Consider the following 72,089-nt stretch of genomic DNA (forward strand, 5'->3'; position numbering starts at 1 on the left):
AGGTTGGCTAATAAGAGACCTTGTTAGAATACGGATAGGGACATAGAAAGGAGGAGAAATTCAGGCTAGTTCATATTATTGCTTATTTGCAGTTTGGAGCTTTGAACAATTGCTTAAAATTGTTATTGTATATTTTTTAAGATGAGAGGGGAGAGGAAAGGATGAGAGATGTGTTTTTCTCTCTGTGTATGTATGAGTATATGTGTGTGTACATGATAAATACATGGCTAAAAGTAGTATTTGTTGTTTTATGTTGGGAGATGTTCTTGTCTTACCTCTCAGTTAATTAGTAACATTCAATGTAGCTACATGTATTGGTTCTGGATGGAAAGGAAATTACCAGATAATGGCCTTCTTTTCCCTCACCTGGGCATCTGTATTCTAAATATACTCTATCTCATCCAACTCATGCCCTTCTCCCTTTCTTTTTGCTTACTCTTTCAAACCATGGTCTTCATAATATTGGCTTCATAGTGTAATTTAGTCTTTCCATAGAGATAGTTGAATTTGTCTAAAAAAAGTTTGAGGATGCCATTTGTCTAGCTTCCCTGGGGCGCCACATTGCTAGTCATAGCTCTGATCATATTTTTCTTTAATAGACAGAGATGTAAACAGAGAATTGCTGGACTCTGATTATGTCTCATAAGGAAAAAGATTGAATTTAAATGCCTAGAGAATAATCAGGTACTGATTAATTATTTTCAAAATTACCAATAGTTTGACTATCAGCTGCCCTGGTTCCATTGTGAGTCCCTAAACTGGTATGCACAGACACTCTAAGTTGCATTCCTTGAGCTCAAATCTTTTTTTTTAGCCTCTGATCCATCAACATGCACTTTAAAGAAAGATGAATACCTTGGTTGTGGCCTTAGAATGACTTCATGGATCTCTTGAGATAGGGGAAAGAAAAGAGATTTTAATTTTGAAAGTATAGAATATAGAAGCACAGATATTTTTTCATGAAGAGGGGATGACAGACAATTTTTGTAGTTATTATCTTTGACTGAAAGACATAGAGACAGATTTATACCCTCTCTCAAATTTCATTGGCAGATTTTTGTGCATCCTTTCAACACTTTTAGTCCAGGGTTGATCAGTGTGTTTGTTTATCCAAAAAAGTATAGGAAAGAAATGAATGAGGAAAGGAAAAGAGAAAAAGAATTCTTGTCCATCAGTTGTTTTCAGGTGGCTATATTTTCATCTTCAAGTACAGAAAGAATCATAAAAGATTTATTGAAGCACATTTCTCTGGCAGTGGAAAGTGTTGCTGATAGGATCAGCTTTTCATTTTCTCCCTCTTCCTTTTTCCAATTCCACTTTTCAGCTTCTCTTTCTTTTTCCTTTTCCTTTTCCTGACCTGGAATTTGAACAATGGCATGGGATTACTGGTCCATTCCCTTTCTAGAAAATAACTTTTAACAATAAACTCCATCTCCTCCTACTCAAAGTTGCATTGTCTTCCTATCCTTAGAGATCAGATGCCTATTTCTTCTTTTTATCACTTTGTGCCATATACATTTGGTTATAATCCTATCCTGATAATATCTGTTAGCAGGGGTGGGGTCTGGCCAGTGCAATAATAGATAACCTTCCCAACAGTGATGGCGGTGTTGTCATTCCACACCTAAATAACCAGGAATAGATCATCTACATTTCTGTCTCCTTTTCTGAGTAAGATCCTGGTAGTATAGATATATGGGAGATTAGCTTTGTAAAATAACATCCTTGCTCATGTCACTTAACTCGGTCTATATAGCAGTAACATCATTCCTTGTCTCTGTTCCTCAGTCCACATTGGCCTTCAAATATGGCTCCTATCACTTCTACTACTGATGAGATAAGAGTAAAATTATTAGATAGCATATTAAATTGTGTAAGGATTTTCATATTCCTCATACAAATGAGATAACAGCTGCAAGATAAACATGTTCCCTTCTTGGCAGAATTCCCAACTGCTTTTCAGTGGAGACAAGGCCAGTTTGCTTTATATGGCAGCATTTTAGGAAACAGAAAAGCCCTCTCTATCTCCCATAGGGGATAACCTTCCTTACCCCAATTTCCTTAAGATTTATAAAAGTCTCTAACTCCACAGTTCAAGACAAAAATTCAAGTACCTCAGGAAGGGGGGATTAAGTGAAAAAGTAATTCTCATTAGTCAAGTCCAGGTTATAGCATTTATTAATCACTTCTTATGTGTCAGGCATTGTGCCAAACCCTGGAAATATATTTATAAGAAAAAAGAAAGGAATGAAGAAAAGGAATAAAGGAAAATGAAAGGAGGACAAAAGGAAGGAAAAAGAAAGTCTTTGCCCTCAAGGATCTTACATTCTATTTTTTTTTTATTTTAAATTTATTTATTTATTTCACTTTCAACATTCATTTTCACAGAATTTTTGGGCTCCAAATTTTCTCCCCCCTTGTCCCCTCCCCCACCCCAAAACACCGAGCATTCCAATTGCCCCCATCACCACTCCTCTCTCTCCTCCATCATTCCTCTCTGCCCTTGTCTCCATCCTCTCCTCTGTCCTGTTGAGCCAAATAACTTTCTATACCCCTTTACCTGTATTTCTTATTTCCTAGCGGCAAGAACAGTACTTGACAGTTATTCCTAAAACTTTGAGTTCCAACTTCGTTTCCTCCCTCCCTCCCCACCCCCTCCCTTTGGAAGGCAAGCAATTCAATATAGGCCAAATCTGTATAGTTTTGCAAATGACTTCCATAATAGTCGTGTTGTATAAGACTAACTATATTTCCCTCCATCCTATCCTGCTTCCAATTATTTCTATTCTCTCTTTTGATCCTGTCCCTCCCTGTGAGTGTCGACCTCAAATTGTACCCTCCTCCCCATGCCCTCCCTTCCATCATCCCCCCCACCCTGTTTATCCCCTTGTCCCCCACCTTCCTGTATTGTAAGATAGGTTTTCATACCAAAATGAGTGTGCATTTTATTCCTTCCTTTAGTGGAATGTGATGAGAGTAAACTTGATGTTTTTCTCTCACCTCCCCTCTTTTTCCCCAAACTAAAAAAGTCTTTTGCTTGCCTCTTTTATGAGAGATAATTTGCCCCATTCCATTTCTCCCTTTCTCCTTCCAATATATTTCTCTCTCACTGCTTGATTTCATTTTTTTTAAAGATATGATCCCATCTTATTCAATTCACTCTGCGCACTCTGTCTCTATGAGTGTGTGCGTGTGCATGTGTATGTGTGTAATCCCACCATGTACCCAGATACTGAATAGTTTCAAGAGTTACTAATATTGTCTTTCCATGTAGGGATGTAAACAGTTCAACTTTTATAAGTCCCTTATGACTTCTCTTTGCTGTTTACCTTTTCATGCTTCTCTTCATTCTTGTGTTTGAAAGTCAAATTTTCTTTTTAGCTCTGGTCTTTTCGTCACGAATGCTTGAAAGTCCTCTATTTCATTGAAAGACCAATTTTTCCCCTGAAGTATTATACTCAGTTTTGCTGGGTAGGTGATTCTTGGTTTTAGTCCTAGTTCCTTTGACTTCTGGAATATCCTCTTCCATGCCCTTCTATCCCTTAATGTAGAGGCTGCTAGATCTTGTGTTATCCTGATTGTATTTCCACAGTACTTGAATTGTTTCTTTCTAGCTGCTTGCAACATTTTCTCCTTGACTGGGGAATTCTGGAATTTGGCCACAATATTCCTAAGAGTTTCTCTTTTTGGATCTTTTTCAGGTGGTGATCGGTGGATTCTTTCAATATTTATTTTGCCCTCTGATTCTAGAATATCAGAGCAGTTTTCCTTGATAATTTCATGAAAGATGATGTCTAGGCTCTTTTTTTGATCATGGCTTTCAGGTAGTCCCATAATTTTTAAATTGTCTCTCCTGGATCTATTTTCCAGGTCAGTTGTTTTTCCAATGAGATATTTCACATTATCTTCCATTTTTTCATTCTTTTGGTTTTGTTTTGTGATTTCTTGGTTTCTCATAAAGTCATTAGCCTCCATCTGTTCCATTCTAATTTTGAAAGAACTATTTTCTTCAGTGAGCTTTTGAATCTCCTTTTCCATTTGGCTAATTCTGCTTTTGAAAGCATTCTTCTCCTCATTGGCTTCTTGAACCTCCTTTGCCAATTGAGTTAGCCTATTTTTCAAGGTGTTATTTTCTTCAACATTTTTTTGGGTCTCCTTTAGCAGGGTGCTTATCTGTTGTTCATACTTTGCTTGCAAATCTTTTATTACTCTTCCCAGTTTTTCCTCCACCTCTCTAACATAATTTTGAAAATTTTTTGAGCTCTTTATGACCTTTTCCCAGAACTGATCCCATTGAGTGGGCTGGGATGTAGAAGCACTGACTTCCGTGTCTTCCCCTGATGGTGAGCATGGCTCTTCCTCATCAGAAAGGAGGGGAGGAGAAACCTGCTCACCAAGAAAGTAACCCTCTATAGTCTTGGTTTTTTTCCCTTTTCTGGGCATTTTCCCAGCCAGTGACTTGAGCTCTGAATATTCTCCTCACACCCACCTCGCCTCTGGATCCTCCCAGCCAGCCCTTGGGGTCTGAGACTCAAATGCTGCTTCCCAGCCTCAGGGCTTTGGGCGGGGGCAGGGCTGCTATTCAGTGTGAGATCAAGTTCAGCTGCCCAGGTGGGAGCAGGGCCACCTCACAGGCTCAATTTCCTCAGGGGGTTTATGCAGAGACCTTCAACAATGGATCTGGGCTCCTGCCTGCTTGGGGAGCCCTGGTCTGCTCCCGCCTCTGCTGTTGCCTCCCGAGGGGGCCTGAGTATGGGGGCACCCCACTCCCCTCTCGACCCACCAAAGAGACCTTCTCACCGACCCCCATCACCTGTGGGTGGAGGAACCCGCGCGGCTGCTGGAGATCCCGTCCCTGAAGTCCACTCAGATCTGCTCCTCTCGGTACCATGGCCTCGGCAGGGCTGGGCTGGGCTCCGTGTCCGCAGCACGACAGACTTTTTGCGAGAGGTTTGCAGGTCCCTCTGGAACAGAAATCTTATCCGCTCTACTGTTATGTGGCTTCTCCTGCTCCCAAATTTATTGGCAGCTCTTTACTACGGATATTTCATGGGCTGTGGGTTCGGAGCTAGCGTATTTGTGTGTTTCTACTCCGCCATCTTCTTACATTCTATGTTTTAAAATTTTATTTATTTATTTTAAGTTTTCAACATTCATTTCCACAAAATTTTTTGAGTTCCAAATTTTCTCCCCATAACTCCCCTCCCCCACCCCAAAGTACCAAACATTCTAATTACTTACCCCTACCACCAATCTGCCCTCCCTTCTAACATCCCTCCCTTCCTTATTCCCACCTTCTCTTTTGTCCTGTAGGGCAAGATAAATTTCTATATCCTATTTCCTGTATTTTTTATTTCGCAGTTGTGTGCAAGAACAATACTCAACAGTTGGTCTTAAAATTTTGAGTTCCAACTTCTGTTCCTTCTTCCCTCCCTACCCATCCCCATTGGGAAGGCAAGCAATACAATATAGGCTATATATGTGTAGTTTTGCAAATAACTTCCATAATAGTCATGTTGTGTAAGACTAACAATATTTCCTTCCATCCTATCCTGCCCCTCATTTCTTCTGTTCTCTCTTTTGACTTTGTCCCTGCCCAAGAGTGTTGACATCTAATTGCTCCCTCCTCCCATTGTCTTCCCTTCCATCATCCCCTTACCGTGCTTATCCCCTTCTCCTCCACTTTCCTGTATTGTAATGTAGGTTTTCGTACCAAAATGAGTGTGCATTTTATTCCTTCCTTGAGTCAAATGTGATGAGAGTAAGCTTCACTTTTTCCCTCTCATCTCTTCCCTTTCCCCCTCTATTGAAAAGTCTTTTTCTTGCCTCTTTTATGAGAGATAATTTGCCCCATTCCATTTCTCCCTTACTCCTCCTAATATATTCCTCTTTCACCCTTTAATTTCACTTTTTTAGGTATGATCCCTTTTTATTCAATTCACCCTGTGCTCTCTTCTCTCTCTCTCTCTCTCTCTCTCTCTCTCTCTCTCTCTCCGTGTGTGTGTGTGTGTGTGTGTGTGTGTGTGTGTACAATCCCACCAACTATCTAGATACTGAAAAAAGTTTCAAGAGTTACAAATATTGTCTTTCCATGTAGGGATGTAAACAGTTCAACTTTAGTAAGTTCCTTATGATTTCTCTTTGCTGATTAGCTTTTCATATTTCTCTTGATTCTTGTGTTTGAAAGTCAAGTTTCCATTTCAGCTCTGGTCTTTTCATCAAGAATGCTCGAAAGTCCTCTATTTCATTGAAGACCATTTTTCCCTCAAAGTATTATATGCAATTTTGCTGGGTAGGTGATTCTTGGTTTTAATTCTAGTTCCTTTGACTTCTGGAGCATCATATTCCACGCCCTTTGATCCCTTAATGTAGAAGCTGCTAGATCTTGTGTTATCCTGATTGTATTTCCACAATACTCAAATTGTTTCTTTCTAGCTGCTTGCAATATTTTCTCCTTGACCTGGGAACTCTGGAATTTGGCTACAATGTTCCTAAGAGTTTCTCTTTTTGGATCTCTTTCAGGAGGTGATTGGTGGATTCTTTCAACATTTATTTTGCCCTCTGGTTCTAGAATACCAGGGCAGTTTTCCTTGATAATTTCATGGAAGATGATATCTAAGCTCTTTTTTTGATCATGGCTTTCAGGTAGTCCCATAATTTTAAAATTGTCTCTCCTGAACCTATTTTCTAGGTTAATTGTTTTTCCAATGAGATATTTCACATTATCTTCCATTTTTTCATTCTTTTGGTTTTGTTTTGTGATTTCTTGGTTTCTCATAAAGTCATTAGCCTCCATCTGTTCCACTCTAATTTTTAAAGAGCTATTTTCTTCAGTGAGCTTTTGAAGCTCCTTTTTCATTTGGATAATTCTGCTTTTTAAGGCATTCTTCTCCTCATTGGCTTTTTGGATCTCTTTTGCCAATTGTTAGCCTATTTTTAAAGGTGCTGTTTTCTTCAGCATTTTTTTGGGCCTCCTTTAACAAGTTGTTGACTTGCTTTTCATGATTTTCTTGTATCTCTCTCATTTCTCTTCCCAGCTTTTCCTGCACCTCTCTTACTTGATTTTCAAAATTCTTTTTGAGCTCTTCCTTGGCGTAAGACCATTGAATATTTATTTTGGATGTTTGGGATACAGAAACCTTGATTTCTATGTCTTTCCCTGATGGTAAGCATTGTTCTTCCTCATCTGAAAGGATGGGAGAAGGTATCTGTTCACCAAGAAAGTAACCTTCTATAGTCTTATTTTTTCCCCTTTTTTTGGCATTTTTCCAACCAGTTACTTGACTTTTGGGTCCTTTGTCAAGAATAGGGTATACTCTGTGGATCTGTAAGATCTCAGTTCCTCTAAGGTGGCACAGTCAAGCATGTACTCTGGTCTGGGAGCAACCAGAAACTTTTGTGCCAGAATCTGTGTGTAGTAGTTTCCTCTCCACACCCACCTGGGGTCTAGTTCTACCAAGCCAGCACTGGGCTCTGAAGTTCGGATAAGCTGAGGGGGCAGAGCCACCATTCAGTGTGAGATAAACATCAGCTGCTCAATTCCTCCAGGAGCATTAGGTGGGTGCATGGCCACCACACAGGGTTGAGGTAGGATCAGCTGCCTCCAGGGGCTTTACAATCCAACAATGGATGCTGGTGGCTACTGCCCTGATATGGCCTCTGTCTTTGCCAGCTGAGACCAGAGCTATGGAAAGACACTGCTCCCTTCTCAGCCAGCTGAAAAAACCCTCTCACTGACCTTTGGTGCCTGTGGGTTGAGGGATCACCAAACTGCTGCTACTGCCACTGGGCATTCCACCTCCGAGTCCTGCTTGGGTCCTCCTCCAGGCACTCTGTTGTTTGACAAAGGCTGGGCTGGGCTCTGCTCTGTGTCCGGTGCAACAGACCTTTCCCATTAGCCTTTCAACATATAAGAGTGGGCTGGAAATCTCCTCCAGTCTGTTGTTCTGTGGCTTCTGCTGCTCTAGAATTTGTTGAGAGTCTTTGTTTAAAGGTATTTTATGGGCTGTGGGGGAAGAGCTAGTGTATGTGCGTCTTTCTACTCCACCTTCTTGGCTCTACCAAGGATCTTATGTTCTAAGAGGGGAAAACAACACATTGAAAGAAGTTGAAGAGAAGAGAGCAGAAGGGTAGAGAAAGTTCCTGGTAAAGAAAGCCAGAGTCAAGACTGGAACCTGGAGATGAATGAAGGCCTGACTCCTGGCCTGGGCACTTTCCTTAAAATGGAGGTTCTGGAAAGAGCTGGTCAATCAGAGGAAGGGGCTGCATGGACAGCAAGTACTTCCACTGTGAGAAATCTGGGGTTAAAGTGAACATTCAGGGTGAAGAGGCTGGTGTGACTTGATAGAGAAAGTTTCAGGAGTGGAGTCTGGAGAGCAATGAAGATGTAAATGAATAATATAATACCTTTTTCTTGATAAGGACGAAGAGAGAAAGCAGAAAGATAGTGGGTACTGGAATGACAATGAGGAGGAGGTGGGTTCTAAGGAGCAAAAGGACACCAAAAAGAAAAGTGGAAGAGCATTTAAGACTCACCTTGCTGGGCTTCCCATTCTGCCAAGGATTGACCCTGAACTGCGGGAGCGAAAGTTTTCCAGATTTCCAAAGAATGGAATCTACCTCATAGTACCATTTTCCTGCTTCATGGGTCAAGGAAGAAAGACACCAGAACCTTGGATCTACTGGCATGAGGTAGAATTTCTCCTTTCCTTAGTAATATGGAAATGATTATTGTTGAGAATTCCATTGTTACTCAAGTTTAGCCCCTGTAACAATGGTTTCAGAGAGGATTAGCTATTTCCTCTTTTTATTGTAGAGGTCTACAGCCTTCGGTAATTCTCCAGGCCATTGAGTGGCACTGAATTTTGTTGTGTCCAGGGAGAAAGAAGAAAAAAAGAGCATAAAGTAGGAAAACAAGGAAAGAAAGAGATGAAATGTTAAATTCCATGGAGAGGTGGATGGTGTAGTGAGTAGGGCATAGGACTTCAAGTTAGGAGACCTTGTTTTTAATTCCAGCTTTACCATTAACTAGTTAAATTAACTTGGACCCAATGACTTTGTCTCTCTGGGTCTCAGTTGCACTGTTTGTAGGAAAAGGCAGTTGTCTTAGATAATCTCTGAAATTCTTCTTTATTCATACAAATAAACAAAGGCAGGTATTGCCTGCCCTTAATGGGAGTTCACCAGTCTATCTTCAGACAGACTGTGAAAGGCAGGGGCCATGACTGTTGTCCATCCTTTTCTTTTCTTTTTTTTTTGAAGAGGACCAGAGATATCACAATGAGATCTTGACTTGTGAGTGAATTGGATTTAAGTGAGGCAGAACTGCTCAAAGTCATCAGTCTTATTCTCTCCTCCAGAGTCTTTGGAATCTAGTGACAAGACATAAGGCAAGAAGACTGGTGATACCTTGGCCTTTTTAAGCTCAGGTCTTTCCTAGGAATCAGTTTGTCTGAGGCAAGTCCCATTCAGTTATTAAGGACTAGATAGGAATCGAGACAAAAGATGGCCTCATTTGCTATCACAAAGGAATCAATCTCAGGGGTCATGACAGTGATCAGAGAAAACTCCAACACATTAGAATCTCATGGGGCCTTATAAAGGAGAAGCGATTGCATCAGGAGATGTGAACTTAGAGAACAGAAAAGATAGCGACCTATGGAGAAGAGAAAATGGAGCATGATAAAAGATTTAGAGCAGAAAGGGATCATGAATGGCATGTAGTCCAGCCTGCTCTTTTACAGATTATGAGCAAAGGACCAGACAGGTTTTGATTTTTTTTGCTGATAATACAGAATCCTGATAGAGCCAGGATTCAGCATATTGGCTTCTGATTCCAAATCCAGTACTCCTTCAGCTGAACTATACAGCCATTTGCGACACAAAATGGGATAGAACATTAGTGGACTTAGTGTGCGGATGGTCCTGGGGGGATCCTAAACTGCTGAGATAGTGATAGGAACCTGTAGGCTGAAGTAGAAATTCTATTGTCATGATATCCCCCAACCCAGAAGTTCTACAGAATTATAATGCTCCTCAAAATAACCTGATAGGCTTCGGCAGAATTCAGCCTGCTCAGAGAGGTTAGCACATTTAAATACTGACCCCCTGAGAGCACCTTGAGAAGAGAGAGAGGACAAATAAGTTTTTTATTCCCTTTAAAGTTTCCCATGTGACATTTCTCACTGGCTGTTGAAGTGTGCTTAAATCTGTGTATGGGAAAGGTAGAGAACAACTACTACCCAAATCCATTCTTGTTTTTACATTTATTTTATGACTCAATTAAGTGCTTTTGCTATTGAATTGGTATCCCTGGGATGATTTTATAATAGAGTATCACACTAGATAGGGGCTCAGGCTTTTGTCGGCATAGCTAATTATCTATAAATGGCCACACTGATCCTGGGAAAAATAGTAAGGAGCTCCAGAAAGAGTCACAAAATTTTCAGGGGCTCTGTATTACACAGGACAACTAGAGAAATAAGAATCTTGAGATTAATGAATGAGTGAACAAAAAGAAATTAATATAACATTCATGTCAATTATTAGTGCACAGAAAGGAGTTAATATAATATTCAATTCAACTGTCAGGATGAAGGGAAAACATCAGGTAGCTCTTGGTTTTGGGGTGTATAAACAGTCTCAAATGACAAAAAAATATCTAAGTCTTGTTCTAAGTCTAAAAATTGTCAATAGATACGAATTTCTACTCTGTCCACTTCATCTGAGCAGAGCAAGAATTTGTTGGGGTTTTGTCTAACCTTGACTTAAATAAAACAGGAAGACATCCATATTTTGTAAATAGTATTTTGCCCAGCCATTCATCTCTAATTAGCATGTGTCATACTCCTCATTTCCTTAAATCAGAAGTCTTTGCAAGAGTCTTATATACATATGAAATCTGGTTTTTGCAAACTGTTGATTACGGCATTTTCCTAAAACACCTTGATTGCCACCTGTACCTATTTGCTGAACTCCTTAAAAATTCTCTGATTGCTGCCAGAGTTATTCCTATTTTCTCTGTCTACTATCATTTAATTCCTCTAAGGAGTTATGTTTGTATATAGAAGGAATGTAACATATATAAGGACTCCCAGTTGATAATTTTCTCTATTTCAAATAAAATGAATCACTTTTCACTTTCTCACTCAGATTTCTCTCCCCCATTAAAATACAAAACAAGCTTCCAGCTCTCCATTTCAATTCCTTTGTCTTTCCTTAGATTTTTAAATTCCCTGATGACAGCTCTGATTTCTCCTCTTATTTCTCTGGCTTAACATAAACAAAACAACCTGCTCTAGCATCTGCCTATATTCCTCCATCTAGAACCAACATTTCCTGAAAAGCTGTTCCCCATTTTGTCTGGATGCTTAACTCCTTCCTACATCAGCTGTCTTTAAATAGGAAGAACATGTTTCATTTAGGGTTTTCATATTACACTTTAACAGGAGTATAAACCATTCTTCTGACAAGAGATTGTGAGGTAGGAGCTAGAAGTGTTAATAATCCCATTTTATAGATTAGTGGTAGCAAGGTGGCACAGTGATTAGAACTTGAACCTACAGTCACATAGACCTGAGTTCAAGTCTGACCTGAGATACTTGCTACTTGTGTGACTCTGAGCAAGTCACTTAACCTCCTTTACCTCAGTTTCCTCATCTGTAAGATAGGGATGATAATTACTCTTATCTCCCATGGTTGTTGTGAGGGTCAAATATGTAAAGTGCTTAGCACAGGGTCTGGTTCATAGAGCATGCACTATGTAAAATGTTAGCTATTATCATGATGACAATGACGATGAAACTGAGTTTCAAAGAAATTCGGTGAATCTTCTGAATTCATAGAGTTAGTTAGTGCCAGAACCAATACCCATTTCTTTTGATTATAAGGCTAATTTGGGGGGAGGAGTGTGTGAATTTTTTTTTAACATTTATCAAATTGAATATCAGTGTAATTAGTTCTTTTGTAATGCTGTATATTTTATTTTATGTGTTTGAAAACACTATTCCGAGAAGTGTTCCACAGGATTCATCAGGCTGCAAAGGGTCTAGGACACACAAAAAAGTTAAGACTTCCTGGGCTATGCCATGCTATCCCTCCTTTTAAAAAATGAACAAATAAATAATACTGTCTACTTCCTGCTTCAGATGATGTTAGGTTGTTGTGGACAAGGCTACCATGAAAAGGAAAATTAGCTTTGGCCCAGAGCCCACAGAAAAAGGGACATTTTGAAGCATGGATTACTATAGGTCATAGTGTGCAAGGGCCAATTGTGGGCATTACTTTTAGGCAATGTGGTGGAATCTTATCTTTCTAGATCTCTTTCATTCAGATCTCAGAGTATTTTGGACAGCAGTTAGTAGTTGTTACAGGTGAGGCTCTAACACCAGTGCCCTCTTAATTCATCTTCAATTTTTGGGCAAAATGAGGTACCAGCATATCATTGAACATTAACAAAAGGAGGTTCACTATGCTGTAACACAGCAAGATTACACAAGAAAGATACAGTTCCACTTAACTTCTGTAAATGTACCCCCTCCTCCACTTTGTCTACATCAGAAAATAGATGTGGTCAGCAGGGCCAGGTGAGCAGGCCCTCACCAGAGAGGGCTTCAGCAGTCCCTTAAGTGCAAGGGACTTTGTTTCTACTGGACTGGGACTTTTTCTGCCCTTAGATGGTAAGGAAGCTATATCAGGGAAGCCAGGGTCAATCAAATCCCTGGGACAGTTTTGTCTTAGACCTATCCCATGTTGGCTCTGGGCTAGGGATGGAGATGAGATGGGAGCTTCATCAGGGAAGGTGGGGCCAGTTAGGTCCTGGCATCAGTTTAGTCTTCTTTCAGGCAAAGCCTCCCCATGTTATGGATGAAAGAAGGAAGGAAACTGTGTCAGGGAAACACTGGTCCTATCATGGACATTGGAATTCCCAACTCATGCAGTCCAGACCTGTTCCCCTTGACTTCAGGGCCCAACCTTGGCTTCACTCAAATGGCATATTTCTACTTTTCAGTCCCTTTCTACAACTTTAGCTTCCATTCTGACTTAGCATCAGCTATCAACTCCCATGTCTAATTGTGTTGGCCTTATTCAACTCTCCTGTTGCTAATGGTAACTGGTTCTTTAACCATGGGGGAGGGTTGGTAGGAGGAGCCCCTGTATAGCTGTGTTTAAAACATCCTTTCTAATATGTTCTTATAATGTGTGTATATGGGGGAAGTTCTCACTTATTTAAGAATTAAAATCAATTCTTTGAAAGGGGTCAGGTTGTAAAAACTATTGGAACTCTACTAAGGTAGTTAATAGATAATCTTAAGCAATTCAGTGGAAATGAGATTCTAAAAATATTCTGGATTTCCAAAGGGAAGGGAATTAAAGAGAGAAATAAAGTTCACATGAAATGTTTTCCTGATTGGAAAATAGTAGTCAGGGAATCCAGATTTGCACACATCCTCACACATTGGTCAGCCAGAATCTTTCTTTGCCTTTAATTTAATCCAAGCTATGTAGAGCAGAGAGAAATTTCTTTTGACTGAAAGAAGATGCAGATGAGAAGGGAGACTTGGAGAATTAAATGAAGAGTTCTTGGAAGGCAAATGAGGGCATTTTCTTTGAGAAACTATAAGCAAGTATTTAAGAACTTTTAATGTAATACAGAAAGTTCTAAAGCAGCAGAGCTAGAAAGCCAGAGGTGTATATTAACTGTAGAAATCATTTTGATTATAAGAAAAATTCATAGTTACTTGATTTTTTTGGTTGGTCCTGTTAGGAAAAACAGTATCAGATTAAGCAGATATAGATGACAGTTATCACTTAGTAAAGGAAATACTTGTACTTAAGTGTTGTGTTTCTTTAATTATTTCTCTAAATAATGTTATGCTTCTTTATGCATCTTAATTATTAAATAGGTAATATTAATGATTATTATTTTAATTTTAATGATTTGGGGCATAGAAAAATATAATTACATTGAAGTAGGCTTTATAATACTAAAGACAATTTTTCATACCCCCGGAAAGCCAAATTGGTTAGTCTATGTCGTTATTATCTAATGCTTGGTGGCAGCTGCTGGAATTCCAGGCCTACTGTCTAGGAGTAAATAATCAGCCTATAAATGTCTGGCCTTGAAAATCCAAACCTATAAAGTGATAGCAAATGGCACAGACTGGTAGCAGTAGTGGCAGCTAGCACTAGGGCCAATAGCTAGCTGTTGGGAGCTGCAAATGGCTCTGTGCAGTGCCAGTAATAAGTGGGTCTGAGAATAGACCTGGAGGGTAGAAATTAGGGTGGTAAGCAGGGCACAGGGCAGGTGGTAAATGAAGAGTCCGGTTCACTGGGCTATTTGGATTTTTGCCTTTTGGTTTCTTATGGCCCTGACTGTTCTAAATTATTAATGTCCTACTGAATAGATAATACAGAAATTGAAATATGAAAGTCAATTAAATAAGAAAATGTTTATAAGGAACAAAGGGGGTAAATATAGGGTAAACTTAAAGATCCCAGGTGTGTGTGTGCGTGTGTGTGTGTGTGTGTGTGTGTGTGTGTGTGTGTGTTAGAGGCGGTTTGGAGGCTGATTCATTTGAAAAATTTAGAATTTTGCCTTTTTAGTTTTTAATATTATATAGGTTGTTTGAAGAAGTATTCATGCTAAACAGAATATTGAGATTTTTGATCAAATTATAATAATGCTTTGTTGTTCTATGGAAGTAAACCTGGGCTCTTACAAATCAGACTGCAAGCTCTAATAGGTCTTCAAATACTAAATATATGTTTTTCTTGTGAGGACCATAGTAGCTAAGTTTGGGGAAGTTCGTTTTCAGAAGGTTGGCTACCATGCAGTAATTTTTTGGGGGGAAGGAGGTAGGAGGTAGCAGATCATAAAAACTAATAAGGCATGACAGATTTGCATTCTAGACTGCTAGAGGAAGTACTCACAATGACGTTGCAGCTTCTAAGTACTTAGGTGTTTGTATTTCTTTAAATCTTGTATGTTTTTCTTCATTTATCTTTCATGGATAGTAGTTTACTAGAATCATTGAATCTTAGAACTCAAAGAGACATTAGGGACCAATTTGTGCTATTATTTTAAATATTTTTATTTTATAGGAAAAACCAATCTGATTGGATCAAGTCTATATCTGACATATCTCTTCCATTCTTCATCACTGTTATTACCAGTACCCTGATACAGCCCATCATTATCTATCACCTGAATTATTTCAATAATCTCTTAAGCAAGTACCCTGCTCCTAATCTCTTTCTCATTCCATACAATGTTGTCAAATTAATATTCATAGATCTATTTTTATTACTGTCGTGTTCTAAAGCCTTCAGTAGCTCTCCATTGTCTTAGAGGACAATGACTGAACTCCTCAATCATAGTATTCAAGGGCCTCTATAATCTGACTTCTACTTATTTTTCCACTTCCACCTCATAATTTTGCTTTTCACACATTCTAGGCTTCAGCCAAATTAGACAATTCATCATTCCATTGAGTGTGTCTCCACTTTCCTACCTTCATGACATTCTCTACTGGAATGTCATTCTTTTCAATCTTTGACCACAGAAGTTCTACTCTCTTACTCATTCTTATTTATTTCTTCTTCTTCCTTCCTTGATTGGGATGCTGTGTTAGGGACAGGTTCTGGAAAGAATATTGGGGTTTTGTTTGGGGCTAATTTGTGTTATCTGGAATCTTGCTGTTGCATTCTTTGGGTGTTAAGTGTTGTGTTCTTCAAGGATCTCATAGGTGTTTTAGGCCAGGGACCTGCAAATTTTAGCAGGCCCTAAATAGTTTGATCTAGGGTACGTCTGAACTCTGAAGGCTCTTGATCCTGGTTCAGATATGGGCAACACAACTGCAACCTTGTGTCAGGTTGCAGTTCTAGGAGACAGCTGCTTACCCTAGTCACTGTCAGCTAGCTGAAAGGCTTTGCAGGATCAGAGGGTCAGAACCATGGTCTTCATTCTTTTCCCTGGCTACTCAGCTGCAGGATCCTACAGCGTTGGTCTGTGGACTGAATCTGCAATCTTACTCTGGGGTCAGAGTGACAGAGCTGTAGACTCATCCATATATCTTCTGTTACACAGTAGCAGGTCTTGGCTTCAAGTCCTCTCTGGGGTCAGAATAACACAGGCTTGCCCATAATCCACAATCTTTGCCCTGAAACATAATTATAGTCCATTGGTCCCAGTTATAAGTCTGAACTATAAAGTTCTGGGATCCCCATGTGGACTCAGAGGTACTCAGAAGCTGGTCTGCCACTGTTCTTGATTCCTGACTCTGTATACAGCTGGAGGCTGTTCATCTTTGATGGATCCAGGATCCCGCTGGGACATCAAAGCCATAGAGCTGTAAGTTTACCTCCATCCTCCCACAGAAAGAAGCACCAACCTCTGTGCTGGTAAGCTATGCATAAACCTTCCTGGCAGGACCTCTTTCCTAGGGCTTCTGACCTGGGCTGAGAAAAAAAAAATGACTCTCTATGGTTTCTCTTTGGATTTCATGATAACCACTTGGTCTGATACTCTTCCTTAACATTAATTTAAGTAGTCATTGGAGAAAGCTGGGCTGTAGTACACTAAGGGGTGTGCTGGTAAATGTTTAACAACTGGCTTTGTGGGGGTAGAAAAAAAGTATACACAACAACACACATTTAAGTTTAATCTGCTTGTTATTATTTTCTTCATCATCTTCTTAAATCCAGACAGTCAACAAAACAGTAAATCAAGCCTTGACTTTTAGCATTTGCCAATTTCAAGGTGTAAATATTCACACTGAAATTTTGACAATAGTTGTTGCCAACCAGTTGGTGTTGACTCTAGCAAAGCTGTGTTGTAATATTTCCACTTACTCTGCCATCTCTGATGGTTTCACAGACCTACTTATTATTCAAAGACCAACTCAAATGCCGTATCCACCATGAAGCCTTCCTTGGTTGCCATACTGTATTCTCTATCCTATGAACTGTCCACACTACTCAGTTTGTGTCTCTATCATATGCTTTGGATTATAATTATTTATGTCTATATCTTATCTCCCCTGCTAGACTAAACTTCTTGGAAGTAGTCTTACATGTATTTGTGTCCCACACTGTCTTGTAAGTGGTTCTTAACAAATGTTTGCTAAAGAAATGGTTGATTGAATAAATGAACCAGTGTCTTAATGTCATTTCTACCAGTTGTCAAGGCAGTACTGTTCAACTGTTCACTTGAGGAAGATTAACAGAATTTCAAACTTATCAATCGATCAATCAATCAATACCTATTAACGTCTACTGTGCCAGACATGGTGCTAAATGCTGGAAATACAAGGACAAAAATGAAACTGGCTTTGACCTCAATATGTATATGTACATATGTGTACATATACATATGTACAATATGTATATATAAATATTGCATATGCATTTATGTGTGTGTACATATACACACATATGTAAAACAATGCCTAATAAATGCTTACAAAACCTCAATAGAATATTATATGAAGTTTATAAATAGATGAGAGAAATCATTACCAACTGGAGAAATCAGAAAAGGCTTTATGGAGGAAGTGAGTTGGGTTTTGAAGGGTGGGTAGGAATTCAAGAGTTTGTAGAAAGCTATTTACACCAAACAGAATACCATGAGCAAAGGCATAGAGATAGATATGTGTTAGGATACACCACACACACACACATGTGTGTGCGTGCTTGTGTGTGTGTGTGTGTGTATGAGATCTGCCTGGAATTTAGAATACACTGGAAAGTATGAGACAAGGTTTGAAAGGTAGAATATTGCCAGATAATGGAGAGCCTGGCCTAGCAAAGGAGTTTGAACTTCATTCAGAAGGCTATGGGGAACCATTTCAGGATTCTGAGTAGTGGAGGACATGACAGTCTATAGAGAAGCCAGATTAGTTTGGCAGTATTGTGATCAGGCCAAGCAGCACCAATTGAAACAAAGAAGAAATGTGTCTTCAAATTAATTTTAAAATTCATGATGTGAAAATAATACAAAAAGTAATTAGGACAAATTTAGTGGTGTGGGAGGGAGAATTAGTTATGAGTCACTTAGGACAGAGGTGACACAAACACACTGCCTGCCAGAAACACTCTCCAGGGCCTCTGAACCAGATTTCAATGTAATTGGGAATCATTGAACAAAAAAAACAAAATACAAAAGAAAACAGAAAATGTTTGTATGTGGTTTTTAAGTCAATATGTGGCCAGCAGGGATCCTTATGGAGCATCTAGGTGGTGTGGTGGATAGAGCACTGGGCCTGAAGTCCGGAAGACTCATCTTCCTGAGTTCAAATCTGACCTCAGACACTAGCTATGTGATCCTGGGCAAGCCACTTAATTCTCTTTGCCCCAGTTTCCTCATCTGCCAAATGAGCTGAAGAAGGAAATGGCAAAGCACCCACTATCTTTGCCAAGAAAATGCCCAATGGGATCATGAAGAGTTGGACATGACTGAAATGACTGTACAAAGACATCCTTATGTATGGTTTAGTGTACCTTATTTCTATCTGAGCTTGACACTGACCTAGGAGATAGAATCCTAGAGTTGGAAGTGACATTGGAGATTATTTAGTCCAGTCTATGGGATCTGGGTTCCTGTGTCCTCTCTGCTCCCCCACAAAGGCCTCAGTTAGGCTCCCTGCTATAGTGAACAGAATGGAAAGAAGAACTGATTGTTACTGTCTCTCCCTGGGAGGGAAGGGTCAGTCCATCTGGAAAAAGGAAGGGGAAAGGGAAAGCCCTGAGGAGGAGATGGAAGGTTTGTGATTCCTTAATGGGAAAGAAGAAGGGATGCAGAGAAGGAAAAGGTTCTAGCCCATGTTTCTTGAGAACACTAATCTCTTCTTCCTTAGCCCTTGGTCAGGGTCTGAGTTTATGCTCCTCTCTGCTCCTTCTATCTTACTGAAGGAGAGTGTAGGGTTCATATTGGGGAAAAAGCCTTAAAATACAGTAATAAGTGAAAAGCCATAATAACTTAAACTCTGTGAAAGGTGGAAGCCAAGACATGGTGACCTGTTTACAACTATAATTTAGCTGCAAAATTATATTTGTGCTACAGAGTCAAAACTTAAGATGCTGTGACCTATGAAAATCATAACAAGAATATTGTGACCAGGACATGATCAATACACAAACTTAGGTTTGGGCCTAATGTTGGCTTAACTCACAAGCTCATTACTAAGCAGAAAACCAATAATATCTACCAATCAGTAGTGATGCACTCGGTACCTCCTCCTGCCTTTGTTTACTATAATTACCACAAGGATTTGGGGGTTCTTCAGTGGGGATCCACAGAACTGTCCGTCTGCTGCCCCAGTTTGTAAGTATTCATAATAATTGATTAAACTGTTACCTACAATCATTCCAGAGCTCTCCTTGGTATAAACCCCATGGTTATGGGAGAGGTACAGTGTCCAATCAGGGGAATTTTGGACCTTACAATTGGCATGGTGGGACAGGATACCAAAGGAATGTCAAGGGAGTAGGGGACAAGCTGCCTGCTAGTGGTGGAAAATCCCTGGATGACCTCTATGTGTGGGGTGGTGGTGGTCTGTGTTGGACCACAGCATAAGTAGGAGAATCCTCTGAAAAACACCGAATGGTCTAGAATCCCTTTGGATGGAATTATGTCCCATTAAGTTGGGAAAAAGAAGAAGAAAATAGTGGTAGTAGGTTAGCTTTCCCTTCTCACAGCACTGAAAAAAACTGTTACCAAGTTCCTAGACTCAGAGGCTGAGAATAGAAAGATGCAAGAATTCCAGTTAGAAGAAACATGCTGGTTAACCAGGTTGAAAGGAGTTAAGTATTTAGACAGAAAAGGGACAAGGCATGTATTTTCTCTCCATCTCTGACTGACTGCAGGCAGCCTGATGGGTGAACAAGACAGAGAGAGAGAGAGGGAGAGAGAGAGAGAGAGAGAGAGAGAGAGAGAGAGAGAGAGAGAGAGAGAGAGAGAGAGAGAGAGAGAGAGAGAGAACAATTATTTTAGTAGGATCAAAAATATCCTTTCTCTCCCTCTACATTACTGAACTGTGGCCAGGTTCTGGGGTGCAAAAGGACAAATATGGAAAAAAAGGAAAGATGAGAATCCTTCCCCTCAGATCTAAGAGGAGTTCACTTCACTGGTTATAAGAAGCAGATTTGGGGGCCTGTGAAATTTTAAGGTTTGCACTTTGGAATACAACTAACATTTAACCCTTTTCCTGGATCATAAAAAGAGAAGAAATCCACTTCACTGATTAGAGACAGGCAGGCCTGGGGGCTGTGTCAGTGAAAGCTTCAAGGAGAAGAGAGGAGGAGGCATGCACTTTGTAACACAACTGACATTTAACCCTTTCCTGACTCATGAGAAAGGGGAAAGGTTTGTGTGAAGTGAGATACAACCAAAAGGTAATTGAGTTTTATTGGAATATCTAGCTAGAATTCAGGACATCTTACAAACTAAAATTAAGTACTGGTCAATTTAAAAATAACTTTTAAAATTGGGGGATGTGTTAAAACGGGAAACCTGAAAAAATTGTATGAGACTCCTATTCACAAAAAAAAAAATCATAGAGAACATTGTGTTAGGCACCTGGCAGAGGGCAGACACTATAAATGCTAACTATTATTATTGTTTCCTTAATTAGACATGACTAATATACAATGCCAATGGTGATGAGATGCCTGATCTTCTATGTAAAGCAATTTGGAAATGCATGCAACAGAATTGGAGTCACCTGATTGGTAATGTGTTTGTTTCAAGTTTAAAATACATAATATTGTTTCAAATTGGTAACTTTTTTATCAGTTATATCAAGGCACTTTTCATAATTTGGATGCCATTAAAATATGAACTGAAAGAAAGATTGTGAAAAAATTGTTTAAAGCTGGTTATGTTATTTTATCAACCCTACTAACCTTGTCTAATAATGTTTTATAACTGCCATTTAGAAAACTGGGTATTTCTGCCTTTGCTAGTAGGCTACAGCTAAAACAAATTGGCTAACTAAGTTATTTTCAGTTATTGTTTTAATGCTAAAACCAACAATTGGTAATTGATTACTGTTTGGAAAGGAGGAGATAAGGTCAAAGCCTTATCCAGATTGGTTTTGCGCACTCAGAACAGTCCTCCTTGGGATATGAGAGTGTACAGCAGGGTTAGTTTATCCCATCTTGGGGGAGAAGGGGTGGTAGTATCAAAGAGCACAACTCACAGCAGCTATAAGGGTAGGTGGCGTGGATACTCCTGACTCCTCTCCCTTAGGAAGATGGCCAAGGTCACCTCCAATGTAGTGTTACAGGGGGTGACTGGAGGCCCCATGTGCCAGCTACCATATACTGGGGTCCTAAAAATAAATCATTTCTGCTCTGGTGGAAACCAGTGCAGAATGCAGTATGCTATGTGCTTACAAATGAGATCATCCTGGCTATACCCCAAAAGGCCCTAAATCACCCTACTATAGAGTGGCCCTAGGGACATTGTGCAAGAAATTTGGAAAGAATGTAAGGGCAGCTTTTCAGGGGTGGATTGTAAGATTTATATAAGGGAAAAAAGCTCTAAAATACAGTAATAAATGAAATAAGTGAAAAGCCATAAGAGCTTAAACTCTATGAAAGGTGGAAGCTCAGACATGATGATTTATTTACAATTAGCTACAAAATTATATTTGTGATACCGAGTCAAATCTTAAGATACTATGATCCATGAAAGTTATAACAAGAATACTGTGACCAGGACATGATCAATACACAAACTTATGTTTAGGAATAACATTGGCTTAACTCCCAAGCACATTCTAAGCAGAAAACCAAAAATATCTACTAATCAGTAATGATGACCTCTCTAATTCCCCTGCCTTTGTCTGTTTTCTATAATTACCGCGGGAATTTTGGGACTCTTCAGTGAGGATCCACAGAACTGCCTGGCTATTGCCCCAGACTGAAGATTGCCTCTGTTTGTAAGTATTTATAAAGACTGATCAAACTACTACCTATAAGTAGTCTAGAGCTCCAAGACCTCTTCCTTTTCTATAAAAAGAACACTCAATGGTCATGGGGGAGGTACAGAGTTCTCTAGTTAGTGGAATTCTGGACCTTATAGAGGGCATTGTGAAATTATTGCACTCTAAATTTTAGGCCCCCTCAATTTCTCACTTTGGGAGAAGCCTTGGTGGCATCTCATTAGTTGTGTGTCTAGAAAGGCTCATTGATTTGGACCCAGAAGGGATCTCAGGGGCCACTTAGTCCCATGCCTTATTTTATTGAAGGTAAAATCATGGCCCAGGAAATGAGAAGTGACTTGTCCAGTGTTATACAAATAATGAGTAGCTGAGCCAGGATGTGAACCCAGGTTCTCATGACTCCAAATCAAACTCTTTTTCTCACTAAACCATGGAGGGAAAGTAAGAATAATTGTGTGGAGGCTATTGTCACAATCCAGAAGGGTAGTGAGGAGGGCTTATAGTGGGATGGTGATAGTGGGCACGAAGAAGAGGGTATGGATTGTATAAATGGAATCTATTGGATTTACTGTTTAACCTTCCCTTTCTTATCCTCTCATATCCAAAGTTAACACCATAGTTTTGAACACAGGAGCCTGAATGTCTGGTGGATGCCACTGACAGACCTAGTGATGTCTAAAACAAAAGTAAAATTTTGGAAAAAAATACTAAGCTCAGAGTGGGACACATAGGGTTGCAGGTCCTGATGGGGATATCTTTTCGGCAGCTAAAGATCATAGGAACATAGATTTTAGAGCTAGAAGAAAATTTAGAGATCATCTATTATTGCCCCCATCCCCATTTTACAGATGATAAAACTGAGACAAGGGAGATAACATGACTAATCTAATGTTACACAGATAGGAAGGGTAAATGTTTCATTTAAGACATTTAAGACTCAGCTCAACCGACACCTTCTGTAAGAAGGCTTTTATCTCTCTGTCTCCCCTTTCCCCACTGCTGACGACTAAACTATTGCTGATGATCCAAGACTACATGCTAGTTAATTGCCATATATTTATACATGGTTATGGTTAGAATGTAAAATCTTTGAGAGCAGGAACCATTTGTTAAATTTAATTTTTTTAAATTTTCAATTCTAAATTCTTTCCTTTTCTTCACCCTCTCCCACCCAGAAGGTGAGAACTAATACATATGAATTTATGGAAAACATATTTTCCTATTAGCCATTGTGGAGAGAGAGGGAGAGGGAGAGGAAGAGGGAGAGAAGAGAGAGAGAGAGAGAGAATGGATGAGAGAGGAAAAATAAATAAAGGAAGGAAAATGCTTCATTCTGCATCCAGAATCCATCAGTTCTCTACCTGGAGGTGTATAGCTTTTTCCTTCATTAGTCTTTTTGAAAGTTTTTTGCTTTTACATATGTATCTCCTGCATGAAGCATAGTGCTTGGCACATGAATAGATACTTAGTCAATCCTTATCAGATGGTTGAAGGCAATACTTGGATTTGAACCCAGGTCCTTTGACTCACATGCCTGGAATTCCTTCCTTCCTTATTCCCCACTTCATAGAATACCTCTCTTCCTTTCAGATACAGAGTAAGCACCATCACTGCTATAAATTGTTTCCTGGTCTCCTCCTCACCCCTATTACTAGTACCCTTTCTCCCATCTTTGTATATATTTGTATTTTATTTTATATATATTTCTACATTTATATATGTTCTTATTGCCTCCCTTGTTGTGAGTGTGTTGTGATTGATTCATTCTTTGCATTTCCATTCCTGGCACCTAGCACAGTACCTGACATACTTTTAGTTACTTAATAAATTCCTACTGATTATTTCTGGGATTGGTGGTGCATGCCTATGATGATCCCTGTTACTGGGGAGACTGAGACTGGTGGATCTCTGGAGTTCAAGATTTCTGAGCTGAATTGAACTATATTGACCCAGAGGCCACACAAATTTTGACATTAATATGGAGGGTAGTGCACCAGGTTGCTTAAGGAGGGGTGAAATGGCCCAGGTTGAAAATGGAATAGGTCAAAGTTTCCATGCTGATCAGAGTGAGATCTGTCCTTGAGTGACCCCTGAACTTCCAACTTGGGCAAAATAAGGAGAACTAGGTTTAAATTTTGTTGTTGTTATTGATCGATTGACTCTAAAGCCAATGTTCTTTCCACTACACCATGCTACCTCTCCTTCAACAAATGTCTGGAGATTGGGACAGAGGTTGGGTCAAGCAACAGAGATTTGGGAAGGTTTGGCATTGGGGTATATAAGGGTATTGAAACTACGGGAATATATGAGATTTATTCATTCCTTTAACAAACATTAAATACCTACTAAGTGCAAAGTACTGTCCAGGGTGCTGAAGATGACCAAGAATTGTTTCTACCAAATTATTTAAAATCAAGGGGTTTCCAAAAAAAGGTGGGGGGAGCAGTTTCTTGGATGGGAGATTGCTTTTCTGTTTTAAAACAGAACAGCCTGTTCTGTACTGAGCTGTTATTCTCACCTGAGAACTCAGTATTGGAGTCTCTGACTCATTAAAAGTAGAATGAAATCAGAGCCATGTTTGCCTACTTCCCTTCCATTTGGTACCTGTGTCTGGAGTTCTTTCTCTCTCTCTCTCTTTTTCTTTCTCTGAACTTTAATACATGTTTAATGTGAATCTTAATGATTTGATTAGAATGGCATAATTACATAATTGGAATGTATTGTGTATGCTGGGGGGAAGGAGTCTGGAAGGTACTTGGTGAGTGACGTTACATAAACAGAATAATAACAATGGAGAGATTGAGAATAAGCTTAATGTGAAAATAATTAGGTATATTTGTAAGAAACGGACACTCCTAAAAAATGAGAGGCGATATCTTCCCTTCTTTAAAAAAATGGTTGGGATGCATTTCTTCCTCTCACGCTGAAGTATCAGTAAAAATAGATCTCAAGAAAGAATATATGCAATAGCTTTTTACAAGAATAGTCTCATAAGATCATGGGGTTTCAGATATGGAAGGGAACTCAGAGGTCAAAGAGTTCAACCCCCTGGTTATTTGATGAATCCACTCTATAGTATCTAATACAAGTAGTTGCCCAATCTCTACATGAACACTTCCAGTGATAAAGAACACACTTCACCAAGATCCTCCTTCCATTTCTGTACCACTAATTGTTACCAATTTCTTCCTTAGATGGAACCCCATTCATATCTTCTTCCTCATAGCTTCTATCCATGAAGGGGCTTAGCTCTGCCCTCTACAGACAAACAGAATAAAAACTCATCCTTCTTCCATATGACTATTCTCTCCCCTCTAAGATTTCTCTTCTGCATGCTGACTTTTGTTTCCTTCAATTATTCCTTCCATAACATGGTTTTAAGTCTTCTTATCATTCAGAGCATAGTACTAAGGCCATGCTCTAGTTTGTTCATACCTTCCTTGTAAAGTGGTATTCAGAACTAATACAGTACCTCAGATATTGTCCAACCAGGACAGAATATACTATATGTTTGAAGCCCCATGATTTGGGCATCAACCTCATCTCCCAGGATATAATGCAAATTAGACTCATTTATGAACCAGAATGCTCTGTATCTCAGGGTGCATCAAAGCAGATTGCTTGCTCTTTTCCCCTTTTTTTTAAACCATCACCATTGGTTCAGCATGTTTTATGAGACTTATTTACATATCATCTGAACACTGAGTGCATCATTAATTTGGAGGGAACATTGTGAAAACTTCCCTCCCCAGTACAAATTGTGCTGTCTCTCTTTGGTAATGTATCATTATAGAAGAGAAAAAGATACCAAGTCAACAATGATGATTACTAGGTCATTTGGATTCAAGAAAAAACTCTACCTGTGTGGCAACTTTCTGGATTAATTGGCCTGTCAAATCTCATCTTCACTCAACATTTAGCATACTCATTATCATCATTTATTTGTATTACCTATTAAAAGAATAGATTACTTCCTTCTTTACTCCTTTCCCCTTGTACCTATTGACTTAGCTGTGACCATTTGCATCTGTCCCATAGTGCTCTCCCAGTTTCTACACTTGGCCTTTCCTTGTCTGTCCTATTTCAATGTTGCCCCTAACTTGGTACCAGCATCATGGAATTGCTTTTTCCTTAATAAGAATTTTCTAATGTTAAACATAAAAGGGACCTTAGAGATCATCTAATCCAATCCCTTCCTTTTATATTTGAAGATGTGGAGACTCAGAGATGGGGAGAGACTTAACCAAAGTCACACAGCTGTTATATAACAAAGATAGGAGCCAGTTTTCTTGCACTTTTACACTTATACCTGACAATTACTACATCTTTTTATTTTTGAGGAGACCTTAATTCTGCCTTTAATTATCTATTGGCATAGTGAACAGAGCATTCGGGAAGAGCTGAGTTCAAATCCAGCCTCTGATACTTATTAGCTGTGTGACCCTGGACAAATCACTGAATGTGTTTGCCTCAGTTTCCTCGACTGAACAATGAGGATAATAGTACTTACTTCCTAGAGCTGTTGTAGAGATAGTTATAAAGAACTTAGCACAGTGCCTAGAATATAGTAGGTGCTTAATAAATGTCTGTTCTCTTCCCTTCCCTAGTGTTTGTTTTGCAACTACATACAACTAGCCTGCTTACCAACCAGCTCTACCTCACAGGATTAGACAGAAATAGTTTTCTATCAACAGGTTTATGGTAACAATATTCATTTACCCAAAAGTAGCTTTAAAAATACAATTGTGCAATATGCAATGAGGTTTTTAAATAGGAGAGAAAGTGGGTCAGTCTCAAGTCCCATTAGTCACATGATTTTGAAGGTGGATTCATGTTGTAAGGGTGTGAGAGCTCTTCTCTTTCTCTCTCTCTCTCTCTCTCTCTCTCTCTTTCTGTATCTGTCTCTCTCCTTTCGCTACTTCCAAGGGTATGCTGGCAAATTTGACAACTGGCTCTGGGGAAAAAATATGATGGACACTCTATTTTAAAATTAAATCTGAATTAACATTTTCTCCATCATTTCCTTGTCTAAACAATCAAAAAAATAATAAATCAAGCCCTGATTCATACTGTTTGCTTTTATAAGATGTGAATTCTCACGCTGAAAATTTTAACAATTGACTTAAGCAAGCTCCAGCACACCCCTGATGACTTCCCACGTTTACATGTTCAGAACCATCTCTCTCCCAAGCTTCAGTTCAGTACCTCCAACTCCCTGCTGAACATCTCCACCTGAATATCCCAAAGGCACCTCAGACTCAATGTATCCAAAATGGAATTCACTATTCATGCCCCTTCCCCAGTTCATCTCTTTCCCTAACTTCCCTATTTCTGTCAAGGTCATTAAAATCCTCCTCATCCATTCTGCCAATCTTGGGGCAATCCTCTGCTCTTCACTCTCCCTTCCTGCCTCCCCTCCCCCATGTCTAATCAGCTGCCAAGTCTTGTAGTTTGTACTTCCACAGTACCTTTTGCTTCCATCCACTTCTCTCTATTCACATAGCAAGAACGTGTTCAGACCCTCATTTTCTCTCATCTAGAAGACTGCCAAAGCTTCCTAAATGCTTTTCCCACTTCCGGGCTCTCCTTCTTCTAAACGACTTTCTTAATTGACATTCCAAAAGTACATATCTGAACACATCTCTATCCTGCTTAAAAAGTTCCAGGTGCTTCTTATTTCCTCTGGGATATACTTCTTGGCATTGTGTTACAGTATTTCAGTAACATTACTCTTCCTCATGCAGCTACATTCCAGTCAAACAGACTTACTTTCTACTTCCCATCTGCCATGTTTTTTTCTATCTCTTTAAACAGACTGGCCTCCATGCCTGGAAAACTTCCCATACTTACCTCTACCTCTTAGAATCTCTAGCTCCAAACTAGCCTTAGTTCAAGTGACACCTCCAAAAAATTGTTAGTGGTCCTGTTCCAAAATGCTTTGTGAAATTTATTTTGTACATATTTTATATTCTCTTCTCTGTGTATATGTTTTTCTCCCACATAGAGTATAAGCTCCCTGAGGACAAGGATTGTTTTCTTTCTTTTCTTTGTATCCCTAGCACTGAACACAGTGTCTGGTGTCTAGGAGTGTTTAATAAATACTCATTGAACTGAATTGCTTTTGTGATGAGATTATCCAGTGTGACTAGTTTGGTCTTATAGGTGTAACCAAGTTTAAGCCCGTCATCATTCTATAGATCATGTAAAATGGCAGTAGTTCAGGATTTCATCAAATGTGATTTCAGGTGGGATTTTCTGATACACTTGACCCAATTTCCTGTCAAAACACCTTTAAAAAGTTAGCCCATGCCCTGAATCATGTCCTGATGTATCCATGTGTCTTGTTCTTGCCATTGGCTGAGGCTTAGGGATCCCCATGGTACTAGCTGGGATTTCGCAAATGAAGCAGGGGGAAAAAGCTGCGATGGGAAAGTCCCTGCTTAGAGGGAGACAGAAAGCTATTATCTAGCATAGAGGGATAGGATCCCAATGGTACGTCTAGGTAAGTCTGCCTTTCTCTCTCTTATTTGGCCAAGAATAATAAGAGTAGAGAATAATAACAATTATGTTTAATAAATTTATAGAATACTTTGAAAAGTTTTCCTAATAACAGCCCTATGAGAGTTGTGCTACACTATTATCACCATTTTTCCACTTGGGAAAACTGAATGACTTGCTTATAGTCCAACAACTGTAAGAAAAGGGATTTAAATCCAGAGCCCCAGATCCAGTGCTTCCTTTCCTCCCCTCCCCTCCTCTCCCCTCCCCTCCTCTCCCCTCCCCTCCTTTCCCCTCCCCTCCTCTCCCCTTCCTTCCTTCCTTCTTTCCTTCCTTCCTTCCTTCCTTCCTTCCTTCCTTCCTTCCTTCCTTCCTTCCTTCCTTCCTTCCTTCCTTCCTTCCTTCCTTCCTTCCCTTCCTTTCCTTTGCCTTCCCCTTGACCAGGTCTCTTTTTCTCACTCAGGCTGGAAGTGTTGCTACCACTTACTGACCAATTCCAGAGCTGATTAGTTTGGAAGCTTTAATGTGCTCCATTTTTTTTCTGATCTGGGTGAACACCCATCGTCCCTCACTTAAAAGCACAAATTTTAGGCTAGCACCTGCCCAGCTCCCATCAGCTCTGTGCTCCTTCACCACAGAGTGATCAAGTCTGTATACCGTATGATATTTTTGATGAGTGGCCAACATAGAGTGGAGATGGCAGTCTTCACAAAGATGTGATCTCTGGGAGTCAGGAGGAAGGATCTGATATTGGGAGAACAAAACACAGAGAGTGGCTTTGAGTTCTTTATAGAATTTAATGTATTTCATAGGTCTTAGTTTCTTGGATTATATCTATGCTTTTATAAATGGGGGCTTGCCCACACCTTTTGGCTTTCCCTAAATTCAACTTGAAAGGTTGTTGATTAAGTGATGGGATCTTGGACTTAGAATTGGTAGAGGCCTTAAAGACCACCTACTCTAGCCCCACCATTTTACAAATGAGGAAACTGAAGTTCATGAAGGTCAAGTAACTTATCTCAAGTCTATCCTACAGTAAGAAGCAGAGCCACAATCTGAACCCACATCTTCTGACTCCCAAGTCCTATCCTCTTTCTTCCATAGCACACTGCCTCTTGCTATTCAGCTCATAGGAAATGTTCATCTCAGAGCAGTGGTAAATATTGCTGGTGCTTTTGGTCCAATGACATATATTTTATTGCTGTTATTTACCTTCGGGAGATGCTACTAGCGGTATATGGATTCGATATTCTGAAAGCACACATTTGACTAATGTATGGAGTTAAGTAAAGTCATTGTCAAAATTCTCTAAGCTATCACCTTCACTCCCTCATCTCTGCTCCAGGATCCAAGTCCACCTATAACTATAATATTCTCACTTAGAGTTCTAGGATTATTAATTTAAAATTAGAAAGCACCTTATCTTCCCCAATCTACACAATTTGACTTTATTAATTAAGAAACTAAGGCCAAGAGAGGTTAAGTGACTTGCCCAAAGTCACGTAGGTAATATGAGAGGAAAATGCAAATCCATGTTTTGAAACCTAGTCCTTTGACTTCAAATTTATCACCCTTTCCACAGTCCCACATTAGTTTCTTTTTGCCATCAACTATCAACCAATCAATAAACATATATTAAATGCTTACTATGTGCCAGGCACTGTGCTAAGTGCTTTTTACCCAGCTCATATTGTTGTTCAGTCATTTTAGTCATGTCTGACTTTTTGTGATCTCATTTTGGGTTTTCTTGGCAAAGATACTGGAGTGGTTTGTCATTTTTTTCTCCAGTTCACTTTACAGATGAGGAAACTGAGGCAAACAGGGTGAAATGACTTGCCCAGTGTCACACACCAGTATGTGTCTGAGGCCAGATTTGAATTCAGGAAGATGAGTCTTCCTGACTTCATGTCCACCTAGCTGCCCAGCTCATATTCATTCCTAGATACCAATTCCTGCCCAGTCGAATAAGCCTTACATATTAGGTCACAGCTCTCTTTGCTGGTGCATTTGTTTGCTCACACTTTTTTCACCCTCTATTAACCATCCATTTAGAAATATTTCTTGGTCTTATGCTCCCCATCTTAGGGCTCTTGTGCATGACTTCAAGGAACAGCTCCAAGAACATATAAGAAAAATAAAGGGAGGTCAGGATTAGTATGAATAGGTTGATTCCAGTTCACTTATAAATCCAGGACAGGAAGATTTCTCCTTGACTTACTGTTGGGTTGCTGCTAACTGCTTAGATAGTTCAGTTTCCTGTTGGAATACCTAAGGCATAAGGAGGTTTATCTGGGAAAGAAATGCAAGAATCTTTGCCACTGTATGCTCAAAAGTTTGGCTTTCAGGGACTCAGGCCACAGACTCTTACTAACTGAAGAAGTAACAATCAAATGAAAACTAAAAAAAATAATGTAAAAAAGGCATTTCTTTGAATTTGAGATTTGCTGGAAACCTTTGTCTAGACAGTTTCTCTGCCCCTTGTATGTCCTCAGTGAATCAGCTAAATGGTTTTAGAGACTTTAATGACCCTAGGAAAGGTGATTGATGAGAGGGTCACTCCTTTTTCTGTTTCCAGATGTCTCCCCTACATAATAGGGTCCTGTCGTTTCTACTTACTGTCTTCCCAGTTCAGGAAACTCTTTATTCATGGATCCCTGCAGTATTATCCCCTCCAAAGAAATCTTAGTAACCAAGACGTTGGAATCCTACTTCTTTAGGTGCTGTCAGAGGGAGTGAGGGACACTAAGTAGGAGAGGAGGACATGATCTCTTTGCCTTCACTCCTCTATTCATTTATCACTATTGTTGTCTACCACCCTCTTCCCTTTTCCTTTGGACCAGACCTATTTTTATTTTCCTATATGTCTTCCCCACTTGGTTGACTTTTTCTTCCACTTCTATCCTTGGATCAGACTCAAACGGACTTGAACAACCTTGTTGGTAACTCTGCTATTCCTTTGGCCTCACAGATCCTCCTTGAGCATTTTGGCTCCTATCTCTGCTCCCCATTGGCTACTCATCCAAGGAAGCTTACCACACATATAGACCTGGTCATTATGTGGCATGGTGGAAAGAATGCTCTGTCTGGAATCAAACATCCTGGTTTGATTCCCAGTACTGACAGTTAGCCTCAGTTTCCCAAGTGGAAAATGGGGATAACAATACTTACACTTTAGGTACTAGGGAGGGCAGTATTAATATAAATGACCATAAAGCCCAGAGTGGAAAGGGAATGTTGTATGGCTATGAATCTAGGTTCTGCAAATGACCTAAGGGAAACGAATATGGTTAAGAGCTTCAAAGATCCATTAATGATAGAAAGCAGGTTTGGGAGAAGATGTGATTTAACACACAAGGTTGCTGTTAGAAAAGCTATTTACATGCTTTTAATTAATATGTGTGTGCATATGTGTGCATATATATATGTATGTGTATATATTCCAGAGGACTTATGATAAAACATGCTATCCATTACAGAGAAGTGATGAATTAAGTGTGCAGAATGAGACATATATCACTATATACATATACATATGTTTAAAAATATCTTCATATACTTGGAAATATGTAGTTATATATGCCAACACATTTATTTTTGTACACATATATGTATATAATATACATGTATGTATGCATGTGTGAATGTGTCTGTGTCTGTGTACATGCACACCTATATAAATACACATGCACATATGTTTGTATACAGCCACTAAGGAAATTTATTTTGCTTTTATTTTCTTTTTTCCAATGGTGTGAGAGTGTGAGAGAGAGAATAGATTTCTGATTTTTTTTTTTAAAGAAAATTAAACAGGTGTGGGAAGTTGAATGTACTTTCAGATGAGGCCACTGTAGTATTAGTTTTACATAACTGCCTTACTTTGTAACAAGAGACCTCTCACGAAATGGAAGTGATCTGTAAATGGTTGTAATGTAAAAACAAAATCCATCAATAAAACTTAAAAAAGATAAAAGAAATAAACATCTGGACTATTATCATTTTTTTCAACTCTTATGATTCTTAGCCAGATGTCAGATGTCTTAACCAGGAGTCTTTGGAGAATATCAGGCTTGCCTCCACCTACCATTGAGATACTCTCCTGTGCCCAGGTAATTGCTTAGTTTTTCCTTCAAAGGGACGGAGTTAGTCTGAGAATTTGCTGGATTAAAAATTAATTGCCTTATCTAGTCCTCTGTTCTGACAGCAGAAATATCTTTTCCTCTCATAGCTTGTGAGCTCAGCCTGTTCTCCAAACTTGATTTGTATCCTTAATGGGTCCCTGAAGCTCTTAACTGTACCCACTTCCTTTAGGTCATTTCCAAAACCTAGATTCACAGCCATGCTATATGCCCTTTCCACTCTGGGCTCTACAATCATCTATATTAATACAGAAATAACTTGATACTTTGCACTCATTTCTTTGACAGAGTCTGACCTGTTCACCTTCAAACTTGAAATATTACCACCTCCTTGGTTCCTGAGATAAGATAGTTGATTTAAAGTTCCATGACAGGAAGTAGTATTTTCAATAAAGACCTGTAAGGCAAAGGTCAGTGATCAAGGTCCAAGACATGTGAAGTCAGGGTCAGGAATTAGGAGTAGAGCTAGGACGTCAGGCAAATGGTGAGCACCACACATGTAAGCAAGGTCAGGTGAGTCCCTGAATAGAATACTTATCAGAAATCAAATGAATCTAAATCTAAATGAATCTAAATCTGGGATCACAATCGGGAACAAAAGTCAAGGCAGGAAAGGAAAAAAAAATGACCCTGCTGTGCCTATCTCCAGACTTGGATGACCCTGAATTACTTTGGAATCTATGGAGCCCAAAGGACAGGTAGTAAGTTCCCCCTTGACTGGAGGTCTTCAAGCAGAAGGTGAATTAATATTTGTTGAATGTATTATAGTGGCGGATACTTTTAGGATGGAAGTTGGACTAAATGGACATTTATTAAGATCCTTTCCAACTCTGAAATGTTGTGAGTCTGTGAGAAAAAGAAGGTAGAACAGTGTCAAGAACCAACTGCCTCCTTAACCCAGCCCACCCTACTCTTCATTCTTGGCCGAGGAAAACGTTTTGTAAACCAGCATGCTTGTCTACTAGTGCTGTTGGGACCCTACATTCCTGTGCCCAGGTAATTGTTTATAATTCTCTCCAAAGGGAATGAGACAGACTGAGAACCTGGTGGTTGAAAATCAACTTTTTTTGTCTAGTTCAGTTTCTGTGATCTTGATAAGAATCAACCAATAGTAGGACATTGCTGTTGACATTTTCTATGTTTCGTTTTGCCAGTTCAACCAAGACAAGTATTTCTCAATAAAAGAATTGATCCTATATTTAAGGTGTGCTGATTCCAGATGGAAACTGGTGCCTTGGTGACCTGGGCACAACTCCCATGGATAAATCTGGAGCACTGTTTGTTGTTGGGTTTTTTTTTTAATCCAAACCCTAGATCAGTGGTGGGTATGCAATTGAGTATCTCTGAGTTACTCATTTAATAACTTATAGTCTTAGAGTTGCCTGCAGCACTGAGAGAGTAATTGACTTGTTCACCAATCACATGGAGAGACTGTTGCCTAATGGATGAGGAAGGAGCCTTGAAGCTAGGAAGACATGGGTTCTAGACTCCTCTCTTACATTTACTAGATGTGTGACCCCTAAATCCTGGACCCTGACCTCTCAAAGCTCTAGGCAATTCTCTGAGGCTACAATATGGGTAGCTAGGTGGTACAATGGATAAAGTACTGGGCCTGGAGTCAGGAAGACTCATCTTCCTGAGTTCAAGTCTGACCTCAGACATCTACAACCTGTGTGACCCTGGGCAAGTCACTTAATCCTGTTTGCCTCAGTTTCCTCATCTGTAAAATGAGCAAGAGAAGGAGATAGTAAATCACTCTCGAATCTTTACCAAGAAAACTCCAAATGGGGTCACAAAGAGTCAGACAGAACTGGAACAACTAAACAATAACCAACAGGAGAGAAGATGCTGAACTGAATTAGTAGAGAGAAGCTACTTTCCCCAGGTGTTCCATGCGTGAAATCACAGGGCCATGTGCTCACATGGCTAAAATATTTCAGAGATAGCATTTATTCCAGTACTGACTCTGAGGCCAGCTTTCTTTACTGCTTATTTCAGCCTGCTTCTCAAAGGGGAATGGTTAACAGAGAGAAGTTAGCATATATTTCTACCTTAGAAAAAGTAACTTTTATCAGATCAAGTTCCAGGTGTTACAGGCCATTCCAGTTTATTCCCCACTCTCTCCAAACTTAGTTTCCTGTTCCATTTAGAAGGTGTTTTTAGGATTTCACATTCATGTCATGCTCCTTCCTGCTTTTGGATTAGGTACCCATGTTTTTTCCTTTGCTTATAGTTTTCTTTCTACATCTTCCACCATTCAAATTATATCAACCTTCCCCATGAAGTCTTTATGTCTTTACATTACAGTCATCTCTGGCTGCCCTCTCCCAAGAAGAACAATTAAACAAAATCATATGATACAAGACCTTGTCTGCCAATGTCTAGAATCTTCTAGCCTCACTGCCCTCAACTTCTCTGCCATGATGGAGGAGGTATGTTTTACTACTTCTTCTCTAAGTAATTCATTGGTTTTTTCCATTACCCAGAGTTCGGATTCCTCTGTTGTCCTAGCATGTATTTTTCTTTTGGTTCTGTTTATTTTGTAGTGTTCCAGCTCATACCAATCTTCCCATATTTTTCTGAATTTTTCACATTCATAATTTCTTACTGCATAATAATATTCCATTACATAAACTTACTTCCATAAGGGAAGGCAGACTAGGGGAAAGAGTAATCAGAATGCATGACATCTGGGGGGAGGGGAAGGGAGAGGTGGGGAAAAAATTTGGAACTCGGAATCTTGTGGAAATGACTGTTGAAAACTAAAAATAAATACATAAAATAATAAAATGTCCCTCCATGTTATATTTTAAAGATCATGTCATATTCGCTCTTTCCTGTATCATATCTCATCTTAGCAGCCCAGGCAGTGATGTGCCAAGACTTCACTCTTCAGACTTTGGCACCATACTTTTATCTTCTGCCTTCATCCCTCTTGAACCACTGGTGGATTCTTCCAGGAAACTCTGACTCCTCCAAAGGGTCCAGAGCAGCTATCTTTTATTCTCTGTGAATATCTTCCTTGCCTCTTCCCACTCCATCTGCCCAATTAGAATGTAAGCTCCTTGAGATTAAATACTTTCTTTTTTTGCTTGTATTTATATCACCAATACTTAGCACAAGACCTGATACATAGTAACCACTTAATAAATGCTTATTGACAACTATATAAATCATGCTATAAATTTTTTAAAAGGTACCACTTGGATCTGACCTAACCTGGTTAATTAATGACTTTTCTAGTAAGAGAGATTATAATCAAATTTTTATTGCCTGCACAGCCACAATATTTTGTTCAAATATAGCTTTTTTGCAAGTGACTTTGCTTTAAGATCTTCAGTACCCTGGATTTTATAAATGAGAATTTTGCAAGTGAAGTGACCACCAAAAGAGAGCAGCCATCACAGCAGGATGAATTGTGAAAAAGTAATTTTACTGGGTTGGAAACTAGACTCTTAGAACTATTGAACCCCAACCTTGCTCTTCCAGCCATATACAACTACCAAAAGTTTACACTTCAAAAATGGTCAAACACACACCAAAAATTCATTTGAAGTAGCAGGAGCCCTCTCACTCCACCAAGCATTCAATTTATCAGACTGGTAGAGAGGTTATAAGAAACAGGCTTGCCAAGACTGTTCCAGTACACACTGATCAGAGTCACCTTTCCTGGGCTGAGCTACTCCTACTGCTCTTCAGCTCACTAACTTCCTGCAGGAACCACACTCAGGCTGTCTGTACATTGCAAATTATCTGGATGAAAACTGAGGGAAAAAAAGGTAGTCAGTCATTTTGATGCAACTGACTGTTTTGTCTATGTTACTTCAGGTATCCAGACATCCAACATCTGGTGCTGAGTAAACATCCAAAGATAACCTGCACCTCAATATTTGGTATCCTGTGGTAGTTAAGCCTCAGATTTTCTAACAGATAAAAGAAAATGGAATCTCAACCCAAAGTCTCATCTGAATTGTGCATTATAATTTTTTTTCTTTTTGATCTTGCCCATAACAGTGCCATGGACTTACTAGGTGCTGTTAAATGTTTATTGAATGGATTAATTAATAAAAAGAAGTAAGAGTTTAATCACTGCAAGTCAGAACTGGAAGGAATCTTGGTAAAATCACCTCAAACGATCCTGCGCTTTACATGTGAGAAGTGTGAGCTCCGGAGATATAAAAACAACTTTCCCTATTTAGTAAGTAGTAGTATCTGAACTTGAATCCACTTCTTTTAACTCCGATTCCAGTGGTTTTTTTTTTCCTACTATATCAGTTGTTTTCAACTAACTTTTATGTTGTTCCTCAAATCCCTTTCAATAACAACGACAAAAAAGTGTTATGAGTGCCTAGGGTAATAATATAATGTACTACTCATAATATTCTTTTAGACTTACTCATTAAGTGCTTACAATAACTACAATAAAAACTTCTGTTCAAAAAAGTTCCAAATTAAAATGTACATTATATGATTATAAAATATAAATTTTTATTCTATCCTTAATTATGAACATTCTAAATATAAAATTATAAAAATAATTATAAATCATTTACATATACATACATATATATGTATATGTACACTAATAGCTATAACATGCTAATTTCATTTGCATCTACCGCTTGAATTCTTTCAAGCTTCAGTCAGCAGGGTATATTTAATCAAGTAGCATGAACCTGTCTTCACATTGGTGGTATCTGGAAGTGCTCCTGGGAAGAAGCCAAAAGAGAAAAGCAGATAAATCTTGCTACTGGGACTCAAAATATGCCCCATTGGCAGCATACATATGTGGTGGGAGGAAGGAAAGGATAATTTTGAAAAGGATGGATAAACCCACAACAACCACACCCACATATAGTGCTAAGTGGGAGTATAGCACATGAGGCAATCCTGGAAGGTGTTGTCAAAAAGTGATGAACTGTGTAGTCCTAAATTTATCAAGCACAAATAGTAATGAATCAGCAGTCTCTCCTATCAAATACATTGTGGACCTCTACTGAGATTGTCAGAGACCTCAGGGGAATCCCGTGGGTACTTGGAAGAGCTCAGGTATGATACAAAAGAGAAGTAAAGACCCACAGGGGGAACCATGGGGGAACAAAATATCAGAAAAATGATTTCCTGTGATGATGTGAAATGCTCCATCTGGATGATGGATAATGGAACATTGGAAACAAAGAACCAAATCTTGATTTATCTGTTAGCAGGGTGAAAAACCATATGTGTCTCTTTAATCTCTCCTAACTCATATTTTTCTTCACAATGCCTCTTTTCTCTGAAATCACAAGTTTATCACTATTTTTTTTCATCCGTCTTTCACTCTTTCTTCCTTTATGGACATTCTGGCTTCCTCTTGGCATCTCTTCCTTAATAGCTGGTTGGTCTTTTTGTTGGACTTGTGAAACATAATTCATCAAGAAGTATTTTTTAGATACTTCCTAGAAACCTAGCATTATCAATTACTTTAGGTCAAGGGTATCCAAGCTTTTTCAATCACGGTCCACATGATAAAAAATCATTCCTATATGAAGGGGATAAATGATTTTAAAAACTACAATGACTGATGCAAGAGAAGCAAAATGGTATAGCAGTAAGAGAAATGTCTTCTGACCCATACTAGTTTGTTACCCTGGGTGAGTCACTTAACATCTCAGTGTAGCTAACACTCTGAGTCTCTAAGTAGCAGACAATGTGTCAGTTTGCATTGATCAGGGGAGCTTCCCTGTGTCAAAGAAAAAGAAAAGTGTGGACTAGAGTCATTCATTGAAGGTTTCGTGGAGGAAGTTGGTTTAGAATTCAGCTTTGAAGGATGTTTAGGATTTCAATAACTGTAAAAAATGAAAAAGAGCTTTCCAGAAAGGAGTTAAAGTATGTATAGGAGAATGAAGAGAAAGTGGGGAGGATGATTATGGCATGTGATAAAGTAAGATTGACTTGATTTAAGGTACATTCTGGAGATGTATGAGAACAAAATTAATTATGTTAGGTTGGAGCAGATTAGGAAGAACATTTGAAAGATAGGCAAAGCAATATGAAAAGCATATGAAAAGCAATATGGAATATTGATATGAAAAGCAATAAGGAATCATTTAAAGTTCTTGAGCAGAGAAGTGAAAGCCATTCATCCATCTATCCATCCATCCATCCATCCATCCATCCATCCATCCATCCATCCATCCATCCATCCATCCATCTATTGGAGTACACAAAATGAATAACACATATTCACCTCCTTCAAGGAGTTGACAAACTAGTTGAAGAGGCACAGGATATTAGGGAGTTCTAAGTAGTTTTGTAAATCAACAATGGATTGTGCAGCTCTGAATTTACCCAGTAGAAATATCAATGATACAGCAGCCCAGAAAGCTAATTTAGTCATAGGCTACATTGGTCTAGGACCTAGGGAAATGATTGTTTCTTTGTATTTTTCCCTGGTGAGACCGTATCTGAATTGTTCAGTTCTGTGTGCTGTATTTTAGGAAGGCCATTGACTTCGTCAGAAAGTATCTAGAAGAAGGCAACTAGGATAATGAAAGGCCTTGAGATTATGCCATTTTGGGATCAGTTGAAGGAATTGGGCAAGGTTAGCCTGGACAAGAAAATAATGAGTGGGGAAACAACAGAAATCTCCTCTCTATTGAAGTATTGAAAGGCTGTCTCTTGGAGGAGAGATTAGGCTTTTTCTGCCTGGCCACAGAGGGAAGAACTAGCCACCATGGACAGAAGTTGCCAAGAGGCAAATTAAAGGTTGATTTAAGGAAAAGACAGCAACTTCCTAACAATTAGAGCTATGCAAATATGTTATGGGATACTTTTGGAAGTAGTAGGTTCCTCATCACTGGAGGTCATGAAGGAAAGAAAAGTGTGACTGTCAGGTAAGTTGTAGGGGAAGGGGTGATTCTTTATTCACATATAGGCTAGACTCATTGCCTTCTGAGATTCTGTGAACCAACTCTTAGATTTATATACTATGAAATGTTAAGAATCAACATGAGTTGTTTTCTACTTGGTATTGCTTATCTTTTTTGTCTGCCGATGTCTTGTCTCCGCAGGGAAATTGAAGCTCTCTTGAATGGGAGGAAACTGTGTCTTTTTAAGCCTTCTTTCTATACTTCATTATGTATGTAGTAGACAGTTAATAAGCACTTGATCAACAATACATTTCAATAATGAAGGGTGTCACAAATGACATAAAAGCAGTATTTTAAGAAGGTTAGCATGCTTCTTCCTCCATCCAAATGATTAGAACATATTTCTAACCTATTTTATCCTGTACCAGGTTGCATCCTGCCAGTTAATGAATTAATATAAAGTGGCAGGACCCTCAGAGGCTAACACATCATATTATGAATTCTTTCTGCCCTCACCCCCATTAAAACATTTGTAAACAGATAAAATTTGATTAAAATGAAGAATAACCTTAAAGGAGAAGAAAAAGGGTGGCATGCATGCTGTGGCATTTATGGAGGGGTTAAAGGGACTATTTTTTACCAAACAGTAATCTTCTGTTGCCAATGTCATATTGCCTCGATAGTGGTTAGATTATTTTTTTCAGAAGGAAGAGTGGAGGGAGAATTAAATGATTATTTTTATGAACTCCTGATGTTTTTTGCTTTTTTTGAAGTACCAGATGGCAGCCCCACCTACTTTTCTAACCTTCACCTGCTATCCCTAGAGTCCTGGTGCAGCCTCAGCCACACTGGTTTCAGTATTAGTAGGGGCACCCCAAAGTGCAGGCTTCAGGGGAAATCAGTCTGACTTGCCATTTCCTAGGAATGGAAGCCCTGGGAAGTGCTAGAGAATAGATAGTTATCTGGAGTGTGGAATGTCTGATAAATAATCATGTAAAATAAGATTGAAGACTACATAGGAGCCGAATGAGAGGCTCATAGATTTAGAGTTAGAAGGGACGAGAGATCATCACATCCAAGCTTCTTGTTTTACGGATGAGGAAAACTGATACCCTTATAGGTGAGGTGGCTTGCCTAAGGTTATACAGGTAGTAAGTAGAGTCACGATTTCACTTAGATCCTTTTTAAAAAATCAGTTATTTGTTGTTTATTCAGTATTTAGGATTAGTATGACATTTGAGGAATTGATTGCATCATTGTACATACATAGATCTTTTAAAAAATATTTATTTGTTTTCAATTTTCAACAATCACTTTCATAAGTTTTAATTTTTTTTTCCCCTTCCCTTCCCCCTCCCTCCACATGCAAGCTTATATGGGCTCTACACATACATTCTTATTAAACACATTTTCATATTAGTCATGTTACACAGAAGAATTAAAATGAATGGGAGAAACCATGAGAAAAACCAAACCAAACCAAACCTAACAAAAGAGAAAATAGTCTGCTTCATTTTGTGTTCTGACTTCATAGTTGTTTCTCTGGATGTGGATGGCATTTTGCATCAGGAGTCCTTTGGAAATATTTGAGGTCCTTGCCTTGTTCTGGAGGACTAAGTCTATTAAAAACAGTCTTTGCACAGTATGGCTGTTACTGTGTATAATGTTCCCCTGGTTCTGCTTATTTCACTCAGCATCAGTTCATATAAGTCAATACAGGTATTTCTGAAGTCTGCCTGTTTGTCATTTTTTATAGCAAAGTAATATTCTATTACATTCATATACCACGACTCGCTCAGTCATTCCCCAGTTGAAGGATATTCCCTCAGATCTTTTTATATAATATGGAAATTTGCGACTATGTATATGTTTATATGTGCATGTGCATGTGTATATGTATACATGCATGTATACATATATACATGTACATACATATATTTATGTATATATACACATACACACACTTATGCACATACACACACATATATGTGTACACACACACACATATACATATTCACAAAATCAGAACCTCTAGAAAGGTGATATATGGGTCTATTCTGTAGATCCCTAATGGAGGGAAAAAGCAGAGTTGATCAATGTATCAATAAAGTATTGCTGTTGTAGTGTTTTACATCCAGAAGTGTTGTCTTCTGGACCTATGGAAACCTGCAGCACCTACATACAAGGCAGGTAGTTTATTATACCTGTGGGGCACTGGCTCTGTTTGACACCAACTACTGAGACTGTACAAGTCATATCCAGCATCACATGGCAACAATAATAGGGTTTAACGAATTGTAGTCACACCATACTATTCTCCATTTCAAACTTTAGGAAGAGACGAGAGCGTGTTTGCAGGTTTTGCATTTACAATTCAATCACTAATCAGAGGAAGTATTTGACCTATTTGAAAATCACATCATCCCTAACCCCTTAACCACTGTCATGTTCTCTTGATGGCAGCACATTAAAAGGCTTTACATTTGCAGCTTCTTCTAGATTCCCCAAAGAGTATCTGCTCTCTTCTTTAAATGGCTCTCCTCCTCTGGATTTAGGTTTACCTTCACCGCATCTGAAATGCCATTCTGCTCCAAGACACATGGGACACTCAGGAAGACATCCTCATTAATGCCATATAGACCCTTAATCGTGGTAGAAATTGGATGCACTGTCCTCAGATTCTTCATGATGCTTTCTGCCACATCTACCACAGACAAGCCAATGGCCCAGGAAGTGCACCCTTCAGTCTGATCACCTCACAAGCATTTCAACCACCTGTTTATGAATATCTTTCCAATTCTCTGAATCAGCATCAATTCCCAAAGGAGGATAAAGATTCTTTACAAACACACTGTCAAGATTCACACCACTCCACACAGGAGCCTCCAGGAGTCTCCATGTTCCCCAAAGACCCAACTATGACAATATGAAGAATGGACACCAAGTCTCTCCCGCATCAGTTAACAGAAATGGGTGGAATCCATTTTTCAACCACTTCCAATAACACGATTTTTAGGAAAGCCATTTAGCTTCCAGGCCACATATATTAAAATATCCCCTGGATTGGAAAGAATACACAGCCTGCAATTAGGGCTGTATTTAATATTGGGAATGATGAATTTAAATATATTCACATTATGCTGGACCAAATTAAGAAGACTTTCTCCCTCCTGTTGACATGCCCCAGTCACAACAATGACCAGTTTTGAGTCTGCAGTCACACTGTAGTGTTTGCCAGAAACAATCATTGGCATTTTGAGGAAAAGGCTGCCAGGATGGAGATCCATCATCTCTCCCTTTGGTTTGTCTTCTATTACATCAAGTAGTGCAAGTTCATCAGTCAAATCCTTTGTTAAGATACTGATGGCACATGACATGCCAACTGCATTAACCCCAGCAACAGTAATCTTGTTATGGGGAACCTGGTCTTCCTTTAGGACATTCACAATCAGCTGATTCTTGACAGTAGATGCCATTTTGGGGGAGATTGAGGTGGCTGCTCAGGCTGTGAAAGTTCTGAGTTAGATATGGGACTGCTGCTCCCAGACTCATGCCACTTAGGTCCTTTTGTCACCAAATAGAGTGAACCTATATTGGAACCATTGGGAGCTACCAATACAGAGAACTTCTGAATTTATTCAGAGATGACTTATGGGAGATCTGCTTTATCCCCTTGGTCCTAGAGGGCATAGAGCTGGTCTATACTGCCTAGAAGATCTTTTCTTGTGTTCATGGAGAGATAGCTGTGGATATCTTAGGGACTCTGGAGAATCTTGCTTTTTCTTTAGTAAGAGAAAAACAAAGCTCTTCAGTTTTTGGAAGGCCTAAGGGGGTAGGATTGTAATGACCAGATCTGTGCCTTCAGAATATTAGGAATATGTAGGAATTTTGGAAGCTGTGTATACAATATATTGAAAAAAGAAGGTAATGGGAATAGGAAGATAAATTAAGAGGCTATTTTTTGTTATTGTTTAGTCATTTCAGCCATGTCAGACTCTTTGTGACTCCATTTGGGTTTTCTTGGCAAAGATACTGGAATGATTTGCCATTTCATTTTCCAGCTCATTACAGATGACAAAACTGAGTGACTTGCCCAGGGTCACTCAGCTAGTAAATGTATGAGGCAAGACTTGAATTCATGAAGATGAGTCTTCCTGACTCCGGGTCCAGTGCTCTGTCCACTGCACCAATTAGCTGCCCCTAGGCTATTGCATTGTTGTTGTTGTTGCTTGTCCTTCTTTCTTGAAGAGGACCAGGACATCAGGAAGGTGATGCTATAACTTACAAGCCAATTAGATTTAAGTGAGGGAGGGCTGTGCAAGGTCACCAGCCTCACTTTCTCCTCCAGAGCCATGTGGGTCCAGTGGCCAGATATAAATCCATGTGTCTGGAGTTGGCCCCAGAGGAAAGAAAGGAAGAGGGCATGAATTAGAGTAGTGGCCATATGAATGGGAAGAATATACAGAATAGGAGAGAAGTTCTGGATATAAAAGTGAGGTCTTGCCAATTGATTGAATGTGGAAGGTTGGGGGGAGAGAAGAGTCAAGCCTACCCCTAATCTCAAGATAAAAGCCCACACTAGATTAGAAGCAGACCCTATCCTACCCTACAAATGCAACTGGATAATATAGTAAATATTCTGTATAATCCAGTTGCATTTGTCTTGAGATTAGGGGTAGGCACCTAAGTAGTTATTGAAAAGATGGGACCAGTTCTGATAAAGTTATTTTGCTCTGATTCACTCCTTTTATTTCCACTCTCACTTCTCTCTAGCTTGTTTTGAGGGTACTCACCCATGGTCCAATGGAAAGAGAATGATTTTTGAAGACCTGGGCTGAACTTTTTTTCTGATGTGTACTATCTATGTGACTTTGGGCAGCTCACTTAGCCTCCCTAGACCTTGGCTTCTTTATCTACAAAATAAAAGAGTTGGACTTGATGACTTCTGAAGTCCCTTCTCATTCTATCTAGATTTATGATCCTCACTATCGAGAAAGTTTTTTTTTTTTAATCTTTTATGGACCTGGATTGTCAATGTGATACCTGCTGATATCCACACTGATATGGATATGCATGTGTACTTCCAGGGCAAATTCGCAAAATATAAACTTTCTTCCTCAAAGACTAAATGAAGATAATTATTCATAACATCAGAAAGTCAAATCCATCATAGTAACAAAGAATTTGTACACATTACCAATAAAGGGAGCACACAAACAAGCTCCCCTAGGCAAAATTCTACCCTCATTCACTCATGCTAGCTGCTCTTCTCTGCCTGCTAGCTTTCTCAGCTCCACATCACTCTCTTCTGCTCTACCCCTTGGGTAAGCTCCTCCCACCATTGGCTCCATGTGACTCAGGCTGTGGGCTGAGCCAGAGTTCAAACCAGGTCACATGGGCCTATTAAGGGGCAGGGAAGATCTTCAAATTCCCTTAACATTACAGGAACTTCACATAGAATAGTATTGCCTGGCTCTGGAGTCAGGGACAGGCAGACTCATCCCCTCACCCTCTTTATCCCTAATACTTTTTAGTACCTCCAATGCCACTTTTGATACATACGACATCTTTTGTTGCTTATCATTTCACAAAGTAATCTGACATGATAAGCTAGAGGATGTTCAGAGAAACGCAACCTGGATGGTGAAAGGCCTTAAGTTAATGTCAGTGAGGAATAGTTGAAGGAACTGATGATGTTTAGCCTAGAGAAGAAAAGACTGCTGGGTATGAGGGGGATGTCTTTAAGTATTAAAGTCTTTCATGTGGAGAAGGGATTGGATTTATTCTCTTTGGTTATGGAGATCAGAACTACGAACAATGGGCTGAAGTTTCAAGGGGATCAATTTAAGCTTTATGTCAGGAAAACTTCCTAACAATTAGAACTGTCTCAGAATGGAAGGGTTTGTCTTGACAGGTGGAACTGGAGCTTTCTTTGGACCCCAAGATGCTATGATTCTATGAAAGAAAGAAGAGAATTGAGAGAAATAGGAAAACATCTCTAGTCTAAGGGACACTAAAGGAGTAATGGGTTCCTATAGGAGGGATTGACCAACAATGTCAAATACTTCAGAGGAGACAAAGAGAATGAGGACTGAATAAAAATCATTGGATTTGGTCATTGGTGACAGGAATATCCCTCCCTTTCAAGGAATAAAATACTCTGAGTTTTTCTCTAAAATTTTTCTCTAAAATTTTTCAAGCAGAACCTGGACAGCCACCAGTCAGGAATCCTATAGGAATTCCTTTTGGGTACAGGTTGAACTAGATGGCTACTATGATTCCTTCTTTTGTGAGAGCCTGCAACCTTGTAAGACTTGTCAGTCTATATTTATTTCACTTCATGGAAGCACCAGCCAGTATAGATTCTGACAAGTATTACCTAAAACAAATTTTTATTTTGTTTTTTGAAGAATTATCATTGATATATTTTGTTTATATATCACCTCCTATTTTTGAATTCATCTTTTCCCCCTTCCCATCCTAGCAGACCAATCTTTTGTAACAAAGAATTTTTTAAAAGAGAAAAAAAGCTGTTTTTAAAATATAACCAACTTATCAACTAAACCCAACAACATATACAATATCAAACATACCCCAAGCAACATCCTTCCCCACCTGTCCCATCTCTACAAAGAAAGAAAGAAAGAAGGTACATGTATTCCTTTCTTCTTTTCTTCAGGGACAAGTTTTGTCATCATAACTCCACAGCATTTGGCTTTATGAAATAGACTAGTTTTATCAACATTTTCCAGGAAATCAGAAAAAGACCTTTGCTCAGAAGTGATTTCTCTAAAGAAGCCACAAAATGCTTCTGAATGTGTTTTGGGGGATATGTTTTTTTTCACCCAATCCTTAGAGCATCCTAATTCTTCTTCTCACTTGTGAAATCCAAAGGCAGGCAAGAAACAAAACACAGAGTCTGATCAAATACATTTGCTCAAAAAATTCTTTTGCCGTGTCGGTTATCCTTAGAGAACCAACAGGATCATCCTCTGGTATTATCTCTGAGAATTGCATACTTAAAACATAGTGCAGGTGAATTGATTTAGTTTTATGCAAAATTAGGAGACCAACTGCTAAATTTGACTGAGAATCAGTAAATCATTTGACCAAGTGTCTTTTCTGATCATTGGTACAAATAGTGGGGCAGTTAGGTGGTATAGTGGATATCATGCCAGATCAGGAGTCAGGAAAACTCATCTTTGCGAGTTCAAATCTGCTTCTGACACTTACTAGCTGTGTAACTGAGCAAGTTACCTTAGTTTCCTTATTTGTAAAATGAGCTGCAGAAGGAAATGGCAAACTTTTCTAGTATCTTTGCAGAGAACACCCCAAATGGGGTCACTAGGAGTTGGACACAATTGAAATTATTGAATAAAAACAATGTGGGTTTAACTAGTTTTGTTATTATGTGGGTAAAAAAAGTTTCATGTGATTAAAGGTAGGTGAAAGTGGAGTGACCTGTCTTGGGAGGTTCCCTCTTCCAGAAGCCTGGAAGCAAAGACTGGATTTTGTGGAAGAGAAGCTTGTTTGAATGCTGTTTGGATTAATGAACTGGAGCTTTCTTTGGACCACAAGATGCTATGATTCTATGAAAGAAAGAAGAGAATTGAGAGAAATAGGAAAACATCTCTAGTCTAAGGGACACTAAAGGAGTAATGGGTTCCTATAGGAGGGATTGACCAACAATGACAAATACTTCAGAGGAGACAAAGAGAATGAGGACTGAATAAAAGTCATTGGATTTGGTCATTGGTGACAGGAATATCCCTCCCTTTCAAGGAAAAAAATATTCTGAGTCTTTCTCTAAAAGCTAGGATAAGTTTCTCATCCTTTCTCCTTTTTACCTTTCCTTGATAGAAATTTGAAATCTCTTTTGAAAGTCAACTTTTTGGATACAGTTAAATCTATTGTTTGACTTGTATATGCATCACAGAGGAGGTAATAGTGCTTGGATGTGTCATGGCTTACTTTGTTGCTGTACTGTCAGACATATTCCCCATAAATCACTGTGCATTTAGTGTATTACTGTTAAAAATATAATGATTTCTTCAGAAGCTTCAAAGGTGGATACTTGCCCTTTTGCTAAATTCAATTCAGTTCAATAAACATGAATTAAGAAGCTAATATGTGAAAGGCACTAGAAACTTGGGAAATAACACAGCAACGCAAAGACAAAAAGCACAGTACTTGTCCTCAAATAGCTTATGCTTACTGAGGGATATTATATATAAAGACTTACAAATAAATACAAGGAAATTTGAGAAGGAAGACAGTATTACTAAGCAGAGAGAGGGTGTTAAGAAAGACCTTACTCAGGAGTTGACATTTGAACTGAACCTTGTAGGAAGAGGCAAAGATAAAGATGTAGGATATTCCAGATTTTGAGACTATACATACTTCCCTTCCCTACCCGACCCCAAATATCATGATTACATTCTAATTCTCTCCAGGTCCTAAAGGTAGCCCTGTTGAGGGGTATCAAGATATTAGGAGGCACCCTGTTTTCCAGAGCTAAGGTCCAACAAGCAAACTGTGCCCCGAGTTTGGCATAACAATAACTCTTTGTGCTTACTCTCTGAATGATCTTACCCTCTGGCAAAATCACATAATTACTGTATTACTTTGACCAGTACCAGGTTACCTCTGAGCTCAGACAAACACCTGCTGTATTCATGTTCTGGTCATGAAGTCCTGCCATGAATCAAACTTGTTTCAGTGTTGCTGTTACCCCTCATTGTCAGGGGTCCAGCTCATTGCTTAGCCATAGGATAAGTCTTGAGATCTGTCTACAATAACATGGGTCACCTACTAGGGACTAGACTTTGGCATGTGTCCTTGAATGGCTTGAAAGCCATTTTCCTCACTTTGAAATTAAACTTCTGTTTGATTCCTGACTCTTCTGTCTCTAGCCTGTTTTGTTTGGCTCTGGGTAGAAACCAGTTTGGTCCAGTTGACATTAATTTGTGGCAGAAGTGGAATTCAACATGGAGCCAGGCATTAGACTCTTCAGTACCAGTGTGAATGGACCAGGCACCACCAAAGATTTATTCCTCTAGAGTCCAATTCCCCTTCTCATCTGGTGAGTCCTCTGCCCCTGTTCCTGTTCCAATCTCTGAGTTCCTCTTTTAGCAGAGTTCTCCATTCTTTGTGAGGAAAATTCTGGGGTCCTCTGGTGACCCAGTTCTTCTCAGGTCTCTCTGTTAAGTATAGCCATTCTGCAAAATCTGTTCCCCTAACCAACTGTTCTTGCTTCCTCTGTTTGGCTCTAGTCTATTTGGCCAGATGGTTCTAACCTGCTCTGTTCTGGCTTTGGCTCTCCTGCAGGCTAAGAGAGTTTTTCTATAGCGCTGTGCCTCTGTTCCTGACTATTGAATTCAACTACATGCTTTGTATCTGTCTGTATTTGTCTTATTTTGTCTGTGTGTCTTTGTAAAATGTAAAATGTCTGTATCATATAAAATGTCTGTGTAGATTCTGTTACCTTGAATGACTGAAGGTGCAACCATCCAGAAAAAAATTCTAAGGACTATGACCAGAAAGTTTAGAACACTGGGAAAGATTAATGAACTTTCATATTTGAAACAATTGTCCTAGTAAGCAATACTAACTCCCACTTTAGACTTTCCATGGGAGATTAGTTTATAAGAAAAGAGAAAAAATCTGCAAGATATTCTTTTCCTGTCATTTTGGCTTTGAGTATGTTCAGTTACAGAAAGAAAGTCAGATAATCAAAGTTTATGGAACTACTGAAAACATCTTAGCTGAGTTTGGAGGTTTGGAGATTTATAATTTTTAAGATTGCAGGAGAAAATTCCTGAGATTTTGGGGGTAATTCTAAGTACTTCCTCCCTTCTGAAATATTATAGTAAGTTTTGACATATCACTTTGTAGAATTTGTTTTAAGGAAAAATAAGAATTAAATTCTAAAAGTTTTAAAACTAAATAGCAAGATTAATGGCTTCATTGTTCTAGGGCAATGAAGGAAGGCAGCTAGTTTGGAAGCAATTCCAGAGTGAAGAAAGAAAAAAATAGGTAAACAGTTGCACCTTATAGCAACCTGCTGTTAACCTTTCCTTGACATTTCTAAGCATGAAAAGAGAAAAGATTATTTAAAGCAAAGATCTCTTGGTCAGAGACCTTCTCCCTCTGCCTGTTAACCCCTCTCATCTCAGATCATATTCCCAAATATGTGTTGGAAAAAAAATTCTGGGAAAATGTACAGAAACTTGAATTACATTCTGGTTGCAGAAATTTATTAGCTATACAATCTTAGGCAAATTATCTTATCTCTGTTTGTCTTAATTTTCTGATACGTAAGGAGAAAAATAATAATGCTATCCACCTCCCAGTGTTATTGTGAGGATTAAAGTAATATAATGATTGTAAAGTGCTTAGCACAGTGACTGGCATATGCTAAGCACTACATTATCATTATTTCCATACTTGATAACTCTAAAGTGGTATTAAGATGCCAAAGGTAATAAGATAAATTATTTTTATATGTGATAATTTGGAAATGTAATTAACTGAATTGATGTCATCTAAAGTTTTGTTTAGTGTTTTAAATAAATGATGCTCTTTGTGTTATTATTGCCTTTCTAAATTCTCTTGTATTATGAAATTTGAGAAACCATTGTGACAGAAATACTATGAGACAAAAATAACTTTTTAACCTGGATGTTGTTATATGTAAATTGGGCTTTTAAAAGGATGTGATAAAAATAGATATTTGAAAATTGTTAAATATTTAATGAGGTATATTTTGTTATAAAGCAGATAGTTTTATAGGTGTGTGTGTGTGTGTGTGTGTGTGTGTGTGTATAAAATAGCAAATTTTTATGTGAAATTCTTGTCTACTATGAAAGTGTATAGTATGGTCTAAAGATGTAGCTTCAAAATGATGAGTCAACTGTTTGGTTTCTGCTCTCTGTCTGAAGCCCCAGAATATAGGTCGTTTTAATTTGTAAGTAAAGGATGAATGATATGTTAACTGTTAGGGAAGTATCAGGAAATATATTCGAGCCCCAATTTGTGATTAGTAAAATTTTTCTATTTAAAATAAAAATTCCTAATTTACTATTGTTTCGAGCTTTGATTACATGGATAATTTTCTGAATTGTCATGAAGCCAATAGTAGAAAATGGCATGTGCTGCAGTCTGGAAACTGTTAAAGGTGGATGTCTGTACTGGAGATGATTGTGGCATGACCTAGGTGCGATCCTCCTGACTCTATTTTTCCATTGTGCTCTTTCCTTTTTGAAAAGGAAATTTCCTTACATGGCTAATCCTGAGTCTTGCTTTTGATACACTATAACTACATGATTGACTGTCATATAAAATTTATTCCTGTACTCAAATAGAGCTAAGGAAGATTCCCCCCTGTTACATTATTAGAATTTTGTCCCTACTTTTCCTTCTATAGCAAATTTCTATAATCAAGAAGTTTTGTAAGTACTTTACTAAACCTATTAAATAATAGATTGATACTGGAACAATGCAAGTATGAACATCTTACAGTTTTAGCCTGTATTTGTGGTCAAATTATAATATAGGGATGACATTCTCCTAAAGGGGAAATGATTAGAAAAACTAATAAGACAAAGACTTAATGTAAAAAAGTTTTCTAAATAAATGGAATATTACATTTTGAGAAAGCAACAGGATTAGACTGTTTTCTCTAAGAATTATATACAGATGTATATGATTGGCTTCCAAAATTTATCTACTATGGAAATTCAGGCTTAAAGTATGTTTTAGTAGGACATTCTCAGAACTGGACTAAGGATTTTAATGGTAAAGAAAGTGAAAATAGTTAAAAGTATTTGTCTCATCATTTTGAAAGACAGAAAAGTTCATTTTGTCGTTGGACCCTCACAAATTTTTAGAAAGATTCTTCCGTTAGGCACAGAATTTAGGTAAGGATAGAAACAACAAATGGCATATAAACTAAAATTGTCTGAAGTTTCAAATTTGGAGAACCAAATTTAAGTGATTGCACTAAATTATATTGTCAGAATTATCTAGGAGTTTTGAATCAGAGAAGCAGAAAGCCCTTTAGAACTGTTCTGAGAATAAAGCATATTGTCAAGAAAAGATGTCTAGGAACCAGATAACTATATGAGACATTAGAGACTTAAAATATACTGGATATTGGATATCAAGGATATTGGATATTGAGAATAGGCTACCAGAATATAGAGAGAATTGACATTCATTAATATTGGTGATAACTATTGTATTGCTCTGGTCTTTTAAGATATTTGTGTTTAAGTTTTCTTGGTTACCTAGGTGACATGTAAATCTCCCATGTCAGAACATTGTGAGACCTCTAAGTAGTTTGATCTGTACTTGACTTACTGAAATTATGCAATTATGGGAATTATGAGAAAAATACTCTGTTGCATTGTTTCACCCTAGCCCTCTGTAGATGGGAAACTGGATCATTTCTATGTGCCGGTTAGAGATTCTTAACTAAGGACCTATGCTTTGCTGACCAGAAACTCAGATTCAAAGTTTGATGCAAGGAGTTTTCTCTAAGGGCCTCTTACAGTTCGTTCTGATTACCCCACAGCTGACAAACTTATGGGTATGTATTCCTAGATCATGTAAAAAAAAAGCCCCTACTCCTGAATGGATGGCAGAACTCTCTGGGGACCTCAAGGTTTGTCTAATATAGACCCAGAAGTAGCTAGCATCTTCTTCCCTTATGTTATATGCCCAACCACCAAAGCCATGATTCAAGCATGTGTTGGCGTTTTCTCCCTCTACATTCTTGGCCTCCTTCTCTTTTCTGTTTGCAGGCAAACAATGGCCAGCAATGATACCTGGGATACACTTCTCCAATAGGTCCCGTCAAAGAACTGACCTCCTGTGGTAAAAATTCTACTCCTGGCTCAATTGGCATCTTGTGTCATCTTGGCTTATACCTGCCTTTCCTTTGCTGGCCAGAAAGGTAGGGGTTCTTTTAGAAACCCCATTTGGCCAAAAGGGAGAAATGTCAAGATATCAGGACAAACTCTGTTTTCCCAAACTTTGGCCCAGCAAGCAAGCTGTGCCCTGAACTTGGCATAACAACAATCCTTTGTGCTCACCCTATGAATGATCTCAAATAATTACATAATTATTGTATTGCTTTGACCAGCACCAGGTGTTCTCTGAGCTCAGACAAACACCTGCTATATCCATGTTCTGGTCATGAAGTCCTGCCATGGATCAAATTTGTTTCAGTTTGAGGGGTTGCTGTTAACCCGCATTGTTGGGGTACAGCTCCCTGCACAGCCATAGGTATACGTACTGAGATCTGCCTACACTAAGGCAGTTCTCCCCACTAGGGGTGGGGCTCTGGCACATGTCCTTGCTTGCAAGCTGTTTCCCTCACTTTGAAATTAAACTTCTGTTTGATTCCTGACTCTCTTGTCTCTAGATTGCTTTGTTCTGTTCCAGCCAGTTATGGGTTAGAGGCTGCTTTGGTCCAACTGACAGAGGGAATACAATCTTCAGTCCTCTCTGAGATCTACAGACTCTCTGGACTTTCTCAACTATGCCATAGCAACTTCCTCACCCTGGAAGTTCACTTAATCTCTGGATTTCTCACACTGGAAATGCACTCACACTGCACCCCTCCTTTGTTTGGCTTTTTTAAGGAAAGTGTTTAGACTAGTCACATCTTCATTCCTGCCTAGGATCCACTCTTAACTATCTGGACTTTTTCTACCATGCCTCTTCCCTACATCCCCAAAACTTTTTCTTTCTCCATCTTCAGCTTTTTAAAATGTGTTATTTTCCCCCCATTAATATGTAAGCACCTTGAGGGCAGGGGCTCTCTGTTTAATGAATATTCCCTGTGCATAGCATAGCGTCTGGCACACAGTAAGCATTTAATAAAGACTTGTTGACTTGACTTCTTACCATCTCAACTCTTGAGCCCCTACTAATGTGTTTCTAATTACATTAACCAGCAACTTATAATTGTGACATCTTTACATCTTAAACATAAACCATTCATTTGGCAATAATATATCACAGGTACTTATATATTAAAGTCAGTGCATGAATCATAAAACATATCACAATGTTCATATGAACCTGGGTCCCATATATCCCTCTGATGTACTCAGTTTTTATGGGGGAGAAAAGGGAGACCAGGGAGGTGGGGAACCTGTAGCCTCAAGGAAGTGTGGCCCTTTGACTGAATCCAAACTTCAAAGAACAAATTCCCTTAATAAAAGGATTTGTTCTATAAAACTACCTGGTAAAAACTTATAGGAACCTAGCAGGGAAATGGATTTTTTGTGTTATTGGTCGATTGAAGAACATCTGCATCATACAATAACCTCCCCACTTATTTGTTGACTTCTTGTCGGCTGGTCCTCAATGCTCTCTAGGTGGGTTCTTCTATTTTACACTTGAACTGATGTAGTATTTTCAATCTCTTTCCACCACTTTTTTTAATCATTCTGGAAAGGAGACTGAGAAAATGTTACCTCTTAAATTAGATACAAGTTTCCTTTAAATAAGAGAACTGTGCAGCTCATCTGTTTGGCTATCTCTGGGCTACACAAAGCAGCCGAATCAACTCTTTACTCACCAGGATGCTATGTTATCCAGTCAGAACAGAGCTCACAGGAAAGAGTTCAATTTGACTCTCTGAGAAAGGCAAATGAGCACAGCTAGCTCTTCTTACTCAGCAAAGTAGCAGCATTTGTCACTTTTTGCTTCCCCTCAAACCAGATAAGTAAAAAAAGGGGAATACTGTTCTTTAGCTCTAGAGAGAAGGTCACTGAAGAGCAGTATCTCAAACCAAAGCTTTTGTTCGATGAAGTTTGCCTTTCTCTTACCAATCAGTGATTGTGTAGCTGAGGTTTTTCTATAAACTGCTCATCTTTTCAGTCATTTCAGAGGAAGCTGCTGTTGCTTCAGTCTTCAATTGCCTCAGCTTTCTAGCACTCATATCTCCTATCTCATATATTTCAGTGGCTTCAATTAGTCTTTTGGCAGTCAAAGACTCACTTTTCACTTAAAAAGTACCAGCTTCCCAAATATTGCCCTTCCATGACAGTTCTATTAAAATATTTCAGCTTTCAAATAGTGGTGTGGTTTATCTATTTTCTTTTATCTTCTTATGTCTTGAAATGGCTATATGCAAATGAACTGAAAGACCATAATGCCCTGTAGCTCCCAGTTTTCGATGTGGCCTAATATGTCACTTTTTGATCTTGAAATTGTTTATTTGAACTCACATTTTTGTAGTTTTTAATAAAACAGTTATATTTATGCTCCCTTTAAACCATCAAAATATTCACATTCATCATAAGGTCATCAATTCTTTTTAAGACTTTTTTAAAAGATAAAAATGCTTTATATTCATGCCACAGTTCATTTTATGCTCCAAATATTTCAAATAACATCTGAAAATCAATTTCTTCCTACAAATATTTTAACAAGTTTTATTAAAACAAAGTTTTCCCCCTAATCAATATATTCCTTTATGTCAAAGTGTTTTTCTGCCCCCCCCCCCCTTTTTGTTTTTTAGCACTAAACTGCTTTATAAGAAAAGAGTCTTAAAGGAATAGGACCTTACATAAGCACAGGGAATTATGTAAATACATGGAGGCAGGAGATGGAGTACTGAGTGTGGGAACAATTAGGTGTCTCATTTGCTTGAAATTGAGAGTGTGAAGGGAAGGAATGTAAAGGTGGGAATGGACATAGGAGCTAGATTGTAGAGAGACTTCAACCCCAAGCTAAGCGCTTTGGATTTATCTTAGAAGTTCTAAGAGTAGGGAAGTTTATATGGTACATCCTGTAGTTTAAAAAGATGATTTTGGTGGCTGTGCAGAGGATGGATTATAGAGGGGAGGTTCTATAAAAGACAACGAGGGCCTTAAGTGGAGTGCCAGTTGTGTGAGTAGAAAGAAGGGAATGAAAGTGAGAGATATCGTCTAGAGTTGACGAGACCTCTTGACTGATTGAAAGTGAAGGGTGAAGGAGAGAGAAGGGTCAAAGACTTTTATGGGTTTATGAATGGGGATGACTGGGAGGATGATAGTGCCTTTAATAGATGTAGAGAATTTCAGAAATGGGATAAGTTTATGAATAGTGTTGATCAAAATGTTTTACACATAATTGCGATGTTTGCTCTCACCTTACAAGGCTGAATCTGTGAGGTATATTTCCTTGAGATTAGTTCTTCCTAAATAATGTTTTTGACAATTTGGGTAAGTACTGCCAGATGGACTGAAGTAAGAATGACAAGAAAAACTATTCCTAGGCATGATTACTCAGGGAGGTAAGAGATTGATGTACTAAATATGATTCTTTCAATTAGGCTTTTTCTATAAATAATTAACTTATTACTATAAATATTACTGGTACCTTATACTGTACTTATGTTGTATGTTACAATTGACAGCTTTCCTTACAATAACCCAAGAAGTGGGTAGTACAATTATTATTATTCATATTTAAGAGATGAAAAAACTGTGGCTCAGAATATCAAAGTGATTTGTTCTTTATCTTACAGATATAAAGGGGTCCAGCAAAATTTATGGGATCTAAAACATCAAGAGGTTTTAGTAAATGGTTATTTAATGGCCAAACACAGTTGATTGTGGAATGTTAGAAGAACCTTAGATATATAGTCCAACCCACTCATTTTACAGATAAGGAAAGTGAGGCCCAGGAAGATGAAATAACTTGCCCAAAGTCATACAGCTAATAAATGACTGAGACAGGGCTTTGGACTCCAAGTCCAATGCTATGTCAACTAAACCAATTTAATTTAATTCAGCAAATATTTATTAAGGAGAGTAAACCACTGCCCTAGGGATGGAGCAAGATAGATATGACAATCCCTTCTCTCAGAAAACTTGCTATCTAATTTGGGGAGAGGCACACAATAACCAAACTACAAGGAAAGCAAGACTTGGGAAAAGAAGTTTAGGCAAAGTGCTATGAGAAATTTGAGGAGAGATGACTTTTGCTGTAGGTGTGGGAGGGAGGATTCAGAGTAGATTTTGTCCAGATATTGGCATCGAATGAAAGATATAGTTGGGACTAGCGAGAGTTCTCTATGAGCAAACACAAGGAAGGAGAAAAAGTGAGATGAGCACAGAGAATAGTCCATACTCCCTGAGAATGTAGGGTATATCACTATCAATGGTATTAAGTAAAGAGCTGGAGTCAGATTATATAAAACACTACTTGAAAAACTAAATAAATATGACACCTAGGCATATGTTGTTGCCTTCTCTTCTACTGTAACCATATGCAACCTGTGTTTAACTTACCTGACCCAGGATTTTGCTTTCCATTCTAAGTAATAGCTGCCTTCAACTCACCCTGAAATATGTTCTTAGGGTCAGAGCTGTGTAGGACATATGCACTACTTGCAGCATCTCTAGCACCACTTTGGACTACAGATGAGATTGGTTGGAAATCATAGACTGCCACTGCATCTCTCTGCTCCAGCCATCCTGCTGCAGGCCACGAAACTTGAGGCAGCATCAGAGACTTTCTATCTGTTTGTCTTATGGATGAGAAGTTGTTAACTGCTTGTTTCTACCCCTAATTACCTATCCAGGAAACTTGATCACTGTAAATAGCTTCCTACTCTCTGTCTGGGCTTTTCAAATTGTTCCTTCAGCTGGGATTTTTTCTTTTCCAGATCAGAAAAAAAGATACACACAAAAAATCATATCTGACCTCTTTTTCCCCAATCTGTGTAGGCTATCTCCTTCTTCTAACCAGGTCATCTGGATGCTCCAACTGTCAGTCACCCAATCCTATTCCTATCAAGCTCATCCCAAATATGAGAATTTTTTGAATTGAATATGCAGGATTTTGTTAAGAATTCATTCTGATGGCTTCTGTAGTCCTACCTTTTCTATTACTAAGTTCTTAAAGGAGACTTGTTCTGAACATTTAAAAACCATTTTGAATATAAAAGAAACCTTTAAAGATACATTTCTCTATCCCACCCCTTGCTTATAACAGGTCCAACTGAAGAGAATAAGGTTAAGCTTTTTAGTTTTAAACTGATTGCCTTTAGGAAAACACACACACACACACACACACACACACATTTTGCAGTGGAATTAGCACAAGACTTGGAATCAGGAGACCTAGATTCAAGTCCGGGATGGGCACTTACTAAATGTGCAATCTGGTCAAGTTGCTTCCACTTTCTGATCTTTGAACTGACAATGAAAACTAGACTTTGGGAGCTTGTTCCTGGTGGATTAATAGTGGCAGGCAGAGCTCATCCAGGATGAGCTTTGGGGTTTACCAATGGTGTCAGGGTTCAGAGACTGACTAGCTTAGAGATGGCAGATAGTACCTATACTAAAGACATTGAAACTGGAGGCTGGTACAGACCATAACAAATATTTTGTTGTTGTTCAGACTTTTCAGTCATGTCTGACTCTTTGTATTCCATTTTGAGATTTTTTTTTGGCAAAGATAGTGGAATGGTTTGCCATTTCCTTCTCCAGCTCATTTTACAGATGAGGAAACTGAGGCAAACAGGGTTAAGTGACTTACCTAAGGTCACATAGCTAGTAAGTATCTGAGATTTCAACTCAGGAAGATGAGTCTTGCTGATTTCAGGTCTGATGCTCTATCCACTGTATCACATCCTTCCCCTGACAAATTTAGGAAAGAGTAATTAAAAAATGGAGTGACGGAGTAGCATAGGGGACAGTGAACTGGTTTCAAAGACAGAAAGATCTGAGTTCAAGATTCCCTTCTAATGCATAGTGGTTTTTGACCCTGGTTCTCCCTTAATTTCCCAGTGCCCCAGGCAACTCTCTGAGACTCTAAATTGCAAAGAAAATATGGATCTGAAATGGTCAGTGAAAGTCCCTATAGTGATGGTTACAAGTGCGTGCACATGTGCGCGCGCACACACACACACACATACACATACCTCTACAATTGTTTATAATACACAGAAGACCAGTCACATAAATCCTTAATTCATTTTCTTCTCTCTCCTTCCTACTTGAAGCGTTTATGAACCAAATTTGGTGGCCAGCAGGGCACTTTTTCCATTTCTAACATTATTTTATGAAGCTAACTGCTTTTCTTAATGGTGTTTTGCCTAAAGGCACGTATTTGTGGGACCAGTTAATGACCTTGAATGGGATATGATTGTATTGCATGAGCATAAGAAAATGGAATCCACATATAATCCATAATTTTACTTAATCCATTGGTTTTAGCCTCTCCCCTAGAACCTATACAAAAGGGCTAACAAGGGGAAAAATAGTCTTATTTCAGCTGCTCTCCCTTGCCCCACTTGTCTTCAAGCAGAAATACTAATGAGTGGGAAAAAGACCACAGGAGACTCTGAAGGAAGAGAAAGAGGAGCAGCCAAGAGTATGGGTAATGTGAGAGCTGGGTAATTTGCCTGGCAAATCTCAAAGTTGATATGCTGATTAATGGAAGGTCTTTTTGATTCAAAATACCAGCCCAGGCACTTTCCTCCCAAGGAATTGCCTTATGTCTTGTCCCTCCCTTGCTTCTAAGTAAGAGATAATGATGTGACCTGCATAACGCTTCCTATACTGCCAATTATTTTTGTGACCTGATTCTTTGGAGAGGAATGGGAGCACACTCTTCAGTTAGGTTTCTACTTATCAACAAAAGCAGGGCTTGACTCTCTTAGCCATATGTAATCCAATCAACCTACTGATCAATGACTGGAAAAGAAATCTGTTTCTATAAGTAACTGGTTTGCTATGAAAGCATTAAATATCAATTACAAGAGAAACCATGCAGTGTTTTAATTATAGCAATGAAAAACTACCCTATTAATCAAGTGTCTAATCACCTAGTACTTTGTAATATGATAGTATTATTTTATTGATTAACTCTTAAAAGGTCATTGAACAAAATCGCTCACACGTATATTTTGCAAAGGGAAAGTGTCCTCATTTTCCTCATTGCTCAGCCATAAAGATTTCAATTTTGTTTGTTTTCTTCTTGTTTCGTGTTTCTACTTTTAATGCAGATTAAATTTAATGCACACTTACAGATAGTGGAAGCTGGGAAATCCTGGAAAGATGGAAGAGTGAGGGATTTTCTAAGGGCAAATCATACAGAAAAATTGACGAGAAATATTGAAAGTAAACAACAAAATGCAAAGTTCAGATTAAGAGAATATATAGTACATGAGTGAAAACCCCCCACCTGAGTTTAAATCACTAAGAAACAATGAATCAAAATTTCAGAACTGTAAAATCGAGAAAAATTTTACAAACATTAAAAAAAAATCCTTCATACTCTAAGGATAAAACAAAATCAGTGTAGCACAACATTACTTTGTGAATATAAGAAAATAAAGTAATTTTGAATATCCTATTAAGAAGAGCAAATGACATCAGCTACCAATCCTGTAAAACTGAAACTAAATATCAAAGAAAATATCTGTATGCTTAGTAAAGGGAAGAATTTGGATATTTCCTTCAAAAGGATCCAGAAGTGAGCAAAGCATTCATCCTTCAAATTGACCAAACAGCAGAAAGTTAAATATTTCAGATAGTTATGAGAGATTAAGAAATGGAATGTTTATTTTCATGTGGCTAGGGCTAGATAAGGATATGAATGTTGGGTGTTTGTTCTTTGATTTTCTTTATAAAATTATCTTGCATATTGTGTCACTGACAAAAAGAAAGCAAAGTGAACAAGAATAAACTAAAGAATCTAAGGAGTAAATGGCCGAAAGGGAAAAATCAATAGGAAAGTAGACAGATGAAGAAAATATTTTATAGGAAGAAAACCTCATCTTTTCCTTAACAAATCAATATTGCATATCATTCTGTAACATGAAACAGGGATCCATTCTTAGCTCATGGGCCATACAAAAACAGATGGTAGAGCAGATTTGACCAGTGAGCTAAAATTAGAGAAACATCTCTTGGATAGGAAAGCAGAGGGTAGAATGGGGATCCAGATAAGGACTAGTTGGAGGTAGATGAGAATTTCCTCCTGGTCTTCTGGTTAGTGGGGGAGGGTAAGAACAGAATATTCTCAAAACTGTATAAATTGAATAGGAATATAGTGATTGAGTGATTTTTCATACTAGTATTGCTAGCTTTGATTTCTTTCTCAGAAAAATTGCCTGTTCCCATCCTTTACCATTTATTAATTAGGGAATGGCTATTATGTTTTTTATAAATTTGGCTCAGTTCTGTACATTTTTGAAAAATTGGATCTTTATTAGAGAAACTAGTCATAAGAAAATATTTTTCCCACTCCTAGCTTTTCTTCTAATCTTCACTACATTTTGTTTGTGCAAAACTTTTTAATTTTATGCAATCAAAATTATCCATTTTATCTCCCACAAGTCTCTCTGTCTCTTGTTTGTCATAAACTCTATCCCATCCCTAGAGCAGACAAGTAATTTTTTTCTATGCTCCCCCAATTTGTTAATAATACCACATCTTATATCTTCAGGAGTAGAAAATCTGTGGCCTCAAGGTCACATGTGGCTCTCCAGATCCTCAAGTACAGTCCTTTGACTGAGTAGGGTCTCATATGAAGACCTAGAGGGCCACATATGGCCTCAAGGCCACATGTTCCTCACTCCTCAATCATGTGTCCATTCTCATCTTATCTTGATATATGGTATGAATTGTTGTTTTATGCCTAGTTTTTGCCAAACAATTCTCCAGTTTTTTTCCAGCAAATTTTATCAAATAATGAGTTCTTTCTTGCAAATCTAAAATCTTTGGCTTTATATATGTGCCCATTTACTTCTGTTTATTGTGTCCCTAATCTATTCCATTAATCAGCCACTCTGTTTCTTATCCAGTACCAAATTTTGATAACTATCATTTTGTAGTAAAGTTTGAGATCTGGTACTGCTACACCCTCTTCCTCTGCATAAAAAAAAAAATTGATTTCCTTGATATTCATGACCTTTCCTTCCTTCAAATGAATTTTGTTACTTTTTTCCACCTCTATAAAGTAATTCTTTGGTACTTTAATTGGTATGGTATTGAATAAGTAAATTTATTTACATAATATTGTCAGTTTAATTATATTGACTCTGCCTATCCATGATCAGTTAATGGTTCTCCAGTTATTTAGATTTGTCTTTATTTATATGGAAAGTATTTTGTAATTTTGTTCATATTGTTCCTGTATGTGCCTTGGCAAACAGACTCCTAAGTACCATGTGCACTTATTTTACATGAAATTTCTCTTTCTATCTCTTCTTGCTGACTTATATTGGTAATATATAGAAATGTTGATTATTTGTGTTAGTTTATTTTATATCTTGCAATTTTACTGAGGTTGTTATTAATTGTTTTGAATAGTTTTTTAGTCTATTCTCTAGGATTCTCTGAGTAAACCATTCTATATCTCCAAGTGAACATTTTCCTCTCTCTTTGCCAACAATCATTAATTTCTTTTTCTTGTCTTAATGGTATAGCTAGCATTTCTAGTACAATATCAAATAGTTATATTGATAGTGGAGATCTTTGCTTCACTCCTGATCTAACTGGAAAGGCTTCTGATTTGTCTCTGTTATAGATAATGCTTGCTCTTGGTTTTAGGTATAACTAGTAATCATTTAAAGAAAAGTTCCATTTATTCCTGTGCTTTCTAGTGTTTTTAATAGGGGTATTGCATTTTGTCAAGTTTTCCCCCCTGTACCTGTTGAAATAATCATATGATTTTAGTTGTTTTTGTTATTGAAATATTCAATTATGGTATGTGGCACAATAGACAGAGCATGGAGCCTGGAGTCAGAAAGACCTGAATTCTAATCCAGTCTTAGTCACTTACTAGCTGTATGACCCTGAGCAAGTCATTTAGTCTTGGTTACCTTAGTTTCCTCATCCGTAAAATGATCTAGAGAGTGAAATAACAAGCCACTCCATTACCCTTGCTAAGAAAACCTCTGTTTGAGTCACAAATAATCAGACACAGCTGAAGTGACTGAACAACAACAACAACATTCCTATTACAAATCCAGCCTGGTCATAGTTTATAATCTTTTTGATATGCTACTGTAAGCTCTTTGCTAGCATTTTATTCAAAATTTTTGCATCAATATTCAATAGGGTATTTGATCTATAGTGTTCCTTCTCTGTTTTGGTTTTTCCTAGATTAGGCATCATAGCAATATTTGTGTCATGGAAGGAATTTGGCAGGACTATTTTGTCTTTTAAAAAATAGTTTCTATAGTTTTGGAATGAATTATTCTTTAAAAGTTTAGTAAAAGTTGCTTGTAAATCCATGTGGTGCTGGTATGATGATTTCTTTATTTTAAATTTTAAAACTTTTAATATTTTTCCAATTACATGCAAAAACAATTTTAATAATATTCATTAAAATTTTTTGAGTTCCAAATTCTCTGTCTCTATCCCTCCCCTCTTCACCCCTTGAAAAGGCAAGCAATTTGATATAGATTATATATATATATATGTCATGTAAAACATATTTCCATATTAGCCATGTTGCAAAAGAACACACAGACAAAAAATAAAAGGAAAGTTTGAAAAATCATTATTCTTTGATCTCAGATCAGACTCCATCAGTTCTTTCTTTGGGGGTGTATAACACTTTTCATCATAAGTCTTTCAGAATTGTCTTGGATCATTGTATTGCTAAGAACAGTTAAGTCATTGCCAGTTTGATCATATTAATATTTCGTAATGGAAATTTCCAAGAATTCACATACTTAGCATTCCAAAGTACCTTTTCAAAAGTCAGTCGTGCAAAAGCATAAAAACCATGAACAAATGTTAAAAAACACATTCTCTGCAGATCATAATGCAATAAAATTAATAAAGAATAACAATAGCTAACATTTACATAGGGCTTACTATGTGCCAGGTATTATGCTAAGGAGTTTATAATTATTATCTCAATTAATCTTTACCACATCTCTGAGAGGAAGGTGCTATTATTATCCCCATTTTAGAGATAAGAAAATTGAAACAAATAGAAGTGAAAACACTTAACTATGGTCACAAAGCTAGTATGTCTGAGGCTAGATTTGTGTTCAGGTCTTCCTGACTCCACACTTGGTGCTCTATTCACTGTACCATATAGTTGCTCCTAGATGAACATCAGCAAAAGATACAAATTAGAAACTAAATAATGATAGCTTGAGTAATCGTTGGGTCAATGGACAAATGATAGAAATAATGAATAATTATTTTAAAAGTAATGATAACAATGCAACAACTTTCTCAGACTTCTAAGATATAGCTAAAGTAGCCGTCAAGAAAAATTTGTATCTCTGAAAATGTTTATTAACATAATGAAAAAAGAGACCCAAGAAACTGAGAATGTGATGAAAGTATGGTTCAATAAGTATATTATTAACTTTCAAAAGTTGCAAAACAAGAGATCTTTAAAAATAGAAGAGAGATGGAGAAACTTGAAAAAGAGACTATAAAAATTATAAAAGTTTTTTTTCCCCAAAAGACTAGCAGAATCCATAAACCATCAAGCAATCTAATCAGGAAAAAATGAAAGGACAATAACATTTTCAAAAATAAAATAACAAAGTGAATTCACAACAAAGAGAAAATAAAAAGAATGATCACAAACTACTACAAACAATTAAATTCCAGAAAAACTACGAATTCAAGGGAAGTCAATGAGTATCTATAAAAACATACAATACACACACTAACTAAACAGGAAATAGAGCTCATGTAGATTCCAATCTTAGAAAAGTAAATTGAGCAAGCCATAAATGAATCATCAAAGAAAAAAATCCACATGCCAGATGGATTCAAAATTAAATTACATCTATCAAAAATTATATCCATCACATAATGAGTAATTAATACTTATGTTGCAAAAATATTCTCAAAATAGACAGAAGATACTGTGGTATACTCCTACTGTGAGACCAATATGATCTCTGTATTCAAATATAAAATGAAAAGATAGAGAAAGACAACTATAGACCAATCTCACTAATGAGTATTGATGCAAAAATTTCCAATAAAATCCTTACAAGTAAAGTGCAAAAAAAATATTCAGAAAAATCATTCACATTGAGCACTGTGAATTCATACCAGGAATGCAAGGATGGTTCAACGTTAGGAAAACAATTTGCATAATTAATCATATAAACAGCGAAGATAACAAAAACATTTATTTCAATAATGCCTATAAAAGCAGCACTTGTTTACGTTAAAACTCTAGAAAACTTAGACATGGCAGGACAGTTCTTTAGTGTGATTAAAATTGTATATTTAAAACTAAAATAAATTTGGACAGGGGTTCAGAGGTATATTGGGAGGATGTTTAAATGGAGAAATTTTAGAATTTTTCTTAATACAAACAGAAGGAGAGCATGGATAGTTGTTCTCCCCACTATTATTTGACATAGTTCTTGAAATAAATAAAAGAGGAAAATAAAAGTATGAACATTAGCAAAGAGGGGAGAAAACTATTCCAATTTGCAGATGATGATACTGTATTTTAAAACTCCAAAAATCATCAAGGAAATTAATTGAGTCAACCAATACCATAGTCGGGAAGTATGATACAAAATAAATCCACAAAATAATCAATATTTCTATACCATACTAAAAAAAAATAGAAAGAAAAGACAAGATAAGTTGTATTAAAAAACTTTAAAATGGATAAAGTAACTGGGCATTAAGTTACCAAGATGCATAAAAGACATAAATACAGCTACAAAATACTCTTCAAAGAAACAAAAGCAGACATATAAGTGGAGAGCTATTTATTGCTCACTGTTGGGCTGAGTCAATATAATAAAAAAGAAAATACTATCTAAATGAATTTGCAGATCAAGTTCTATGCTAAATAAATTTTGAGGGTATACCTATTAGAAATGGAAGAAATAATATTAAAATTCATTTGAAAGGACAAAAGTTCTAGCAAAGTCAGGAGAAATAATAATAGAAAGTCATAAGGAGGCATAGTATTATCAAACTTCAAAGTATGTTATGAAACAGTTGTTGTTAAATCTTCTGGATAGATAAGTAAAATAGATCAATGGAATATATGATATAAGCAAGAAACAGAGTTTTCAGTATTTAAAATAGTAATATATTACTTGATAAACTTAGAACATAACTTATTGGTGGAAGGATTCGCTTTTTTGAAAGGAAACTATGAAAAGTCAAAAGCAGTGTGACAGAAATCACTTTTAGATCAACACTTTATACAGCATACCATAATAAGGTCAATATGAATACATGTTTTGAATACAAAATGCCATGTTTTAAGAAAATATAAGAGAATGAGATTAAGTACCTTTTGCAAGTGTAAATAGGTGGGGAATTCCTAGCCATCAAGGTAGAGAGGAATCTTTAAAAAATAAAAATGACCATTTTGACCGTAAAAAATTTATTTGTTCTCCTAATATAATCAATGAAGGCAGAATTAGAAAATTAATGGTGGAAATGATAAAATATTTGCATACAATGTCAATGATAAAAATCTCATATCTAAAATATGCAGGGAAATGACATCAATTTATAATACTAAGAACCATTCTCCAAAAAATATTTGATCAAAAGATATGAAGCATTTTCAAAAGAAGAGTTGCAAAACATTAATGGCTATGTAAAAACATTTTCCAAATTGCTAATAGTAAGAGAGACGCAAATTAAACAACTTTGGGGCTTCACTTCACACAATACACACTGGAAAAGATAATAAAAAGATGGGAATAGTTAGTGCTGAAGAAGATATGGGAAGACAGGTATAATTATAGTTAGCAGACCTGTGAAATAGCCCAATATTCTGGATTTCAATTTGGAATTATCCAAGAAAAGTAACTGAACTGTCCATGCCCTCTAATTCAGTAATCTCGCTTCTGGGTTGATAACCTAAGATAGTCAAAGACAGAAATAAAAGTCAAATGTTTAATAAAATGTTCATAACAGCATTTTATGTAGTGACAGAGAAGTGGAAACAAAGAGGGTATTGAATGACTAAGTAATTACTGAAAAAAAACCCTATGATATATGAATATAATAGATAATTGTTTGGCAAGAACAATTATATATTATATATAATTATGATGATTATGAGAAATTTAGGAAGATTTAAATAAACTGAAGGGTGAGGGGCAACTAGGTGGTGCAGTGCATAGAGCGCTGGACTTGGAGTCAGGAAGACCTAAGTTTAAATACAACCTCAGACACTTACCAGCTGTGTTACAGTGGACAAGTCACTTCACCTGTTTGTCTGAGTTTACTCATTTGGAGAAGGAAATGGCAAACCACTCCAGTATTTTTGCCAAGAAAACTCCAAATGGGGTCATGAAGAGTCAGAAATGACTGAAAGGGCTGAACAATAAAATCCAGAGTGAAATATGGGAAGCCAAGGGAAGAAAAAACACAATATTCACACCAATATAAGCAGTAATAACATCCAGCATTTATATGGTGCTAAAGTTGAAAAAGTGCTTTTATTAAAAATATCTCATTTTATTCTCAAACCAACTAAGTGAATCTAGTTTTATTCTCATTTTATAGGTGGGGAAACTGGAAAACACCAAAGTTAAATGACTTGCCCAGAGTCACACAGCTAGTAAATGTCTGAGGCCAAACTTGAACTCGGGACTTTCTGACTCCAAGTCTCACTCTCTATCCACTGCATTATGAATGACAATTGAACTGAGTAATGGAAAAATCAATGACAGTTGCAAGGGAAAGATAATGAAACATATCTTCTTTCTTATGCAAGAGATATTTTATACATTGTCAGAGATGGTTTTTAACATGGTATTTTGTTTAATTTCCTTTCTTTGTCTCAAAAAATGGTTCATTCTGAAAGTGGGAGGGGATCGAAAATGACTGTAAAGATAAAAGGCATTAACAAACCATATTTTAAAACAAATCCCACAAAAAGAAAGTTAGAGAAACAGCCCAAAGGGAACATTATTCAAATGTCTCTCTTGGCTCCTCTGTCTCCCACCAAAGAAAATAATTTCTATTCATAAATATAACACATGCAATAATCATAATAAACTAGTTTTGTTTTCCTTTAAAGGTATAGTTCTTCATTTTTTCCGCTTGCCAACTCACTTTAGGCACTTCAGAGTGCTCATTCACTCTCTCTTTCGTTATCCTTGTACATATTCCTCAAGGGAGATGAAGATATGGAGAGAGAGACAGTTAAATGGAATAAAAAATAGGCAAGAATAATAAAGGGGGAGCAAGACAGGGTTAGATTAGTCAGAAAGGGCCATCAAAACAAGTTCTGCCGAAGAGATATTCTGCAGAGTAAGGAACCCATTTTACGGGCTTCAGTAGCTTTTATTGTAAGAGGAAGTCCTTCTGGTCATATGGATTTCACCCATACACCCTGTCAACCTTGTCCATAGATAGGTTTTTAGATAAGCCTGAGGCATTTAAAAAAAGGATTTCCTAATTGGTTGAGAGAATGGTGACAGAACCGTGCATGACTGTGTCAGGGGCAGAGTTGGTGCAAAAACTTTCCAGAAGGAAAACATTTTCTTTTCTTCTTTGACAGAGCTTTTCATGTTGCAGGCTCTCTTTGAGGACAGATGTGGGAAGAATGAAAAGCTTTGGAAGCAGGAGACAAGGAAAGGAAGCTAGTCCCTCAGTATGTTCCTGGTTTCCAGCTTGATTTCCATGAGACTTCAAAGAGTTTCTTTTTGGTTGAAATCAGGACCTTTCTCTTGAGGTCTTGATCCAAAATCTCATCATGTTCCTTTCTGAAGAATTCACTCATGCTTGTGTGTTTTTGGCTATAGTCTAATCTAGGGAACTTCTCTGATTTTTGTTTGCTATATGCTTGGATATATAGATTTTCTCACTATTTGTTATAGTTTTTTGTGTAACTGGTATTTGGTGGGAAGGGGTTAAGCCAGTGGGTATAAGGTTCGAACACTCCCCTTTTAAGTGATCAAGTTCATGTAAGCAGCCTTCTGTTTTGACTTAGCCATGCCTCTAGATCAACAATACAGTTTTTTGTTTTGGGGCGGGGGAGTGTTTGCAGATATCTTTAATTCTAGTCTAGTACATTTCTTAGAAAACAGAGAAACTAGCTTTAAAGTCTTTCTTTTGCTCCCATCAAGGCAGGAATGACAGTCTCCCTTGGAGAGAGGTGACCAAGATTCCAGAGATATCTATGAATACTTCCCATGAGCTATATTTAAACAATCCATGTGAGCATATATATCTTACCTGGGAAGCACACGCTTTATGTAGGACTAGATAGAAGGATAGAAAAAAGGAAGGAAAAAAGGAAGGAATATGGGAGGTTAGCAATGGAAGGAGAATGAAGAAGGTGGGAGAGAGTAGAAGATGAGAGGGGGAGATACTTACTACATGGTGAAAGTCCATTTTGGGGAGCCAGGACCCAAAAGTTTGATGTTGGCAACAAGAAACCATCTCTAAATGCATTATTGGAACAGGAGAACACAGATTGATGAGAACATTAAAATATTTTCAGATTCTTTGGCCACAGGGACAGCAAGTGTACAGAGGAAGCAGCAGTCATTTTGCCAGTTTGGGAAGAAGAATCCCTCAGTACTTGGGAACTGAGTAACCAGAGTACCTATACTTGCCAGCAAGCAGCACCCAGACACCCTGCACTCCAAGCTGTAACCACCATAACCTCCATAGCTGAATGCCATCAGAAAGCAAGACATGATCAAACCCAGGGAGGAAAGAGGCTCAGAAGATTCCTGATGCTCATACCAGGGAGGGCTTCTTGGAGCTGTTTGACTTGAATTTGTTTTCTGATGAATGGGATGTGGATAGTGGGGTGATTGAAGATTTAGGTTCTATTTTGTGTATACGAGAGGGTGAAGGAGCAGGGCTAGATTATTTGAAGAAAGAAATCTGCATTTTGTGTGGCTGGGGGCAGGTACAATGATTTGCAGATCCTGGAAACTCTCTCATAAAATTTTTCCTAGCATTCCTTGTGTAAAGTTACCCATTTTGTTGGGGAGAAATTTTAGTTCACAGTGGAGAAATGGTTTGGTGGAGAAATGGTTTGGTGGAGACTGGACAGATCTGAGGACTTCACTAATCTCTTCCCTTGAAGTAGCTCAAACCTTAATGATCTGACCACAGGGCTCTTATAGGAAAAGAAGGCCAAAAATTGTCTAGTGAAAGTGACATGCCCTTAGTTCACTGTTCCCTCACCTCCAGTCTTTTAGGGATGAAAGTTGGAAAGAATGATGAAAAGTACAACTAAGAGACACAGAGAGACTCAAACAGAAATAAGGCAATGAAAATGACCAAACCAAAGAGATTGGAATAAATGTATTTACTTTATCTTCTCTGATCTTTTCCCCTCCCTTTCCTACTCCCATCACATGCTTCCTTGTGGTTGTCTGGAAAGCTTAAGTGATTACCACAACAGGATAGGAAAAAAATTAATAGCGTCTATAGAAATCTAATCAAACTTTCCTTCACTCTCCAGTTCAGGACACCTTTCTTTTATCCTTTAGTAGCCCGAAGAACTTTGGTCTAGAACATGGAGTAAGGCCTGTAGTGAAAGGTAAGAAGGAGATAAACATTTGGAGAGTGAGGGTAGGATAATCACTTTTCAGGAACTGTTATTTTTTTTTTTTACTTTGCCCTTAGATCTGATTGATTTCTTGGACCATAGGAACTTCCTTTTCCTGAGACGGGGAGCATTCATACTCTTGGAGGTTTCTAACTTTTAGAGAAACATATTGTAAATTCAAGCAGCATGCTGGAAAGGTACACACACACACACACACACACACACACACACACGCACACACTCTTTTCTTGGGGGAATATTAAAATTTTTTTTGTAATACATTTCCTCAGGCCATGACATTATCTGGTAGATTGGTACTTTTGAGCTATAATTTTCCCAATGTTATTCATCAACATTTTAATTCTGCATATTCAATAAACACATCTACCTTGTTTTGAAGGAGCAATCTGTGTGTATGTGTGATTTATTGAATACAACCTGCCAAAATATGCTATTGCCAAAGGCAAAGTACCCTAAGCTCACATGAATATTAAGTCTATTAAGGAATTGAACAGAAAAATTTTGGCAATACCAATAATAAAAAAGGATGTAGAAAAGATGAATCTCCTTGGGACCACAAAACATAGCCTTACAAATATATATAGATATAGATCTATCTATCTATCTATCTATCTATCTATCTATCTATCTATCTATCTATCTATCTATCATCTATCTATCTGTCTATCTATATATCCCTCAAACATCTATCAGATGATATTCTCAACTTGCAACATTTTCATCATCCCAGGAAAAAGGTTATTCTATAAGTACAAGAATTCTGTAACCAGTGACATAGCTGTCTCTGGTATAAGAAGTGCTAGGAGGACCAGGAACTATCCACAGTTGCAGCTCATTCAAACTATTTAGGAGGATATAGTTAGACCATACAGCATGGTCAGAGATATACTTAAAGACCGCAGATATTGGGGTAAGACTTCACTATTTGACAAAAACTTCTGGGAAAATCCAAAAGAAGTCTGGCAAGAATTAAGTTTAGATCAATACCTCACACCATTTATTAAGATGAGTGCCAAATGAACATAAAACAGATATAAAATTTCACTTCCTAAACAAGTTAGAGGAGCAAGGAAGGAATTACTTTTCAGATTTATGGATGGGTACGCGTGTGTTCGTCCTTCATTGCCGAAGAAGACCATGCCATCGGAGAAATGATGACATGACTTGCACTTGAGTTTGTTTTTTGAGTGAGGGAAGGCTGTGCAGGTCACCAGCCTCACTTATCCTCCAGAGCCATCTGAATCCAGTGACCAGATATTTATCAGAATGACTGGAGATGTCCCAGGATGAGGTAATTGGGGTTAAGAGACTTGCCCAAGGTCACACAGGTAGTGAGTGTCAAGTGTGTGATGTGAGATTTTAAGTCAGGTCCTCCTGACTCCTGCGCTGGTGCTCTATCCACTGCACCACCTAACTGCCTGCAGATTTATGGATAGAGGAAGAATGAATGACTAAGCAATGGAAAGGGAGTATCACAAAAGTTGAAATAAAAAAATCATTACCTAAAATTAAAAAGTTTTTGCACAAACAAAATCAATTTAGTTAAGATTATAAGGAAAATAGTTAGCTAGAAAAAATCTCTGAAGCAAGTTTCTCTGATAAAAGTCTCATTTCTAAGATATGAAAAGAACTGATTGCAATGATAAGAATAAGAGCCATTTCCCACCTGACAAGTGGTCAAAGAATATGAAAAACTAATTCTCAAGGGAAGAAATAAAGGTTATGTATAGCCTATGAAAACACTCCAAATAATAAATAATTAGAGAAACACAAATTAAAGTAACTCTTAGATTGCACTTCATACCCATTAGATTGGCAAAGTTGACTACAAAATGAAAGCAAGGGAAAATTGACTCATGGCATAGAATAAAGCAGGTATTTTCAGACATGGCCAATGTCAGAATTTGTTTTATTTGACTATGCACCTTTATGGCAAAGGTTTTGTTTTTCTTGTGAGAGAGAAAATAAAAGTTTATTAACTGAAAAAATAAAACAATTCAAAATAAAATAATTTCCTTTTAAGAAAAAGAGACACTATATATTCAATAAATCAAATTATACAAAAACTGCTTTGAAGAAATTGTTTTGATACCTTGAATTTTGAAATCTTGCCTAAATTTGGACCATATTTTCTTGTT

At 37.9% G+C, this 72,089-nt stretch overlaps 1 long non-coding RNA gene across 1 annotated transcript; it reads left to right on the forward strand.

Annotated features, from left to right (window-relative positions):
* Positions 1 to 20,033: 20,033 nt before the first annotated feature.
* On the forward strand, positions 20,034 to 35,065 carry LOC140509247 (uncharacterized). The gene is made up of 3 exons (XR_011968606.1): positions 20,034 to 20,727; positions 21,887 to 21,941; positions 34,886 to 35,065. It is a non-coding gene; the product is annotated as an uncharacterized lncRNA (long non-coding RNA).
* Positions 35,066 to 72,089: the final 37,024 nt, after the last annotated feature.

Source organism: Notamacropus eugenii, chromosome 5 (assembly GCF_028372415.1).
Source record: "Notamacropus eugenii isolate mMacEug1 chromosome 5, mMacEug1.pri_v2, whole genome shotgun sequence".
NCBI classification, from domain to species: domain Eukaryota; kingdom Metazoa; phylum Chordata; class Mammalia; order Diprotodontia; family Macropodidae; genus Notamacropus; species Notamacropus eugenii.